Source organism: Monodon monoceros, unplaced genomic scaffold (assembly GCF_005190385.1).
Source record: "Monodon monoceros isolate NGI ecotype Baffin Bay Population unplaced genomic scaffold, NGI_Narwhal_1 Super_Scaffold_11, whole genome shotgun sequence".
In the NCBI taxonomy this organism is placed as follows: domain Eukaryota; kingdom Metazoa; phylum Chordata; class Mammalia; order Artiodactyla; family Monodontidae; genus Monodon; species Monodon monoceros.
Window position 1 is genome coordinate 5,642,777 of NW_021703767.1, and position 72,089 is coordinate 5,714,865.

At 43.2% G+C, this 72,089-nt stretch overlaps 1 protein-coding gene across 5 annotated transcripts; it reads right to left on the reverse strand.

Annotated features, from left to right (window-relative positions):
* Positions 1-4,761: 4,761 nt before the first annotated feature.
* Positions 4,762-48,350, reverse strand: IGSF5 (immunoglobulin superfamily member 5). Of its 5 annotated transcripts, none has more exons than XM_029213614.1 (9): positions 48,036-48,350; positions 44,148-44,223; positions 36,955-37,272; positions 31,532-31,831; positions 20,459-20,596; positions 17,624-17,648; positions 14,239-14,351; positions 12,994-13,067; positions 4,762-5,770 (listed from the first exon to the last, which is right to left on the reverse strand). In XM_029213614.1, exons 2-9 carry the CDS (start codon positions 44,209-44,211, stop codon positions 5,675-5,677), a joined length of 1,128 nt encoding a protein of 375 aa, XP_029069447.1. In that variant the 5' UTR covers positions 44,212-44,223; positions 48,036-48,350; the 3' UTR covers positions 4,762-5,674. The 5 variants fall into 5 exon arrangements, with proteins under 5 accessions (XP_029069447.1, XP_029069448.1, XP_029069446.1 ...); XM_029213615.1 differs by having other exon boundaries at positions 14,251-14,351; positions 47,898-48,350; XM_029213613.1 differs by having other exon boundaries at positions 47,898-48,350.
* Positions 48,351-72,089: the final 23,739 nt, after the last annotated feature.

Below are 72,089 nucleotides of genomic sequence, written 5' to 3' on the forward strand. Positions count from 1 at the left end.
AGCAGAACCCAACAAGGCAAAACATCTTTCCCCATGATGTCACGAGCACAAGGCATGTCTCCATGCCTTGATTTGTTTCCTCAATGTTGCCAAACCCTCCTGGCTGGGTGTCTTCTCCCTGCCTCTCCCATTCATTGGCCGCCCTTGCCCTTCTCCATCCCATGTGGAGGCCATCAGTGGGCTCCCTGGACCCCTGGCTCTGGATGGGCTTGGTGAGCAGAAGAGTGGGGAGGTGGCCTCTTTTTCACCTGACTCCCTCCCTGCCAGCTTTTCAGAGCTTGGCTGTGTCCCTCTACCTGTGGCCCAGCAACCATCAGAGACCCTCTCCATACAGGGCTGGCCACCTCTCCTACCCTGTCAGCTCTATGGATGGTGACAGCTTCTCAGACATACACATCCTTCACAGACCTGCTGAACCGCCATCTATCCCATCCTACGTGCCCTTGAACCCTCCCTCCTGTCTTGCCGCTCACCTAGTCCTCTCGTCTCTGAACTCCATGTTCTCAACTGTTCCACAGAGAGGATTTTCCTCCCTCTTTGCACAGGACACATGTTCTTCCCCACGGCATCATACTCACTTACATGGCAGGCCCAGATGCTGACACAGCATCTCCTGTACCCTCGGCAGCATCCATTCACCTTGAGGTCATCACCGCCTAGGAACTGGCAATGCAGCTTTAATGCCCCTAATTGTTTTCCAAGAACAGGGCCACATAGAGCAAAGGAAGTGCTTTTATTGGACCTCTCCAATTACCTTCAACGTGTTGACATTATGATTTGAGTCCTACTCGTAAGTAAATGATGAAAGATCCTTGACTCCATAGGACAGGCTTGGAATCTGACAGCATAACCAGGGTCAAAGACCCTTGGAAGCATGGGCAGGTGTGGTCTCCCTGGGTAGCATTTTATGACTCAAGGCTTTGAGGAACATTTGTTTAAATATATCTGGGCCTTCATCAGCCATTTATTAGCAGAGAGCCGTATCTATCTTTCGGAGAAACACCCTTGGCCATGATGTTTTGCCTCCTTTCACCCCTTGCCCTTGAGCCTGCTTCAGCTCTCTGCACTGCAGGAGTGAGAGATAAATCTACCACATCAGCAAAATCCCATTATCGGTTGAGAGCTGCCCTGGGGTTTGCAGGATTCCTAAATAGAAACTGGAAAGTACACAGACATAACACTGAGAGAAAACATGGATTGCGTGTTTGTGTAAAAGAGCCCACCCTTGACACATCTAGGTCATTTCCAAGTAGCTAGCTCTAGGTCAGCACTGTCCAGAAAAAACTTTCTGCAACAATGAAGGCCGTAATCTGCATGTCCAATACAGTAGCCACTAGCCAGACGTGGTATTGGGCACTTGGCATGCGGCTAGTAGGATTGAGGAAATAAATCTTATATTTTACTTCATTTCAAATAATTTAAATGCAAATAGCCATGTAAGTCTATGGTATTGGACAGAGAAACTCTAGATAGTTTTGTTTGTAAAATTTCCATACCTCTTGCAAAATAAAAACTAGCCAGTGGTCCCTTTGAGAAAACTTACTCATAGAACAAGCTACTATAAGAAAGAACCTGTTTACTTGTGACACAGGAAACCTTCCCGAGCCTGATAAATGAAAAAAAAATATTATAGACTGATTCACCAAGCACATAGCAAATTGAAGAAATTTCTATGAAGATCATTCGGCATTGTTCTCCAAAGTCTAAAACTTGAAGTTCAACTATATTCTACGTGCAACCCCCCACCGACTTCTAAAATAACCACAAGAATATGATTCTTATAGCAGGCAGATGGTAGATACTCATTATACTTCAATATACTGTGCTTCCCAGTATTGACTTGTTTGAGGTCAATATTTACTCAGTGCCTCCAGAATGCTAGGTTCTGTAAAGGTTACAAAAAGCGTAAATGACATGACCTTTGTTTTGTCTCGGGATCCGTGTTCTGTGGCAATTTGGAGAGAGTAAACTATGAAGAAAAGAATATGGAAGTCACTCACTGAACAGCTCTACTTAACAGGAGACCAGAAGGTCTCCTGAACCTTCTGGGCTTTATCCTTGACTTGTACCCATTCAAGGATGGTGGCAGGAGACAGGATCACATTGACAGGGAGTAAAGAAGTTATTATAATAAACAAAAGTCTCACTTTTAAGCAGTTGAATTGTCAATTTTTCTCATAAAAAGGACTCTTTGGAAAGTATCAACTGAAAAAAAATGCACCACGTGAGAGTTGTGAGTTAAGTTTTATTTGGGGCAAAATGAGGACTATAGCCCGGGAGACAGCATCTCAGAGAGCTCTGAGAAAGTGTTCCAAAGAGGTAGGGGGGAAGGTCAGTATATATGTGGTTTTGGTGAAGGGGGAGTCCATGCCATCAAGTACATATTTTTTTGCAGAAGGTTTCTGCTCGTCTCGTGAAGGTTACTTCTAGTCACGAGGAGCAGACGTCACCATGAAGGATTTTAGCGCTTTTCTAGATATGCAGAGATACAAGAATTAGGCTCATAAAAATCATCTCCTGAAAATAACTATCTGAAGGCCTGTTCTGCCAGTTTTTTCTAGAGCACAGAGTGCCTCACTCCTGAACTCCTTTCAGAAGGTGTTGAAGGTCAGCAGCTGCAGTGGCTCGTAATTTAATCCTTGTAAATCTAGATGGCAAGTGCCGATTTGTAGGTGACAAAAGTGATATAGCTATATTCATGGTGTTTCGAAATTTTGCATTTTAGTTCTACTCTAAAGAAAATCGGGACCAATTCCCTCACATTAGGGACACAGTCTTAGAAGAGGTGATCTTTTTCTTAGGATCCTCTAAGTAGCGGGCATATACAAAATATTTGACAACCTATAGAACAGGAACACCACCCAATCAGAATGGATAGTGTATGGGCACCACCCAATCGGAGTGGGTAGTGTAGGGGCACCGACCAATCAGAACAATACAGAACAGAACAGAGCTCCACGTTGTACCAGCAAATACCCCTTGAGTTAGTTGTCAATTCATAGGAGGGTGCCCAGGGTAGAGATCAAATGTGATTTATGATGAAGAAATACTTCAAAAATCATGATAGTATGCAGGTACACCTTGTTTTATTACTCTTTGCTTTTTTGTGCTATGTAGATATTGCATTATTTACAAATCGAAGGTTTGTGACAACCCAGCACAAGTCTATCGGCGCCATTTTTCCAAAAGCATTTGCTCACTTCATGTCTCTGAGTCCATTTTGGTAATTCTTGCAATATTTCAAACTTTTTCATTATTATTATACTCGTTATGGTTGTGGATGAAAAACGTTGCCTGCCATATCGGCAAACAAAGGGTGGTGCAGCCATCAAGACCTCAGCCACTGCAGCCCCGCCAGGCGGTGCCCCAGAGGGGACTCGGGAAAGAAGACGATGCTGGCCCCAGAGAGCTGAGGTGCACATCGAAGGAATGATTGCAATGAGCCCAGGCTCTTGCATCTTCCCATACATAGAAAAGCACTAAATTCCTTAGCCTGAGGTGTCTGGTTTTCTTTAATTAACAGTAACTTTTTGATGTTCCAACTACCTGCTCTTTGCTGCAAAACTGCTATATATCCTGGCTCCACCCTGCCCTCTTTGGAGCGGTCCCTCAGAGTTAACTGAGAGGCTGCCTTCCAGGCTTGAAGTCCTCAGAAAGTCTGCCAAGTAAAACATAATTCTCAACTTTTAGGCCGTGCAGCTTTTTTCAATCGACATGGTGACCTGTGATCAGTGATCTTTGATGTGGCTCTTGCAAAAGGATTGCAACTCACTGAACTCTCAGATGATGGTGAGCATTTTTTAGCAAGAAAATATTTTTTAATTAAGGTCTGTGCGTTGTCTTTTAGACATAGTGCTAGGGCACATTTAATAGACTACTGTATAGTGTAAATGTCACTTTCACATGCACTGGGAAACCAAAACATTCCTGTTACTTGCTTTATTACTGTGTTCTGGAACCGAACCTGCAACATCTCCAAGGTCTGCCTGTATAACTTCTCTACCACTGGATTAGCACGCAGCGGTGTGGAGTGATAAGAAACATCATCACGATGAATTTGTGCCTTTTACCAGGTAACTTCAAGGAATTCACCACAATCTTAACACTTTTAAAAGTTGAATTCCATAAAGACGCAGACCTACTAGAGAATGGACTTGAGGACACGGGGAGAGGGAAGGGTAAGCTGGGATGAAGTGAGAGAGTGGCATGGACATGTATACACTACCAAATGTAAAATAGATGGCTAGTGGGAAGCAGCCGCATAGCACAGGGAGATCAGCTCGGTGCTTTGTGACCACCTAGAGGGGTGGGATAGGGAGGGTGGGAGGGAGATGCAAGAGGGAGGAGATATGAGGATATATGTATATGTATAACTGATTCACTTTGCTACAAAGCAGAAACTAACACACCATTGTAAAGCAATTATACTCCAATAAAAATGTTTAAAAAAAAATTCGAATTCCACTTCAGCAATAGCGTGGTTGGGCCTGGGTGCCCAGAGCAGTTGCTAGTTACTGACCATCATAGCAATCTGTTCCAACCAGTGCAGAGCACAGACAAATAATAGCCTCTACGTTAAATATGAAGTGATGGGGTGGACAGCGAAATACACTGAAAATCTCTACATGAAAAAAGAAAAAAAAAATTTTATAGAGGTCTCTGTTTTGTTTCTTGGAAAATTCTTGGTTCCTAAGCTCTATGATTCTTTAAACTACCCCCTGAATAGTAAAGAGTTAAGAAAAGCAATACAAGTTTTTTGGTGTTTTCCCTTTTATTTATGAAAGAACATATTGCCCATTTCCAGTTTTTTCATGGCTGGAGTATGTCCCCCACAAAACATAATCCACATCTAACTCATCCGAGGACAAGAGAACAAGACTGATGAGGGAGCAGATAAAAATGAATGTCTTCATGTCAATATTCAATAATGAGATATTTCTCAAGGTACACATTAGCTTTAGAATTTAAAATTACTTATAACCTATAAGTTCTGATTTTCTGGGCAATTTTTATTTTTATTTTTTGCCATGCCACACAGCTTGCAGGATCTTAGTTCCCTGACCAGGGATCAAACCCGGGCTATGGCAGTGAAAGTGCCAAGTCCTAACCACTGGACCACCAGGGAGCTCCCCATTCTGGGCAATTTTAGATGTCTGATTGATCCTAGTTTTTATCCTCTTTTATTCACAGATAATATGCAATAATACCCACATAGTAAACATACATAACTGTCACTTCATAGGATTTCAGATAATAAAAACTTCTTAAATGTCATGGTGGGATGTAGACTTATCTACCATTTGTTGGGTCAGCAAGCAGGAGTGTTGAGTGATGAGAAGCACGATCGTGATGAATTTGCAGCTTTTACTTAGTAACTATGGAATTCACTGAAATCTCAAAACATTTTAAAAGTCAAATTCCACTTTAGAAGCTGGGAAAATGGATTCCTTCCCTCCATATAAAATATCCATTCCGATGATGCCAACATCACTTCTTCCAGGTCATGTTGGCAAAGCTGGAGCCCAGCCATAGGATGATGGAGAGCAATGGCGACACCATTGTGAGCAATGATGACATCATCATGAGCAGGGATGACATCATCATGCGCACTGACGATATCGTCGCGATGTAGGTCATCAGCCAAGTGCCATGTGGAGCCAAAGGGATGCCTGTACTATACCAAAGTCACATTCCTGACCTTCTTAGGACTGGCCACGTTAAAGGAAACCTGTGGGCGACTTGCTGGGCCCAGCTGGTGCTGATCAGATCCCTGGAGACAGAGAGAAAAGGGTAGATTGAGTTGGTTGAGATCATCATAACAGCACACTTGAGAAGGAAGCTCAACTCGTCAGCTAAGATAAAACGAGGGTGCAGAGAGGAGCACAAACGTTAACACAGGTCCTTCCTCTATGATTTTCAATAACACACTGCAGATGTTTCCCAAGTACAGGGCCTGAAGAGCCATCCAATTCAGAGAATCCAGTGTTTGTATGAAGGCAAATTACAGTAAAGATTCACTGTTTTGTTTTTCAATATTCCTATGGAAATTCTCACCATTGTATGAAAATGTAAAATATTTCTAACCTTCTTTAAATAGTACGCTTTCTTTCTAAAGGAAAGGCGCAAAACTGAAGAACTGACTCCGTGTCGATCACCCACCTGTCTCCTCGGACAGTGTTCCTGGCTCTCACATCCTGAAATGTACTACCAAGCAGACCACTCACTCCTCTGAGGGGCCAATGCCTGTGGAAGAGCGTTGCCCTATTAAAACACATGCAGTGGACTTCCCTGGTGGCACGGTGGTTAAGAATCTGCCTGCCAGTGCAAGGGGACACAGGTTCGAGCCCTGGTCCGGGAAGATTCCACATGCCCCGGAGCAACTAAGCCCGTGTGCCACAACTATTGAATCCCGTGCACCTAGAGCCCGTGCTCCACAACAAGAGAAGCCACCGCAGTGAGAAGCCCACACACCACAACAAAGAGTAGCCCCTGCTCACCGCAGCTAGAGAAAGCCTGTGTGCAGCAACAAAGACCCAATGCGGCCAAAACGAAATTAATTAATTAATTAAAAGTCATCAGTCCTTTACATTAAAAATAAATAATTAATTAAAATAAAATACAATACATGCAGTGTATTTTCCTGCCACCCTGAGAATGCTGACTCTGACTCCAGGGCACCCGAGCTGCATTTAACATCTTAAATAATGTAACTGGGCACCATAAATAATTTACATCACAATGGAACGTCAGCAAGTCTGGGGGGTGGAATCACGCTGACTCATGGTTTTAATTCATTGACTCCCCATCACACAAGGATGTAGCCCCACAGGTCTGATGGGGCTACATCGCACCATAAAGGCGGTGCTTCTGCTGTGATGATGCCTGGGATTTTTGCTGTCGTTTGCCTTTTGTCCCCATGACATGGTTGCACCAACCATTGTTGTTTTCTAAGTTTATCAAGAGTTTATTTCTGTTGACCTCAATGGGGAAAAGATTAGCAGGGAAGACATCGTCCAGGTTTCAAGTTATTCATAACCTCACCCCCCAAAACTGAAAGAGTCAGGAGGAAAGACACAGAATTGCCTGAAATAACCAGAAAAATGGACTGACAGCGAGTCAAGGAGAGGAAAAGGTGGATCATTTGATTGAAATATTCATCATGATGCAAAATATTTGCAAACCCTATGACTTCCTATCAAAATAAAAGGTGCTTCCCTTTCCCATTAACTGTAATTTTCAGAAAGAATTTCTGATTTTATTTATTAGTTTTGTGCCAGTGTGTTTCATGGGCAGTTACACCTGCGTTATCTGTACTTCACCAACAGAAATTCTTGTCTGGAAAATAATGTCAGTGTTATATAATCCTAACTGGAGATGCAGCCAGGATAGAAATAATCAGTGTAGAAAAGTGCCATGTTTTGGCTTAATGTCAGTTTGTAAAATCAGTCTCTTTTTTTACCTTCTGAGCCTTCTTAAAATTTAGTGCATGCTCTGGGGTCTCTACAGCCCCAAATCCTCTTTCTATCCTTCATATATATTGAATGCGATGTGCCTTAGACCCACCTAAAACACGGGAGATTTAAAAAGTGTTCCTCAGCTATGGTGCCATGTGGTTATGGAATATTCTGGTGCTGAGACGCTTCCATTTGATCTTCATCACAGCCCCACCACAAGCATCTCAGATCCTCCATGCTCTGTAGCAAGCTCCATGCAGTGGGGTTATGAACACAGATCATTCCAAATGCACAGATGTAAGCAAACCAACAAAACTCAGAATGACTTTCCCTCAGAAACAATGCAATACGTGTCTGTTTTCACGCTGAGCCACAAAACAATTTCCTTAAAGCAGATTGCCTGGGGAACAAGGTAAAAATGCCCTTTCTTCGGTCGTATCTTCCAGAGATTCTGATCCAGAAATTCTGGAACAGATTCAGGAGTGTGCATTTTAACAAGCCCTCCCCCCACCCCCAAAGAGCTTCTCTGTACTGAGGACCACAGCTCGATGAGCAGGTACCCAGATAAGTGTGTCTCTAGGTGCTGGCTGCACCTCCACGCTCAGTGAGCATTCTTTGGTACCCAGGATACAGGAAACACTTCCCGCATTTCTGCCCATTGGTTATAGGAATGAGGATTCTCCATCATCTCAGCCTCTGGTAAAGAGCCCCAAGTTCACGGGGCACCCTGGCAAGGCAGCGGGCTGAGAGTTAGAGATGAGCATGGGAGGTGCTCCAGGAGGCTAGCGGGGGCGTCTTCCCATGGTTCACAAGCCAGCAACTCCCAATGGCCCTGGCCTACATCAGCCATGGCCCCCTGTGACCTCTGACCACAGTGGCTGGCCTTCTATGGAGCCAATCTCCAGCCCACAGCCTGTCGCCGATGACACTGTCCCTGATGACACTCTCTCTGAGCTGAGCCCTCACCCCTTCTGACGTTTTCAAGGACGGTCAGCACTGAAAGCGTCGGGAGACAACTGGAGATCTGAGAAAAGAGGTTCGCCACGACATCCATGCTGCCCTTCCCCACAGCAGAGTGGGCCTCTGGCGTTCCGGACTTTAACGGGAAGGATGTCGGAGGAGTGAGAGTTGTGGGGGGCTGGTGTCGTGGCGACGGGGTTTCACCCCTTCCTAAAGCATTAAGAACCCAGGCTCCTGTTCTAGTAACTGTTGAGCATAGGGTGTAATTTAAATCATACTTGGCAATGCATGATGAAGACGCAGCATGTAGAGGCTCCCTGCAGCCTGTGGATGTAGACACAGGTGGTGGAACTCTGGGTGGGAGTGACCCCGAAAACCGCCCTCTCCTCAGCAACTGTGCGCAGCTCTGAGCAGACATGGCCACAGACTCCAGGGCCTTCTCTCCTTGTAAGGGAGTCCACATGATGCCAGCAAGAGTACAGGCACCATCAACCCCGGGGAGGGGTCCAGTACAGCCTCTGCCCAGTGTGGTTACCATGAATACCTTGGGACTCTGAGCAAATCATAAGTACTGGATGGGGTGAAATGACAAAGTAGGCAAGTCCATCTTTGGCAAAGTCGCACTCTCCCCTCCTGCAAGCCCCACTGCCATCTTACTATAAGGCAGCCAATAACCCTTCAATCTAGCCACGTGTCAGAGCCCCCTCAGCTGGCTCTAAAATGCAGAGATGCTCAGGCTGCCTCCCCAGCTCTACCGAGACAGGAAGTCTGCAGGTGGGGGCCAAGAGCCTGGACATCCCAAAGGCCACAGCGATGAGTCCCCTAAGCACCCCAGGCCCTTCAGGTTTCCCCTTTCTTGGATCATGTTTGAACGAGAGAGCCTTGAAGAAAACCCAAAGTGACCAAGATTACAAAGGAGCCAAATGGCAGTTCGACCTGGAATCATGTATCTTTCTTCAGGGATTCAAAACAAAATGTTGCATACTCGTCTATGTTTGTCAAATAATATTTTTTGTCATGATTTCAGTCTATATGCACACGGGCTCCTGGTGTCACCCTGTTGGTGACAGCACAATGCTGGGCTTTGAGAACATTCTCCACTGGAAGGAATTACTGTGTAAGGAATGCCCAGAATGAATGCTGTACCAGACTGTGTGTAGTCAATGGCCGTCCACTACGTAAGACCTCCTACGATGCAGAGGGCAAATAAGACACCAGCCGAGCAGAAGAGAAGACAGTGTGGAGAGAACACGCACACGTGGACTTGTGAGTTGTTGTACTTGCCAAAGCCAAGATGGCGCTGCTCTGAGTGAGACCTGTTGACCGAGAGCAGGAGCCTTAGCTGCTGTCATGCACACCCTGTCTCCACCCACAGGACTTGCATCTGACCCAACCAGCTCCACAGTGATGGAGCCTGGGCTGTGCTTTTGCTGCAGGCTGACTCACAGCTTGGGATCTCTCGGTTTAACTGACAGGTTTTTCGGGACCTGAGCCTAGCGCAGATTTTCTGCAAAACTGTGTCATCTGTAGTCAACCACCCTGAGCTCTAACAAGCCAGCTTCTCAGGCAGGAGTCTCGCTGGGCACCTGCTCTGGGCCCCTGAGGCCCACGTGGGTGGCCACACCCCACAGCAGCAAGGACGGCAAAGTGGACAAAAATGAGTCACACGGAGACAAGTGGAGAGGAAGGCAGGATGAAAGGACAAAGGACGGGGCTCTGAAGAGCTCTCCTGTCCTGGGCCCTCCAGGGAGCAAAGCTCATTGCACATGGAGAAAGTTTATGAGGAAAGAAAGCACAGATTGCACTGTCCTTGCTCCGTGGCCTAAGGAGTTCTGAGGAAAGTCCGCATGAGCCTGCACAGCAGGGAGCGTGGCCATACAGACCAGGCTGGGCTGCAGGCCTGGCCTTGGCAAGTTCTAAAAGAACCTCTGGCTAAGGGTCACCTGGACCTGCTTCTACAAGCTATGGCTTGACCACCTGGTGGCTCTTCAGTGGCCAGATGATGACATGCAGGACTATGTCCTCTTTGGAATAAGGACACAGAAGAGACCTACTGAAGGCCCAGCCCTTTCCTCTACTGACCATATTGTTCCCTCCCTCCTTTTTTTTTTAATTGAAGTACAGTTGATTTACAATGTCGTGTTAGTTTCAGGTGTATAGCAAAGCGATTCAGTTACATATATTGGGTTGGCCACAAAGTTCGTTCGGGCTCTTCCATAAGATGTTGCAGAAAACCCAAATGAACTTTTTGGCCAGCCCCAATGTATATATATTCAGATTCCTTTCCCTCATAGGTTATTAAAAAATACTGAGTAGAGTTCCCTGTGCTATACAGTAGGACCTTGTTGTTTATCTATTTTATATATAGTAGTGTGTACCTGTTAATCCAAAACTCCTAATTTGTCTCTCCTCCCCCTTTCCCCTTTGGGAACCATAATTTTGTTTTCTGTGTCTGTGGGTCTATTTCTGTTTTGTAAATAAGTTCTTTTGTATCATTTTTTTAGATTCTACACAGAAGTGATATTATATGATATTTGTCTGCTCCCTCCTCCTTTAACTACCTCACGGGAAGCATAGCTCACAGTACATCTCACGTTCAGGTTCTTCAAATGGGCATCCAGGACACAGTGCCTGGGCCCACACTGGCAAGGCGCCCTTTGCTTAATGACCAAAGACAGGCCTCTTCATAAATGTGCTTGTCCAAGTTCCCTCACTTAGAAAAATCCAGCTATTTAAAAACCCTTTGTCAGTTTCTAGCTCAGGCAAAAACAGTTCATCTTCCTTTCATCCTCTTTGTTTCTTAAGGACCCTGGTGCTCTGGCCAAGATGCCCTGCTTCCCTAATAGCCTTACAAACACTTCAAGAAACACGGATATGTGTGTTACCAGCCCCCAGGGCCCAGCACCTCAATGGCCACTGTGCTTTTTCCACCAATAGATTATTTAACTGGTTACATGTCTAAGTAGCAGAAACTTCTTAAATTTCTCTCCCTGTATATTTTCAAAACAACACTTCAAGCTTAGGAGCATCCATTCAGAGCTCCAAACGTCATCCTCCATTCCTGTATCCAAATGCATCTAGACTTCCCCTTTCTCCTCATTTATATCAAGGGGAATCAACTGACATGACCCTCTTCTGTATCTCCTCCCCACCTGCCCCATACTCCACTGTAGACCTGAGCACTGTGGCTTGTCAGGTGGAAAGACACAGAACAGAAAAAGGTAACCACAGAAAGGCCACGGAAGTAAAGATTGGCTTAAGTGTCTTCTTGGAGTGACCATGCTTGGCGCTGGGGAAGAGAGAGCCACTTCATCAGACCACATTCCCCACTCAGGTCCAGTCGGGGGGTCTTGACAGTAAACATCCTTCACAGCCCAGCGATTACTCCCTTTCACCCACCATCTCTTAGTCAAGCCACCAGCCCTTCGAAGGGGAAACGGTTGCATCTCTACAGCCAAGAGATATATGTGCCCAAGAGAGCAGCCTTGATGGGAAGAATTTTATGTCTCTATTTTCCTGCCACCCAGCCTGAGGAAGTAGCTTGAACTTGTACCAGGGGCTCACAATTTGTCACGTAGGCCCATCTGCTTTTGTGAAGACCCCTCATACGTCTTCCCGCCCGGCTACCTTGGTTGCCGCTAATAGCATCCTTTCGTTCCTCCCGATACATGGCTGAGCATCAATCAAAGCTCCCCTTCCCCCCAAAGGCCTGGGAGGCACACATCACTGGCAAGCTGTATGTATGGAGCTGAATCCCGACCGCAGGAAGGAATATTACAGCCTGGAGCCGCCTGGAAACTCAAGTGAACATCTACGCCAGGAAGGAAAGATGGGGCTTCGAAGGCACACGCTCAGCAGTAGCTCCTCACGCCAGTAGCAACTCCAAGGCAGAACAAAGCCAAGGCCACCTGATCCAGCAAACTGCCGGAAGCCCAATCTGTGAGTCTGGCTTTCTCAGAAACTAAATGGAGAAAACACCCACTGGGGACATTATGGCAGAATCGCATCCAAGTACTTCTCCTTTGAAGATGCACAGGCCAGAAAATGGTCCTGGTTATATACACATTTGTTTAATATGATTTTTGGATATAAGGAATCATATTTTCTGCATATGAACTCGAATTCATTCATGAATGACAACCAGTGCTAACTCAGTGTTGGAAAATGAACGTACGGTGTCCTCACGGTTCCTAATGGATGGTTTTCTTTATGTTTAATGTCCCTTGGAAGGGAGGCGCCCATCAAAAGTTGCCTAGCAACCAGGAACACCTGCGATCGTGCCTCTGCCTGGAGCCCCAGACTCACACATCCATCTGCACGCCCCATACCTCTGTGTGGATGTCTAACTGACACATCAAGATTACCAGCCCCCAACTAAACGTCTGGTCTTTCCCAAAAAAACCCACTACAAAGAGATACTACGTGTTCCAGCCCCATTCCTCCATGCTGTCCCGTTGACTTGGAGGTGAGCAAAGGCCACGTTTGTCCGTCATGAATGTAATGTAATCACCTACCATAGGGGAAGGGTTTTTAAGTAGCAAAAAAAAAAGTCCAAAAGGGAGAAGAATGTCTGAATCACCTGATACGGTTGTCTACTGACACGTTGTTCTGGAACACTGGATTCAGAGGACCTTGCAGGGAGAGAAGCAGTCTCTGCAACAGCAAAATGATTTTAGAGTCACAAGTGACCAAAACCACACTACCTATTCTACCAATTCCGATCCATAAAGAAATACCTTTGCTTTTACGTATACCCCTGGCATCAATAATCTGTAACCACAAACGGTTTTTTTTTAAGTTTACTTGAGGTTACATATTTTTAGAACTTTATCTTTCTAATGAAATTAAAAACATAGCAAAAGGACTCAAAATCGATTCCTTTCTTGACAGGTTTGTCTCATCCAGAGACAAGATGAATCCATAGCTTTAATGGCTCATTGAGGGAAATAAACACAGGGGAAAAAAAGGAGCCAGAGAGGTTCAGTTTGGGCCATGATTTTGGTCAAGCTACTTAATTAATCATATAAAATATTAATGAATAAATATTCTATCACAGGAAATTCTGCAAGAGGCTTTGATCAGATTATCAAAGGAAACTGTCTATGCTTTGTGGAATTCTTTTAAATCTGAAGCATACAATTTGGAATGTACATAGGAGACAGCCACGGAAAAATGGAAATTATGGGGTTGCCAAGAATAGAGTCCCTATCTCAGTGAACAAGTTTTCTAGCCTCTCGGTAAGAATCAATTAACCAAAACTCTATCTCTGGAATTTGTTTTGCCGGCAACTTGTGAGGGCCAGTCTCCCTCCCCAACTGCTAAGGGGTAATTTGTACCATCTCTCTTTCTCTCAACTGCTTTCAAAAGGATCTTGGTTCAGATACTACCCTTGTCCCTCACTAGTGACAGTGGTTTCAGAGACACCCCCCCATGACTGTCCGATTGAAGAGGAAAAGATTTCTTGCTGAATTTCAGACTTAATTGAAGTTTGGGGGCAGTTACTCTCAATGTATTCAAATGCCTCTTCACACAATTTAAGGTAGAAGCATTTTTTAAAAAAGAGAGAAAACACTGAGAAAAACATTATTTTTAAAAAAACTCTTAGATTTCCACCTCGATTTCTTTTAAACTTTAGACAAATAGGTGGGTTTTGACTGTTATCTTCTCCTAGAATATTTCTAGTTCTGGAATGCCTCTTTCTTCTAAAAATTACTCCCCAAATAATGACCGCCAACCACTAAGGCAGCCGCCTTCAGAAGCCGGTGTTTGATGGGTCAGCCTCTCTCCCGACACTTTCCCTTCCAGATCTTTCCGCTGCGCCCACCTGGCCACTCACTTGTGGTCCTCGGCTCATCTGAACTGTAGCCATAGTTTTCATTCCCGCTTTTTAACTTTGTCCCAGAAGTGTCTTTGTTTGTCTTCATATTTGCAGATTTCCTAGAATTAGACCATTTGAAAAAGCCAAATGTTAATCAGCAATGGACGCTCGCGTCTCACTACTCCACCCAGAGCATTCACACACGATGAACTCACCACGAGGCCGAAGCTCAGGCACTGGCCTCTGGAGCGTGGCTAGCAACGGGATGTACCCTCACAGCCACCAGCACGGCTGTGTAGATGCCCTGTGTCTCGCACACTCCTCTTATGGGGAGAAATGGAACTTTATCATGATAGGTCCATAGACTCCAGTCCCCAGGTGGTTGGTACTCAACTTTCAGACACCAGTGACCAAATAAAGCAGGGCTGGCCAGCTATGACCCACAGGCCAAATCCAGCTCCCTGTCTGTTTTTTTAAATAAAGTTTTACTGGAACCCGTCTGCTTCCATATTGTCTATGGCTGCTTTCCTGTTACAGCAGCAGAGTTGAGTGTTGTGACAGAGACCATGTGGCCCAGAAAAGCCCAAAGTTTTACCATCTGGCCCTTGATAGAAGAAGTATGCCAGCCTCTGAAATAAAGCAAAAATTGGTGCAGCTTCCCAGGGGAAAGAAGTTTGGCAATGGATACCCAAAGATATTTAAATATTTATGCTTAACCACTAAGAATTGATTATAATAAGCAAGGGAAATACGCAAGGGTATGTGCAAAGATTTATCTGAAAGAATGTTCATTCATGAGCTATTTATACTAGCAAAAGTGCAAACACAGGTGCCCAGCCATAGGTAGGGAACTAGTAAAATAAATGACAATGCATCTCTAAAGTGGAATTCCATGCCACCTGTAAAAATTATTACAGGTGAGAACTCTCATACACTGCTGGTAGAAGTGTAAACTGCTACACCTACTTTGAAAATTGTATGGTAACCTCATCTAAAGCTGAACATATACCTGTCCTATGACCCAGCCTGCACTAATAGATTATACCCAACAGAATACAAAACAGGAATGAGGACTGGTATACATGTCACCAAAAGACACACACAAGATCGCTTAGTGCAGTAATGTTCGTCACGGTCCCAAATGCCCTTTAAGTGTAAAATGGAAAAATCAACTGCCTATATGCCCCTTACTTGGTATTATATAGTAATAAACCACTGACATCTACATTCAATAATATGATTGATCTCACAGCCTGAAGTTCAAGAAGGCAGACATATCACAGGACTTCATTTATATCAAGTTTACACAACTCTAACTTCTGGGGATGTGGAGATAGATGTCAGAAGACATGACCTTTGAGGAACAGGCAGTAGATGATTTCATGGAGGCCTGAGTAGGGGCTGGGGTCCTGGGGGTGTCCTAGTTCTGCGTCAGCAGTCCAGGTCCACATGCTTTATGAAAATTAATCAAGCTACGTACTCACGATTTGTGTACTTTTCTATAGTTATATTTTAATAAAAAACTTTAGTAAGCAAATGAAACAAAAACATTGCAGGCAAGTATTTGCCAACAGAAATAATCTTCAGAATAGTGTCAAGTGAGGAGAGAAAGATATTAAATGATGTTTATTATGATCCAAATTTCACAGAACATATACGTGTGTGTATCTTGGTGAACACACATGTGTGTAAATATATACATACTTAGGTAACGGTTACTTCTGGGCAATAGAATTAGGGGTGATTTTAAAACCATTTTTTATAAACTATCTTTACTTAAAAAATTTTTTCTAAAATAAGCATGCATTGATGCTATAGGAAAAATATATATACGAAATAGATATATATATATATGTATATATATATATGTTCTTTTAATGCAGTAGAAATCTGTGAGCAGCTAGAGTTAGCACTGTTGACCCAGTGGGAGGGGAAACAGGTACAACACGGGGGCCCAGTGAGCTGCCCCATTTTTCTTCCCTGGGCCCAATACACTTGGATCTAAGGGCGAGAGTTGCACACAGACAAGAGCTCAGGCCCTGAGCAAGGTCAGCTGGTTCACATTCGGACCCTTCCATTCTCTGGACAGGAGATACTGAGCACATTACTTAACCTCTCTATACCCCTCAGCTTCTTCATCTACAAAATGGAAAAATAGTCTCATAAAATCATTGGGAGAATTCAGGAAGATAACCTCCACCAAGTGTAAAATAGCCTGGCACGCATGCTAGGCACTCATGCTAGCTCTTACTGTCGCTACTTGTGTCATGATTGTTATTGCCATTGTTATTGCTGTTCTCTACCCATTGCCTTGAATAGCTGTTGATCACTGTACTACGTTTTGAAATCACCTAAGATCCCAGAGAATAGAATTGACATTACACAGTCAATAATGATGAACAGAAGAATTCAGACCGCCACCCTGCTGGTGATAGCAATTGAGAGAAATTCCAGTATAATTACAGAGGTCAGTTTTCCTTCCTCTCCTCTTGCCCAAAGTCAGGCCCCAAAGGAGGTGCATTTTCAGATTGCTGCTTTGTGGCATCCTCAGAGAAAGAGAACCCACGTTATCACCAGGGAGTGACTGGGGTCGAGGGAAAATGGATGGTATCTGTTACGTGATGATTACATACATCGTCCTTCACCACATGTAGCCGGAAGATATTTTAAATCACAACATTTCACATATTAAAATTATCTAATAAAATACTGAAAAGTAGATGGGGTTTTAACACCCCCAACAAAATCACCACTGTCTAAAAGTCCTTCCCCTGAGTGTATTTATAATTATGTAAATATTGCAGACATTGAAACTGGCTTTAGTAAGCGCTTGACATAATTACCTTAAAAGTGCTTGCAGTTACTTCTGGACAGCCGTGAGGATGGCAGGAATTTCTCTGTCCCTCCGCCCTGAACAGTGAGCTGTGAACCCTCCTAATCTGTCTGCCTGTTCGGTCTCATTGCCTTAGTCACCCAGCTGGTCTCACTGTCTCTACCACCCCAGAAATTCCAGCAGGACCTCTGCCTGGTTCTTTGACATCCTTGAAATGGCCCTCACATCTCTAGCCTTGACTCAAAGCAGGAGGGCCAACAGTCACAGTACAGAGTGTCCTCTTGTGGAAAGAGTTGCGAATGCCAGACACCAACTAAATTCCACTCCACTTTCCTAAGTGAGCAAGTCAAACTTAGGCAGTAGGAACCCACCTATTTTATTCTGCAATTAATGTTGCCCTGTGAGTTTGTGATTGGCATATGTGTTTTTCAGAGTTGTCCCTTTTTAGTACCTAATTTTGAGTAACATAATCCTAAAATCCCACAGCTCTGTGTGTCTGTGTTGGTTGGTTTTCATTTGTTTTTTATTTTCAGAAAATTGGTGTGATCTCAAACTTACCTTATTTCACTTTGATAGCTAGATTCTGCAAAAAAAAAAAAAAAAAGGAAGAAAATCACATTAGCAAAATCAGAATAGTTATTCTGAAAATAAAATCTTATCAATTTTTATAGGTCCCCTGATTTTAAATACTCACATTACTGAGTGTTTGTGATCCAATAGATATTAAGCTTCCCAACAGTGAACTATCAGATGACTTCCAAGCTTAAGGAAAGCAGAATTTGCTATTCACTATCATAAATATAAGTATTTGTGATACTTGGGTACCTGAAGTATAGTAGGTGCCCAGTAAGTACTTAGTGAGTACTGAATCTAATTTCTGAGGTTATAAAGACTCTACTGTTCACCATAAAGAGATGCTCTGTGTTCCCAGTCCATGCTGTCAGTCATTCAGTAGTTACCTGTTCAGGCACCATGCCAGTGCTATGCAAGGTGTTATTTCATCTAATCGTCACAACAACCCAAGAGGTAGGTGTTAGCATTATCATATTTTTAACAAACTAGATACTATTACAAGAGTATAACCATGTCTTTAACAGATAAGGAATTTCATTGCTTCAGCACTATATTTCTTTTGTTCTGAAATACATTTTCAATCAATATGTACCAATGTTATCAATTCATACAGTTGTGTCCACACCCCAAAAGCTCTCATGAAATTGCTAATGTTTTTAATCAATGGATTCTTGGACTGGAGGGACTCTAGCATTTCACAATGGGGAGTAACACACAGCAGCCCCCATCCATCTGGTACTAAAGCCAGTGTGCTTTGCACTTTCACCGTCCCATCTAGGGCTCCTAGGTATCAAGCTTTATCAAGATCAAAAAAATATTCATTTTCCTTATTTTTTGGGTAATGTTCTCACTTATTTGCAGTTCTGACAACATCCACTGATTCACACCTCAAATTGAACCTCAGAAGCAATCTTATTTGAATTGAAGGGGAGAGATTATCTAGTGTCCCTCTGGTAATAGAGGAATGTCACTAGTGTTCCTGTGAAGCTTCGATCCCAAAGCCTCCAGGCCACGCTGAGTGGGGTCCTCAGCCGTCCTCAGTCAGTCTCCAGTAAACCAGGCAGAGTACTGAGAATTCTCCAGGCACCAACAAAGCAGAGCACCAGAAAATACTCTTTAAAACACTTGCTATTTAATATTTGTAAGCATGGAAATAATTATCATGGGACAATCCAAGTGTTCACTGGATCCTATACATTTATGTCAAGGTGAAGTGTAGCGTCCATTGTGCATCAACTTTTCAAAGTTAAATGAAGGATAAAATCTAGGACAGATCACGATCACACAAACTTTTATTATGTTAATTTACTTAATTCTCATAACCAATCTATAGGATAAGACTTATCCCCACTTTGTAAATGAGGAAGCTAAGAATCAGAGAATCTCCCTGGTGCACATCCTGTGTGGCCACAAACCTTCTTACTAGGCTGGCGTGGGACAGACAAAAGCCTAAGAGATGCAGAAGTCCAAATAAATAGAATGTTCTCCAAATATGCCACAATAGCTAATGTCAGAAATAATAATCTGAAGGCAATGAACAATCCTAGTCACTTCTAAATTAAAATTTAAGTTATTCATAGTTTTCATTAAAATCCAGTGTTCTTTTTTTGTTTTTTTGGTTTTTTTTTTTTGAGTAATGCATCTGTGGCATACAGGGTAACTCCTAGGTAAAAACAAATTCCCATCAAATATGGGTCAACAGGTATTTACTACTTTTCACTTCTGTTTCCTAAAGAATAAAGGTATACCACAGAATTAATTCCCCAAGGACAAACCAAACCCATGCAGGAGCTAAGGCTAGACAATTAGCCTAGTTAAGGCTGGACCATGAACTTCACATGGAATATCTCACTAAGAGAACTATTCTGAGTAAAAGAGTTGGGTAACATGGTGCCTGGCAGACACGCAAAAAGTGCTCATTGAGTGGCAGTTAGTCTTAATAAAATTAAAAGTGCAATTAAACTGACATGTAGCTAAACATCAAAACTCTAACTTTAAGAAAATTAATTTAATATTCAAATTTAAATGTTTTAATATTTAATTTAAATATTCAGTAGGAGTACGTGGAGGTTTCATGAGAGAAAGAAAGACAAAGATGGACACACACACTCAACAGTTGGAAAGTCCTGAGCTGCCCATATGACAAAGTCCCTGTGGTTTCTGAAATCACAAACTAACTCCAGAATAAGCCCACCCCAATGTTGATGAACCCACCCTAATATTAATAAGCTCACCTCTATGTTGGCCTGTCCCCCAAACAAGGCCACTCCTTCATATATCTTGGGGTATCTCAAAAAACTTCATTTAGAAGACATGTGTAACTATTTTTATTTACTTTATTTGTACTACTTTTGTTAACAGAAAACCATGTTTTTCTTTCTACCACTACACCAATATTCACCTACAAAAGGAGACTCAGAATTCTACAAAATAGAAAAAAATCTTTTGATGTGTTCAGATAGGTGGGTATTATTCTAGAAAAAACATAGCATCTAAATGACAGATTGCGACAGCCTTATATCCTTGCCAGTAAACACAAAACTCAAATAGTCAGTGTCTTTGATGAGAAAGGCACTGCCTCATCACCTTCTCAAAGTGTGAAGATCTGTCTTCCTTGGGGGGTTGACTCAGGCCCCAGAGGAATGGCTTCCTTTCTTGAGAAAGTCCTTTCCCTCTCTATGAATGGCATGCATTTCCTTTCAAGGACTCTAAAAGCCAATATATCTTTTGAAAGAGCTGATGAGCTAACGAACTGCAAATGCTTGTACCAAAAGTTCAAAAATATATATATATCTGTACGAACAACAACAACAAAATTACCTTCTTTCTGTCTCCTGGAGACACAGCAGCAGAACATTATAATCAGAACAATGATCAGGATCAAAAGCAATGACAATGATACTGCAAGTAGAACTATGGCCCAGGCAGGCAATGATGTACCTGGTTTATCAATACTGTCTATAAGGTAGAAAGGAGAAAAATATATATTTTAGTGAGGGTTGCCACTGTCAAGGGTATGTAATCACTGATTCTGCCACACTATAAATTAGATTATGTTTTCCAACCATGTTGCAACTATTCAATCTGCTACAGCCAGATGTCAAAGGCCAAGTTCCCTTCTGTGTGCTTAAATATTCAATGCTCTACAGTATTTTTCATTACAGAGTTTATTGCTGCCAATAAATACCAGCCTAGTAACACAGTCCAAGCATTCTCTGGTTAACTCCTCTAAAATTCCTGAGAGGTGAATAAGCTGGGCTGGGCCACAACTCCCTGAGGTTGGAACAGTGGTTTCCATGCTCTGACATCCTTTACTTATTCAAGAAATGCTTATTGACTGGATATCAGCCCAGGAGTGGGATTGCTGAATCAAAACTCTAATTTGAAAAGATACACGCACGCTTATGTTCATAGCAGCACTATTTACAATAGCCAAGACGTGGAAGCAACCTAAATGTCCATCAACAGATGAATGGATAAAGAAGATGTGGTACATATACACAATGGAATATTACTCCGCCATAAAAAAGAATGAAATAATGCCATTTGCAGCAACAAGGGTCGACCTAGAGATTATCATACTAAGTGAAGTAAGTCAGACAGAGAAAGACAAATACCATATGATATCACTTATATGTGGAATCTAAAAGAATGAAACAAATGAACTTATTTACAAAACGGAAACAGACTCACAGACTTAGAAAACAAACTTATGGTTACCGAAAGGAAAGGGGATAGAGGAGAGATAAACTGGAGTTTGGGATTAGCAGATACAAACCATTACGTACAGAATGGATAAACAACAAGGTCCTACTGCATAGCACAGGGAACTATATATTCAATATCCTGTCATAAACTGTAATGGAAAAGAATATAAAAAAGAATATATATATGTATAACTGAATCACTGTGCTGTTCCACAGAAATTAACACAACATTGTAGATCAACTAGACTTCAATAAAATAATTTCTTTTAAAAAAAGAAGTATTTATTGAGCAGCTACTGGACAAGACTGGAAGGATGACCTTGGTTCTCATTTCCATGTCCCCACCCATGGAAAGTCAAAGCCCAGAGGAAATCAGAACAAACTGAGAAAGAGTCACTTCCAAAGGAACCTAGTGCAAGTCTCCACCCCAGTGCTACCCACACCTCACCTGCAATTCGCTTCTCTTCTAGTAATTGCCCCTCACATGGCTCTCTGGGAGCCACCTTCCTTAGTGTCGACTTTGCCCTCTTGTTCTATCCAGTAGTCATGGAGGTGGGAGAGAGGAAGGATCAGGTGGGGCAAGGCAAGCAGAAAAAAAAAGGAGCCAGGATATCCCTTGCTGCTTATTTTGTTCAAATCTGTACAGAGATTAACGGACATATAACTGAAACTCTCACTTACTCTCACCTGTTTCAAGCTACGGCTCGTCACCAACTTATTTTTAGGAATGGAAACGACTGTGACACTTTTGAAGTTCCTTTCATTTTATTTACACTAATGTGTCTAGTAGTACTTTAACAATGTAAAGGGTTTTTTCCCCCAGAAAGTAATTGCAATGATGTGTTTTACAAGTTGTTGATAGCAAAGACATTTTCCTTAAAGAGAGTTTTGACGTACACTACTTTAAATAGGGTGCTGAAATAGTGATTGTGCAAAATACATTGTACTAATTAAGCAAGCTAGAAGTACTAAGAAAATTTGTGATTATTATGTTAATTTCTGGACCAAATAAAAAAGTGCAGTCAGAAAAAAGGGGGGAGGGAGAGCTGGGGAGAGAAGGAAAGAGAGAAGAAAAGCCATTTTGATTTTTCATAGCCATGTCCTAGCTGTAACTTTCTACTACACATCATACGGTTGTCTAGATTCAAATTTAATTTAATTTAAATTATATACAATTAAATACTCAGCACCAGTCAGATTGGCCACATTTCAAGGGCTCAGTTGCCACAGGTATAGAACCTCACCTTCATCAGGGAGTCCTGTGGGACCACGCCGCCTAGGCATGGGCTGTGGGAACTGCACGCGTGTTCCAGACAGCCCTCATCCAGCATTTCACTTCTCCTACTGAACCACGTTGAAGTCAAACCACATGTACGTTGGTCAGCTTAAATGTGAATTGCTATTCAAGAAAGTCTGTCACTCTACCCTGAGTGCGTGGGTAGCATCTCAGTGTAAATTTGTGCTATTTTATTAGATGCTAGTTATTAGAAAAGTATTAAAACAACAGACTTCCTATGAAGGAAGATAGGGTTTGCTTTTAAATCAACGTCATTCCCGCACTTTGGAACTAGAGATATAGCTGGAAAATGTCTCTTGGATGTTCTTACTTAGAGTTTTCTTTGAAATCATAGTTTCAAAGTTAAATCCGCAGAATAAGTTGCATGAATGGTTAGAGATGATCACTAATGTTCTGGTGTCGACATCTGGTTGCTGATTCATGGGCGAGCAAGGATCCCACTGCAGAATAACCCACAGGCTTATCTCAAAGCAAGTGCTAAAATCCAGGGAACTCTGTTTTGAAGAACTATGTAATATAAAAAGATATTTGTCTTTTGCCCTTTGTGCAAGGCTTGTCTGCATTACCTACAATGGTTTTCACATTTCCTTCTTTTTTTAACATCTCACATTCGACGCCATCTTAAATGTCTATGAAATTGACCACTCTCAGGTCCATTCTTCTTACACTTCTGCTCCTATCTAAATTAGACTTAGTCCCCACAAGGACCGCGTCTTATTTTCCTTATACTCCAAGCACCTGGCACATATTGGACACCTTGAACAAATGAATTGATAGATGGATGGATAGATGGATGGATGGACAGATAAAAGAGGCTGAATTTCCTTCTGACTCTACATGGAGAAATCTGTACACCATGCAGTCAGCTGCCTCTGAGCCAGACCTAGGACTCACCTTTCTCCCATATTAAGATGCTCAGACAAGAATTACAGGACTTTAGAAAAGTCAGAACTAATGCCATCTATCTCCGCATCGGTCACCATTTTTCTGAGGTGAGCTGGGGCTGATAGAGATAAGAAAAGAGTTACCCTCCAAAAGAAATGAAGGGGGAAGGAACAGGATTATACCCTTCCCATGCCCCATACATGCAACTTTAAAACAAGCCAGTCCCTAAATTGGGAGACTGGGATTAACATATACACACTCCTGTATATAAAATAAAGAACAAGAGCTTACTGTATAGCACAGGGAACTATGCTCAATATTTTGTAATAATCTACAAGGGAAAAGGATCTGAAAAAGAATATATATATACATATATATGTATATATATAACTGAATCACTTTGCTGTACAACTGAAAGTAACACAACATGGTAAATCAACTATATTTCAATTTTTAAAAATAAAAATAAAATAAAATATAGTATATGGTCCAAAAACAACAAAACAAGCCAGACCCTTCACATCCAGAGAGTAATATGGCTCATCCCCTCGCTCCACAGAAAACAGAATCCCAAGCATCTCCTGGAATGTTTATTGTGCACACGGATTCAGAGCCCACCTCCTGTGATGCTGAGTCAGGGGTCTGGAATTGGTACCCCAGGGGATTCTGATGCAGGTGGTTGGCGACCCACACTTTGAGAATCCCCAAATGCAGCCAAAATGTAAGCACCGCCCAAGCAACCTGCCACATTACAGGGCACCCCTATATTCTCCCTCTCTCTGATGTGATGATAAAATTATTAAGCCCAGAACTGCATTTAGGATATTCACAATCAGACCACTCTATGGAAGCTTCCTGACTGACAGAGCCCTTTGGGCTTTGCGTCAGTGGAACCAATCAAATCTCATGGCCACCGTGTCCCTGTGCACCCTTTGGCCTTGGGCTCACTCATAGGTAACAATTCTCGCCCCACCAGGCTGTTCAGAGACTCGAGAGATGGGGGTCAAAGTGCAGAACGCTGTAAAGTCCAGCGCACGTGTTCAGGATTGCCGTGGTCATTTTAATTCGGTCTGTTGAACTCTTTTACAAACTGAAGTTTGCAAATAATAGGAGCTTTCATAGTAAAAGGGAGCCAGCTGGGGTTAAACATTAATGTCTGGCTCAAGATCCAAGAGACAGGCTTGAAATTCTTACTGGAAAAAGTCAGCACACTGTTGACCTCCTCAGACCCTCTCTGTCAGGGGTGTTTCCTCCCTGCTGGAGAAAGCTCTCAGCGTGCCAGCTTCTGTCATCTGAGCCTTGGCATAACAACTTTCCTCTGATCTTGCACAGAGGCAGCCAGCGATCCCCAGGGAGGGCCTGTTTAAAGGACAGGAGGCCACCTCTCTGGGGTTGGGGACAGAATCAAGAAAGAGAGCGGGTGATGTTGTGCCCTGCCTGCCTCTCGTGTCCCTTAGTTCAACCACTGAGTTCAATGAAGTGATGCTGAACTCGCCTAAAAGCCCCAGGGTCTCACCAAAATGACAGCCACAGGGCTCATTCTTTCCTTCCACGGGGGGGTCAAATTTCCCACGGAGCTTCCTACCTAAGAAAGACTTAAACCCTCTACTCCAGGGGAGCCCAGAGAAAAGTGTGGGGTGTGCACTGTGAAGAGATGTAATTTAGGATTGGAGCTACACAGAACCTTCCTTACTTTAGTAATAACTTTTAATTTATCATAGAGTACTTACATATATGTACACACACGCATATATATCATGGGTATTTTTGTTTAGCATGAGGCTAATTTTTAAATGAGCACCTTTACAGTGGGTTGAAAGAAAAAGAAACAATAGTCATATATTGATAAATCAAAAATCGTGACAGTGGACAGAAAACAGTATCTTGGAATGATCTCATCCATGACCCAACCCCTTTGTCATGCAGATAAGACACTCAGGATAAGGACTCGACAAAAGGGTCAAGGGCGCTCAGAGCAGGAAAGCCCCAGGGGCTCTCACTCATGTCTTTCTATTCTGCCATGTTGGGTCTCCAATCTGGAAGAATCCTTCTGGGGAAGTTACAGCCCACGTCTTAAAGGAAACAGGGAATCTAGGTGGACACCAAGCCTTACTGAAGAGTGTGGGTGTGATGGTTCAAGGTGAATGGCAGATTTACAGGCAAGGATAGGTATACTATACCTGAGAACCCACAAATAGTGACTAAGGAAGGTTATCTCCAGGGTCAACACAGCTTGCCTTCCTCCCTACGTTCCTTCACACACTACATGCACGTAAGGGCTGCATGACTGGATTTACTGTGTGGTTTTAATCTCAGCTCCGAGCTTGTCTTTTTCCCATCTGTGAAGACAAGGAAAATAGTATTTCCCAGATGCTCTCACAGGAACGCTCAGAGTTTTAAAAGGGCACATAGAATTTCTCAAAACCAACTGGATGACTACAAAATGTCACCACCAGCATGGGCAAAGCATGCTCCTGACTAGAAGGGACACAGGAGATCTCTGAATCCATAAAATAAATGATAACCATCTCTCACTTTCCTGTCCTGTGGGCTCTGGGACAGGGACTGTCCTAAGTGCTCTCGGTGTTTTAACCCACTTACTTCTCACAATAACAACTACCTTATAAGGTAGGGATTATTACTATCTCAGTTTCCCAGATGAGAAAACTGAGGCACAGAGAGGTTTTCACTTGCGTAAAGTCACACTGCAAGTAAGTAGGCAAGCTGGGGGTTGAGGCCAGGCTGTCTGGTGTCCAAGACTATGAATAGTAGCACCTGTTGAGGCTGGGTCAGGAGGTGGGGCCTTGGAGAGTTTCCATTTCAGTAACCCCTAATCCTGACTGCTCAGTAATTTGGGAGCGTTTCTTTATTTTTTTTATTTTTTTTGCAGTACGCGGGCCTCTCCCTGTTGTGGCCTCTCCCGTTGCAGAGCACAGGCTCCGGACGCGCAGGCTCAGCGGCCATGGCTCACGGGCCCAGCCACTCCGCGGCATGTGGGATCTTCCCGGACCGGGGCACGAACCCGTGTCGCTTGCATCGGCAGGTGGACTCTCAACCACTGCGCCACCAGGGAAGCCCTGGGAGCTTTTTTTTTAAATGCCAATTCCCAGACTCCACACAGACCAAGTAAGTCAGAACCTCTGGGGTGGGGCCTGAGAATCAGCAAACGTGTTAAAGCTCCCCTGACAGGAAGCCAAGGAGAGGGAACGTCTGCCCTCTGCTCCTCCCCACCTCGTTTTACGGGCAAGAAAACTGAGCCCCGAAGGCCAGTGACTTGCCCAACATCACACAGCTAGTGCCAGAGTTCCCACCAGGACGGTCACTCCCACCACTCTTGTCTGCTCTCGAAATGACCACATCCCACAAAACTCAGATCATACCAGGAGTCACCACAGTCTACAAGGTGCTCACGTGTCCGAAAAATATGGCTTCACTTTCACAGTTCACAGCCTACACACTTGTAAGTATGTAGATAAAACAATCCAGACGACCAGACAGAGGACTGAGGGACCTTAGCTCATGGTAGACATGATGGGGGCCTTCACCTTCTAGCTGTATGTACGTCTGTGATGCTTCAAGTCTGTATTACCTCTATAATGGAGAAAATAGAATTTTTTTAAAAAATTAGCCTGCGACCTTTCAATATGCTTTTCTTTAAAGAATCAATGTGTGTAATACATCCTTTTGGCTTGAACTCACTAGACTTCCTAAGCTGCCAGTATTACTCTTCTTTCAGGGACTTGAAAGGATTATTCCGGACATGAACACAAATTCCTTGCACTTTCAGGAATGAGTGGCAGGACTGATGCTTTTGCCTGGTTCCTGAAGGAGCTTGAACAAGCACAGCCTCGTGCATCTTCAGCTCTTTGTAAACGTGGCTTTGCTTCTACAAGCCAGCTCTCCCAGCCAAGGCAGGAGCGAGGCTTTCAGATACTAAAACCTGCATAAAACACACAACAGGCAGCCAGCCACCAGCTGCTCTCGATCTGGATGAATAATTTAGAAACAAATTACCCTTCTCCAAATGAGTCCAATAAAGTCAGACTCATTGCAACACTCCCCTAAGGTTCTCCTCTGTGAAACTGTCGTGACTCCAGCTGCCATAATTAAGGCCACTCACTTCACTGGTCCCAGGCTAAGAAGAGTTCAGCTGAATTAAACCCCATCACGGGAAACTGAATGTCCCTTGCCCTTCCCCTAAAAAGAGAAGCTTTGTAGGCAAGCTAATATCCAAATCCATTTCTGTGAGGCATCATCATAGACCAGAGCTCTTCGCTGCATTATTACCTTGTTAAGGTGTGTGGTTTAAAAAATTCATTCCATTTGGTGCTAATGGAACTTTTTTTCAATCTTCCCTTTCAAAGCCTGGACCATACTTTGTCATATTTAAATTGCTTAAAAGCAAGCTGGGTTGGCTCCTTGGAGAGCTGGCTGATTCCAGGCTGGAACAGGGGAAAGGTGAAGACAGTTCGGAACATCTTACTGAGCCAAGGGGAAGGAGATATGGGGATATATGTACACATATAGCTGATTCACTTTGTTATACAACAGCAACTAATACACCATTGTAAAGCCATTATGCTCCAATAAAGGTGTTAAAAAAAGAACTAAGAGGGACACATCGGAAGTACAGCAGAGCCAGCTGGAAGGGATTCCCACTGGCCGAATCTGGAGGAATCCGAGCATCACAATGAGTAACGATGGAAATAAATCATAATGTATTGGATAAAAATGCGTCCATACTAAAACTGTAAAAATTTTTTGAAAAAATAAGAAAAGGAAGAAAAGAAATGCCTCTTCTTTACAGAACAATGCCAAACTAATAAATATAGAAAAATGATGGAACCAGAAAAATCTCTCTTTTACAACCACTATAGAAATAAGTGATTCAGGCAATGACGTATCCATGAATGCAAATGTTATTATGTGATAGACAGTCAAGAAACAAGATAATCACACAGTACTTGTACGTCAAATATTAATTATAAAGGCCAAAAAGGTACCTTTACAATGGAGAAATCTGGGGGACACCACCTTACCCAAATGATCAAACTTATTACCAATAATAGAGAAAATTGGCATCACATGCCCACATGACATTACCCATGTCTTGCCAAAAATATTTAACCTCAATCAAAGTATGTTGGGAAAATTCAGACAAATCCATATTGAAGGGTATCTTGCAAAAATGGTCTGGATCCTTCAAAGATGTTTATATCAGGAAAGACAAAAAGTGGGGGAACCGCTGGACATTAAAGGAGACAGAAGAAGACCTGACAGCCAAAGGCAATGCATGGCCTTTAACTGGATACTGGTTTGGGGGAAAAAAATCTAGAAAGGACAGTAGGGGAAATTTGAATATGGAATCAATGTTAAATTTCCTGACTGCCACCTACATTGGGGCTATGTAGGATGGCCTTGTTCTTATGATACACATGCTGGGGTATTTAGGGGTAAAATGTCATAAAATCTCCAAGTAAATCTCAAATGGTAAAGAAAGGAAGAAAGGAAGGAAGGAAGGATGGAGGAAGGAAGGAAGAAAGGAAGCAAAGAAAGGAGGGAGAGAGGAAGGGAAAGAAAAGCTAAGAGAGAGAAGCAAACATGAGAAGATGTTAACATCTGTTGTATCTAAGTGAAGATACATTGGTATTCATTGTACTATTCTTGCACCAACTTTTCTAAAGGTTTTTTAATTGTCCAAAATAATAAGAAAGCAAGCTAGGTTTGAATTCTAGCTTCATCTTCATATACAGTCTTGGTAGGAAATCAGCTAAAATCCTTTGAATTTAATAAGCTGAAATAAGTTAACCTCGACTTAAAACCGAAGAAAACACAGATTTCTGTGTCCTTTACCCTCAAAGACACTGATATTCACCAGAACCAGGTCAAAGCTCTGGCAGTCTGAGTCCCCATTCCTAATGGCAACAACCAGCTGGAGCCCGTACAGCTGCTCTGTGTCGATGGGGATGCTGTTTGGTTCCCAGCAGGCCCCTGCACTCTGTCTTCTACCTGACATGTGGATTCACTCATGCTTTAATTTCTGTTGTCTGCCTGGTCTCTGAAGACATCTGAGTTGGAGACAAGGGCCAGACATTAGGAGTGCAAGCTTGTGATGGTACTGCAGTGGGGATCAATCCCTGCAGTGCAAAGCTCAGGATGACTGGCGCGAACCACAGCTTAGGCTCTAAATGGCTTTTTACAGGTTCACAGATACATCATCTGTTATGCGGTGAATTGTCTGTCCCCAAAATTCATTTGTTAAAATACTAACTCCTAGTGCCTCAGAATGTGACCTTATTTGGAAACAGTGTTGTTGCAGATGGAATTTAGTTAAGATGAGGTCATAGGGTGGCCCCTGATCCAATATGACTGGGGTCCTTATTACAAAAAGGAAATATGGACACGAGCCACACATACAGGGAGAACATCGTGTGAAGATGAAGGCGGAGATCAGGTGATGCAGGGTCTACAAGCCAAGGGACACCAAAGATTGCCAGCCACCCACCAGAAGCTGGGGGAGAGGCTTGGAACAGATGGGTCTTCAGAAGGAACCAACACTGCCCACACCTTGATCTTGGACTCTTAGCCTCCACAGCTGTGAGAGAAACCATGTCTGTTGTTTAAGTCCCCAGTCTGAGGTTACAGCAGCCCCAGGACACTCACAAACCTTCCAGGGCTGCTCACAGGGGGAGGGCAGAGTGGACGGGTGAGCAGATTCTGGAGACACACTGGCGAGGCCACCTCTGCCATCTACTATCAACGTGGGCAAGTTCCAAACAATGTGTCTCTGTCACCTCATCTTTACATCAGGAATAATAACCGCATCCACTCATAAGAAAGTTGTGTAATTTGGTTAACATTTGAGAACTGCTTAAAACGGTGTCTTTAAAGAGTAGATATATGGACATGATTCACTTTGCTGTACAGCAGGAACTAACACAACATTTTAAATCAAGTATACGCCAATAAATTTTTTTTAAAAAATAAAGTGAAAGAAAAAAAATGAAAAAAAAAAGAGAAAAAAAAAGGAAAAAATAAAAAAAAATAAAGTGAAACACTGAGTTTGGGGGAAAAAAACACATCTTTACTTAATAAGAGCTATGTAGTACTGTTTTTCATTTTTATTGTTGTTATTATTAATCTTGCTATGGCTGTAACTTTATTCCAAACTTTGGAAGATCTAAGTAGAAGTGTTTTCATAGTGGGAAGAGTTTTGGACCAAGGGAGAAGTTCCTCCTGGCTTTGGGATCCCTTTGTGCCATCAGCATAAGACCTGGAATGGAGTGTAGTCCTTCTCTGGGCCTCCCTTCCTTTCCTCTTTTGTAAAATGAAGGCATGAAACTCAGCCCCCGCCCCTGTGCTTTCTAGTTGGCCCAGGTGGCCTTCGAGGTCAAGCAGGTTCAGAGGCCCCATGAAGGTTTGGTCAGTTTGGTGTTTCCCAAGGACCCTGCAACAGATTTTCTTCGGGATCTAAACTTTAAACATGTCATTTTGTGAAGTTAAAGAAAAAAAAGAAAAAAAACATAGACCTGGTACTTTGAGATACACTGTGGATTTGTTGGGTAAAAAATTGAGCTCTCCTAATCCCAATAAGATTTGAAGGAATCCTTGAGAACGTGCATGACCTCCTCAGATACTGAAAGAGCTCACTTCCTTGGCCCAGGGGATGGGATCTGACAGGAACAATGAGTGAAAGCTAGAGGAAAAACATTGAATTCAAGTATTTACATCTGAACTTGATGCTATTTTATAAGTAATTGTCAAGATTCTCAATGGTTTCCATATGTAAGTAGAAAAGAGAGAAGCACTTGAAGACGGAATTTTAAAAGTGAAATTACAAGGTCATGAAGCTGACACAAGTCACTTGTCTCCATTACCATCCCTACCTGAGATCAAGATCACCGTGCGATTCTCCTGGGCATCACTGATTCAGCAGTACAACATACAAAATGTAAAGCATGCAATAATAATCCACTTTGTATAAAGCAAAAAGTCTTCACTTACCCAAGGGAGGCTGAACCACAGTAAGATTTACAGTTACAGACTTGTGGACGTGCAGCCGCTTCATCTCAGCCACGCACGTCACAGTGCCATTGCCCTGCGGCGTCAGAGCCAGAACGCTCACTGCACTTTGAAGGTCCTCAGGCTCCCGGACGGAGGAATAGCTCGAATGGCTCACCGGAACCCCAATCTCCCAGGAAAGACGTGGGAGTGGGGTCCAGCCCAATGCGCGGCAAGTCACATTACAAGGCTTATCCTCCATGACTACTAGACTGCCTTCAGGAATGAACAACCGCCCCATAACTAAAGAAGAAAAGAGAAACGTTTGGAAGGAATGATCATGCTTCTCGGTGATAGATGTCTTTAAAATTTTCCTTCAGATCACATTGCATGAGCACTACCTTCCCGAGTACAAATTGACTGTGTCTGTATCTGGAAACCTTAACTCAGGTTTGATCTGTGTATTTAACTTATACCTGTCAGGTTCACAGAAGAAGGGGAGGTGGCTCACGAGAAAACAGAGATTCCAGAGAAAATGAATAAATAAAAACCAGGATCTAAGGGAATATAAATTACATGGGAAAGAGAGGGCGGATGTGCCCACCATGGAGGGCTGCACAACGTCTGCAGTGGAGTTGCAAACTTGCCCTCGGCTGCCCTAGGAGCCAAAGCAGAAAGGGAAAACAACCTTTATATTCTTTTCATCGTAAGGAGAACACATCTCAAAGTTTCATGGGAAGCAAGTCTCTCCTGGCCTTTGGTCAGTCAGATTCATTTTATTTTTGAGTCACATTTTTAAGGATAATTTCCTATGATATTGCCTTAAAATATTTTTCTAGGTACAAATTAAATAAAAATCTAATCTAATCTAATTATAGAAATAACTACCTTAAATTCTGTATCAGAATGTATTACTTAGATCAATTATTTTAAAGTTTTTAGTAAAGACACGCTTGCATATGCCAGGGTTCACACTGTAAATGACCCATCTGAAAATAGCACTTGTATTGCTAATATTACTAAAATAACCTGAGGATGGGCCCCGGTAAAAACACAGCGTTAGCGAACTATATAGACAGTGAAACATTCAGATTAAAATACCCTAAAACTCCCTGCCATGTAATATAATGGAAAGAACACTGGATTAAGAATCAAAAGATCTGTTCTCGATATTGGCTTTCCCACAAACTTGCCGTCACCATGGGTAAGTCACTGAAATGTTCAGGCTCTCTGTTTACTACCTGGTGAACAAGATGATTTAACAAGATGAGTGGTTTTCAAACATTTTGGTTTCAGTAACTTTTATACTCTTAAACACCACTGAGGACTCCAAAGACCTTTGATTTACGTGGGTTCTATCGATATTTTCCATATTTGAAATAAGAATTAAATATTTGCTTATTTTTTCAAACATTTGTTTTAAAATAACATTAATAACCTATTACCTGTTAATATGGATTAACATATTTTTATGAAAAATATCTTTATTTTTAACCCAAAATAAATTAGATGACATGTGTTCTATTCATGCAAATCTCTTTAACATCTGGCTGGACTCTCATATCTGCTTCTGCCTTCATTCTGTTGTGATATATTGCCTTCTTCGGAGTATATGAAGAAAACCTGACTTCACACGGATATATGGTTGGAATGGTTAGGAAGCTTTTCAGATAATCATGGATATTCTTTGATACTACTGATACGCCAAAACTTGACAAGCGGTGGTTGCCTAAAGGTTAGTTACACTGTGGAAACTGAAACCGTATTAAGGAACTTTCATGCTGTTACATTAGAATCCATTGCTCTAGATGGCACTTTGAATAGACATTTTACCCTTGCATGATTTTGTATCATTATACATCAGTCATTTGGAAAACACCGGTCCACTGAGTTAGGCAGACCTTCCCAATGTACAGTGGGAAAATCCCTGTACACTCATGACAGTGAGTGAGAAAGGCAACTAAGATCTTAGCATTATCATGGAAACAGTCATGACCACAGAGACCACGCTGAAAGAATCTAGGGGTTGCCTGGGAGTTTCCAGACTAGACTGAGCTGGATCAGCTCTGAAAGCTCTTCTTACTCTGAAATGTTAATTTCCAGTTATTCCTTTCTTGAATAATGTCTTGGAGCAAGTAAAGCAGCTTAGCTATTTCAAGGATTACTGTAAATGCAGCAGTGAGAAGGGAACAGATTTGTCCCTTCAGACTACAGGATCTTGTGTTTATTCTTTTTAGTTCATTCATTGTTTCATTGATGGAGAGGTTTAAGATGACAGAAACTGGGGGTAGGGGGCTGGTATTGCTTCAGTTAGTAACAGTTGATCTTGAACTCAAGGCTTAGTGGCCTTCAAAACACAAAAGATCTAGAGTTTGGTGTGTGATTAATTGGTGTATGGGCAAAAATACAGCAATCTGAAGCATTTCCTTTTTCAGTATTTGTGATCCACCTTTTCCCACTGGCTTTCACAAAGGTCATCCAGTAGCATGACAAGCACTTTACACAGGGTGATGGCTAGAATATTCATGTAGATTTTGGATGACTCAACATGGAGTTATGTACGTTCTCTTTCTTTTTCTTGTGGATACATGGGAAGGAAAAAAACAAACTTTAGAAAATTCACTTTCAAAATAAACTGGATGCTTCCTCTTTTTTCACGGTTCTTTTCCCTCGAAGAGACTCTGTTGCCCAGAGAACTTGTTTCTCTAAGAGCAAAGTGCCATTCAGCCCAGTGCAAGCAGGGTAAATGGATGGAGTTCTGTCTCGATCTATGGGTTCCTTCCACGTGACCTTGAGGAAGACTTTAACTTCCCTAGATTCTTGTTCTTCCATCTGTGTTAAAACCAAAAGCTACAGTAATTACCAACATTTAAAAATGCATGTTAGGGGGGCTTCTCTGGTGGTGCAGTGGTTGAGAATCTGCCTGCCAATGCAGGGGACACGGGTTCGAGCCCTGGTCTGGGAAGATCCCACATGCCGCGGAGCAACTAGGCCCGTGAGCCACAACTACTAAGCCTGCGCGTCTGGAGCCTATGCTCCACAAGAGAGGCCGCGATAGTGAGAGGCCCGTGCACCGCGATGAAGAGTGGCCCCCGCTTGCCGCAACTAGAGAAAGCCCTAGGACAGAAACGGACACCCAATACAGCCCAAAATTAATTAATTAATTAATTTTTTTTAAAAAATGCATGTTAGGGGTATTCAGACAACTTCATAGTTGCATCTTGGGAAAGATGCTATAAAACCACATGGATTTATGAATCTGATATGCCATAAGCATAGCAATAATAAGTCATGCCTTCAACCCTGTTTCCTTGATCCAGGGGTGCCCTCCTCCTCGCTTGCTTCCCCACTTTACCTGTTATCTACAGACCTTCAAGGCACATCTCGTATGGCACCTGCTCTGTGGAGTCATCCTAGAAGCCTTCACTAAGTCTCTTATCTCCCTTCCCAATTTGAACCTTACCTTGTCTCCCTCTCTTTGCACTTGCCAGCATCTACATTGCACCACTGTTATTCATGCGCTTGCATTATCTACTCTTCTTGTAAAATTCTTGAGAGCAGGACTGTGTCTTATTGCATTCACCTTGAGTGCTCCTTAAATGCCTAACACAATGGCATGCTCCTACTGGGAATGCAACAGATAATAGCAAATGACTTTATGGGCATTGCTATGAACCAGGTGCTGTTCTAAAGGCTTTATATAAACCTACTCATTTGATCCCACAACTGCCCTATGATGAGCAAACTAGGACACAAGGTCATTAAGTAACCTGTCCAAGGTCACACAGTTAGTCAGTGATAAAGCTCGAACTTGAACCTGGCAGTCAGGCTCCCACCTCTGTGCTATTTACCACTAGACCTCTCTGCCCCACCAGCTTCATTTGCAGTAACTTGAAACAGACAGGGCTTTGGAGTCTTCAAACCATCCCTAGTCATTGTTCCATCCGATCCTCATAGTAAACCTGTGATGTGGGCAGGGGAGCCTTATCCTCACTTTAAAGATAAAGAAATGGAGCCATTTCAGGAGTCACCAAGGTAGGTAACTGATGAAAACAAAACCAGAACTCATATCTTTGGCTCCTTGTCCTGTGTTCTTTCCTTTATACCACAAATTATTAGAATAATAATTTGGTCATGCAAACTAAGCCAATAATCCAGGTAGCTTCACAGAATCACTTATTTAGAGAATATCATTGTGCCCCTAATTAAACCACACAAAATTAAAGACACATAAAAGTAAAGATATAACAATTTGACTAAATTAAAAAATGCAAGTAGAAATAAGTAGGCATGTAACTCCACCGAACGTTATCAAATTTGATTTGATAGCAATATGAATATAGACCAAATCATTGGAAATTTCTCCTAAACAAACTAATAAACAGGCATAAGAAAAAATTTCAAAGACACAATGTAGTCTGTTAAAAGAAATGCTGCTATAAAAATCAGGAACTCTAAAAGCCCCAATGCATCTACAAATAGTACATAATTACATTTTTAAGGAATGCAAAATGATTAAACTTTGATAAAGATGTTCTGAATCCTTGTATCCTTTTTTTTTCACTAAGTAACATAATCTTCAGCACCTGAAAATTACCTTTGATCCCACAACTGCCCTGTGATGAAAATGAATAAATGATAAAAGGAAAAATAAGTTATCCATTATTATAAATTTTGTTTACTCTTTTATTTTCTCTAAAAGACTTGGTAGGGCTTAGTGAACACACACCTTTGATTATAAGAACCACTGTGGGCAGGAAGGGTAATAGATTAGGAAAATTCAGCTGGAAAGAGGAAAAAGTTAAAGCATGATCCAAAGTTGATAAATGATGTCAGGCAAAAAAATAGAGTCAAGTATACGAAAAGCTAGAAAAAGGACAATGATCGTCAACCCTCTCTCTAAATCAAAGACAAGTGACTGCAACTGGCCCCAGAATTCCGGAATGTACTTCCAGAAAAGTTATTAGTACTGAAATTGGTCAGATGAAAAAGTGATAAAAACTGTCTTTAATAGTCTTAATAAGAAAAAAAGGAAAGGAAAGGGAAAGGAATGAAAAGGAAGAGGAAAGGGAGAGAAGCAGAAAGAAAGAAAGTAAAAAGACAGTTAGTGAGGATGGGAGGAGAGAAATAAACACCTAAAAACAACAAACACTAGTCAGTTCAGAATAGCTCTAAGCATACCAGCTGAAGGCAAGTCCACATATGAAAGAAGGAAGGAAGGCTAGGAAGAAGGGAGAGGGGGAGGGAGCATGGTGATAAGTAACAAAATATCCATCAGTTCAGAATAATTCTAAGCATAGCACCAACTGAAGTTCGACCCTATATGTCCCCATATACGACATGAACTTCAGAAGGTCCCTTCCAGCCCCCTGACATTTAACCCAGTGAACTCCAAATGCTCCCATTAGAGTCACCTGCATACACACCTTGGACAGAAAGAAAGGCAGATCCATCCCTGTCACTGTTCTGGAGGCTGCATTTGATTTGCCCTGCGTCACTGAGTTGTACGTTGTGGATTATCATCTCAGAGATGAAGTTACTGCCCTCTTCATAACTCATGGCGGTGAAGCGGTCGTTGGTGATGATGGGCTCCGTGGGTGTGATGCTCAGAACCACCGTGCCTTTCAGAGCCCACATGATGAGCTTCCAGCCCTGCGAGATGGTGCAGTTGAAGCGAGCCTCCGAGCCCTTCAGCGCCGTGACGTTCTTGGGACCCTCTATGATTTCATTGCTGGATCCACAAGCTAAAAGACAACCAATTTTTCAAGGTGGTGAGGGGATGACTACAGAAGTCGACTGTACAATGTAGCACTTCTGTGTACCAGTTGCGGCCACTGGGTGACCATCCCGTGGCTCAGATTCCATGTCCTACTGGTCTCAGTACCAGGTTTCCCAGTAGCTCAGGAGTTTCCAGTGGACAGGAAGCCACACCCATGCCCTCCTTTCCATGGCCCTCTCCCCAGTCCACAGTCCACGGAACTCCCAGTGGGATTGGAACTGGAGGGAGCAGTGTCCCTCCTCCACCTCCTGCAGGATGTTACCTTAAGTATCTGACCCCAGCCTGTCCAGAGAGCGACCACTAGCCTAGCTCTGTGACTTCAGGCAAGATTTTCAGCCTCACCATGAAGTGAGAATTTTCCTCCCAGTGAAGTGGGAAGGACATGTGATTTCCACCTCAGAGGAGATCCCAAGGCTCAAAGGGGGAAGTGGAAAGAAGCTTCTCTTTGCATAGAGGGTGGAGACCCCAGGTTGCCGTGACCATGGTCCACTGCATGCCCCCTGCACTCTTAGGATGGAACTGTCACTAATGCCACACCCCACTTCCTAAGGATGAGAAGAGATACGTGGGGGAGACACAGAGAGGGAAAACACATAGAAGGATGTAGGAGAATGCAATCCCTCAAGGAGAACACTGTGGGGATGTAAAGGATGCAGGAGAGTGGGATCCCTCAATGACAACACTGGGGGGATGCATTTGGCAGCCTCGTAGAGAGTCTTAGAGCATCTAGTGTTGTGTTTAAAACTCCAGCGGGTGGGCAGGTAGTTCTAGATCATAATACTGTGAACTCCAGAGTCCTGCCTCACTGGGAAAGTTTTCACACTTCTCCTTGACCACTCCCCTCACTGCACAACAGGGACACTAGTACTGAAACCCAGCAGAATGCTACAGGGCCTTCCCAGAGACAGGCCCTCCCCTCCCCTATCTCTCTTGCCTCTTGTTTGTATAAAAACTTTAACCTCTTAGACCTTCCCTGAGTTCCAAATAGCAAATTTAACCAAAGAAGTGAGAAAATGCAGAAAAAAAGGAAAACAGTCAAACAAGACAAAATAATAATAGTTTAGCCATAAAACAAAGTCAAGGACACTTAGCTCCTCCTCCAGGGCTACAGATAATATCCTGAGCCATATTCTTGAGCTGTTTTGCAGATACTGAAACCCCCACCAGGTGAAAGAAGTTAAGTGCATGCTGACCACCAGCACGGAGACCCCAGACCGGTTGGAACCAGAAGGTTGATGATGTTAACTCCTGAAATACTACCCTGTTATCTCTCCACTAACTAACCAGAAGAATGTCCATGAGCTGTTCATGAGCCCCATGACCCCCTCCCTCACACTGCTTTTTAAAGCCCTTCCCTGAAAGCTATCAGGGAGTCTGGGTCTTTTGAGCATTAGCTGCCTGTTTTCCTTGTTTGGTGCTTGGAATAAACGCTGCACCTGCCTTCACCACAACCTCATGTCAGGAGACTGGCTTGGCTGCGTGTTGCGCAAGTGGACCCAAGGTTGGTTAAAAGTACCACAGCAACTAGTTTTAGGAACCAAATGAGATGATCCACATAAAGCCCTTAACATGACCCTCAAGCACTCAGTAAGCAGTCGCTACTATGTGACGTACAAGACAAACCAAGAAAATCATAGAGGAAAGTAAAATGTTTCCTTCAGACTTCTCACAACATTCTACCTTTTGCTCACCAGATGCACTCTGACACTGGTTTTAACTGGAATGACAACTCCTAACTGGCCTTCCACAAGGAGGGCATCAAGACCTCTCCAGCTCATGGGAACTCAGTCAGAAACACTCAAGATGGAGTGTGTTCTGCACCTGAAGAACTCAAGAAATCTTTCAGCCATTTAGGACTGATTTTCTTATCACCCCAGAAGAGCAAACTGGTGGTCAGAGTTTTCCTAGACTTTCCCATGTTTGTAATAATATTTCAAAGTAGAACTTACAGAACAATTGATAATCTCCAAGATTTCTCATCTGTTACCTCTTACATTTTAATGCTGAGGAAATCAAGACCAGCAACGCCTCAGGACCTGTGATCACAGTGGTGGGGCTGAGACACAAACTCAGCCCTTCCCACTCTGAATTTTCCCTCTTTCCCACTCTTTGCCCTCTGATCTCACTCAGAGTTTATAGTAAAAAGACCCCCAAACAGCCCACACTCTTTGTTTCTTCTCAGCCACGCCTGCCACCAACAGTAAGATTACATGTTCCAGGGACTTCCCTGGCTGTCCAGTGGTTAAGACTTCACCTTCCAATGCAGGGTGTACAGGTTCAATCCCTGGTCGAGAGCTAAGATCTCACATGCCTCACGGCCGAAAAAACCAAAACATAAAACAGAAGCAATATTGTAACAAATTCAATAAAGACTTTAAAAATGGCCCACATCAAAAAAATCTTACAAAAAAAAAAAAGACTACATGTTTCTCTCACCTTCCAGAGTGATATGAACCCTGCAGGTCCACCAGGCAGCCCCCATCCACACTGGGTGCCCCCAAATAACTGCAGCCCCTCTTTCCTTCCAATCTTGTAAGGTCAAGTTGTAAGGCAGGTTCTAAAAGAATCTAATTACCACCTGAAAGATTTCTGGGAAGGAACCTCCCCACCAGACACGTATTAACACATTGACACTCACCTGAGTACCCAGAATGCACTGCAGGGATGGTGCCCACAGCAGGGCCAGGTCAATGGGAGAGAATGGGGTGTACAGTGTCTCTGAGACCTGTAGGACTGGGTCAACTAGGAGATCCCAGGCTCCAAAGAGGCAGAACTGAGGGAAGGTCAGAATTAACTAGGACTAATCCTGTTTGGGGGTAAACATGATCACTATTCTTTGTTTTGCCTCTGGGCATGATAGAAAGAGAAAGAAAGTATGACCCTTAATAACCACTCAAATTGGGTATTCTCCCTTACCCTTGGGCACATCTTTCTGATCCAAGGATCCCTCTGATCTGGGATTTTTAAAAAAGGTGAAAAAGCCTGAAGAAGGGAAGGCAGAAATGATTCCCCAGGGAAGCCACAGCCTCTGTGCCAACTTGGCTTTTTCCACGAGCCCTGAATTGCATCTCAAAAAAAAAGCTCAAAGGAAAGAAACAGCCAAATCTACACCCCGAGGAAGAAAAGACGAGACGTGTCCTCATACTCCACACTGTAATAACAACATCTTTCCCACCTTGGACTCAGGTCCATGGGAGTAGGTTGAACACAGCCCATGGGTCTGGGTGCTGGGAGCACAGGGGCAGTGAGACCAGAGCTTGCCCGGCCAGCTGCTCCGTCCCAGAACACTCCAGCAGAATAAGCAAAGCATCTGAAACCCTGGTTCCATCACTTCCTGGTGCCAGGTAGGATATTCACTCCAAAACACTGTTAACTCCAAGCCAGTCTTTAAATTCCCTGCAGACTGCACATGGGAGCAAGGATGCACCAGGTACAGACCTTACTGTGCAGCTCAGGAGGTGGGAGCTTGGGAGGGACCTGGACCAAATGGAAACTCTTCCACTTTGAACTTGGCCTTTAAATTAAACAGGCGGCATCAAATCCTAATCACTAAACTCCCCTGACGTCATTGCCTGTGATCCTTGCTGCCACCATGAGTAAACTCCCCTCAGCTCTGCCTTGTGACTCAGAAGCTCTATTTCCAGTAACGTGAGGCCCTGGAATCTCACTGCTCCCTCACCTGCATCCTATCAGCTGTGGTGTGTGTAACTTGCCCCACACAGGACAAATATGAGAAAATTGTAAATAAGACCTTTCATCAAACAGTCCGCTTTCCCCTTTGCTCTCCCTTTCACTTTGTAGAGCAAAGGGCCAAACCAGGGGCAGAGCCACGGGAACGATGAGTGTCCCCGCACCCACCTCGGCCACCAGCTACGGTGATCACCCAACACCGGGTCCTCCCTTGCAGGAGATGATCAACTTGCAAGATGCTCATTCATGCCAACACCCTCCAATTCCACATCCAGGGCTTCAGCCCCACCCCCCCTTGCTTTCCTCCTGCCTTGCAAATCCCGCTCCACCAGGCATCTCCGTGTAAATGGCTGGCTGCCACCCAGGACTGAGAAGGTTCTCTTCTACTCATTGTGTCCTAACAGCTGCAAAACTGAAATCACTCACACAGTAGCATGTGGGCCAGCTTCCTGGCCCCTCCCAATCCTCTGCAGATAGATCCTGAACATAAGTATCATTCTTCTGCAACTGCTTCTTCTCAGCTCCCTGGAGTAGCAGCCAGGCATCTCCCTGGCGTGTGGGGCACAGAGGGTCTGCACCCACTAACCCCTCTACTCTTCCACTTACTTCTTCTCCAGCTTCCTTCCTGCACCTGTAGACCCCTCACCTGCTCCCATCTCTTACTTAACATTGGAAATGAACAGACAAGCAGACAATTAAAAGCAGAAGGGAGAAAGGGAAGTAAAGCAGAGGGCAGTAGAAGGGAAGTGCCCAGGTAAGACAGCTCCGATGGAGAAAATGGTAGTCAAAACACATCGGGCAAGTGAGGGAGGGGGTCCCGAGGTGTATCAGAGCCGCCCCCCATGTCCCGCTGACCATAGCAGGAGGTGCCATCATCACCGTTGTGCCACCGCCATCACCCAAGACTGCGCTCTCCACGGGGCCAGATGGGTCTTCTCAACATGCCTATGTGACCAGGTACCCTTTCCAACCTCCCACCCCAATACCCCAGACTTTGTTTAAAATATTTCCATCCTTTAGGATACAGACCAGATCACCCTTAACACTATCATACCTTAAGACCCTTCTTAGCCTCACATCAACGTCCTCTCCAACTTCATTTTGCCCCAAACTCTGCCCTCTGCCCACCAGACCATCTTCAATTTATCCAACTCACCAACTCTTTCTGGCCCCAGGGCCTTTGCACAGGCAGTGACTGCCTGAAGAACTAGTCTCGCTTACTCCTCAGCTCCCAGCCAAGTTGTCTTCTCCTCAGGAAACCTTCCCAGACCACCCTGTGCAGGTCAAATTATCCATAACAGACTTTCGGATGAGTGAAGCAATTGTCATGGTGGTGATTTTGTATTGATTTTTCTATCAATTGATGTCTAAGCTCTTTGTTAGCAGAGACTGCACCTGGTTTTGCTCATCCCAGTGCCTGCACCTAAATGGCATGTAAGAAGATCCCAGTGAATATTCACCGAGTGAACAAATAACCCATCACGCTAGGAGCAAGGTGGACAGGCGAGGGCTGGCAGGAGTCCTTTGGGGGCACGTGGAGGTTGTCCTCAGCTATTCAAAGCCATTGGAGGTGTCTCTACCCGACACTTTCCATGATGAAGCATCCTAGGAGTTCAGGCTTTTGCAATGAACCCCATCCCCCAAAGGGCTCTAGGATTACCCATAATCCTCTCCCCTCCTGGAATAGCTATCTCCAGACCTCAACCCAAGCCATCCCTGCCTTCAAAACAGTACTTCAGGAAAAATAGCTCAGAAAAATTGTAGACGCAGAGTTCATCAGTTTCCCGCCAAGCTGCCAGAAGAGATTTTTACCGCCGTGGCTGAGACAGCCACGTTGGAGCCATATCCCTAAAATGTGTGTTGAGCCTGGTTTCCTAACCGCATGAGTCCCTACACAAGCAGGGAAAATGTTTTCCTCTCCACCCTGCAAATAAATGCATATGAAGCACCTACTAAACGCTTAGCACCATGTACTAGAAGGCACGGGCTTCCAAACATCTTTGCCCCTAAATACATGTTAACGCCACAGCCTGGTTCCCTTGGCTTAATGTGTAAACACATCCAAAACCAAAATTTGTAAAACAGTCCTGACTGCACATTACACACTCTGATCATTCCTATACTATTTTATTCTGTTTTATTTTTTCAAGCTGTCGTGAATGGAGTTAAAAAAAAAGAAAAAAAACTATTATCTAGCCATCTGAAACAGAGTTTATAGGTGTGTAAAGTATAAAGCAAGCAAAACTTATCTACGCAACTAAAAGTCAGAATAATGATCACTTTGAGGGAGGGGGAGGGGCTGAAGAAAGCATTTGTGAAGTGTTCTTGGGCTCATCGTTGATACACAAAGGTGCTCAGTTTGTAAAATTTCATCAAGCTGTACCTTTATGACTTGTGCACTTTTCTGTATGTATATTATTCTTCAATACAGTGCCTTAAAATCCCTGAAGTAAGAATACCCTGAGGACTTTAAAACCTAGCTAGGAAAACAAGACAAACACACCAGACAGAAGCCATGAAATCAAGACAAGACATAGTCAAAAGAAAGCTGGCATACAAACTCCTGTTACCCTAAGCACCCGGGGGTCTGCACACTCCATCTCCTGCAACACGGAATTTGATCCAGAGACCCTAGCCTGGGGCACCTGGAATCTATTCCACTGATACTCTGGGAAAGTTCCAGGATGAGGAGGGACTGTCGGGAGGACTGGGAAGTCTCACAGGCAATGGGCCCCTCACTCTGCCAACAATGGGAGATGTGGGGTTATCACCGAGAAAACTGCAAGGCCAGGAAGGCTTCAGGGAGGAGGTGATGCCCAAGTCAGGTCTTCCTCGAAGACCAGGTAGAAATGGAAGGGGAGAATACCCAGGCGGGGGAATGGGATGCTTCAACAAGAGCAATGAACTTGGGAAGGTACCCAAGCAGGGACCCCTGGAGGAGGACTGGTGGGCTCCTGCGCGCCTGAAGGACCCTTCCGGAGTGAGGCCGGCTCAGCAGAAAATGGAGGGGGTGGGGTGGAGGGGACCCAACAGGAAGAGCCTAAGGCAGAATCTGCTGGCAGCCACGCGCCCCCGTGGCCTCCTCCGAGCCCCTCCCGCCCGCTCCGGGTGGATGCCCGGGAGCGTGCCAGCCAGCTCCGCGGTCCCTACCTGCCAGCCCAGCCAGGACGACCAGCGCGGCCAGGATGCCTCGGCAGCGGCCCGCATCTCGCATGCTCCTCCACACCTGGGAAAGCAAAGCGGGCAGGTCACAGCCTGTCTCCATCCAGAGGCGCATGGGGACCCTTCCAGCTCGTGTGTTTCCCTGGAGAGATAAGTCAGCCTGTCCAGTGGCACCAGCCTCATCTTGGAACTTGTTAGAAAAGCAAATTCTCGGGCCCACCCCAGACCTGCTGGATTAGAAGCTTTGGGGGGCAAGCTCAGAAATCTTCCTAAAGTTAAACATTGTACCGATTCCTGTAGGTGCTCCCATGTGAGAATCAGTGTATTCAACGATCTTCCTCCCAAGCCCATGTATAAGTCGTGGGAAGCACGTGCTGTACCACGACCACAGAGTCACTAACCGAAAGGTCTGAGCATGGGCATACTGCTACTCACTTCAATCAGGATGCTTTAATCATTGAGGAAAAAAATCCTACTCACAGCAAGCGTACATTAGCAAAAGGGAAGACAGACAGCAAAAGGAGGGACTAGATCATAAGCTTATTAGGTGGTAAGAGGTATGGAGACAAATAGAAGAGAGCAGTGTGTGTGAGGGGATGTGTGTTTGGTGGGCTGGCTGGTGCTTCGAATACAGAGGTCAGAGAAAGCCTCCCAAGAGGGTGCCCAGTGAACAGGGAAGGCCGTGAGGCAACCGGAACATGGGTATGTACAGAAGAGCTTCCCAGGCAAAACAGCAGGTGCAAAGACCCTGGGGTGGGACCGTGCCTGGCACTTTTGGGGAACCGTAGAGGGGGCTCTGGGGCTGGGACAGGAGAGAGGTCAGGGTAGACCAAGTAAGGCCTTCCTGGCCCCTTGGTAGGACCCAGGGATCCTGTCATGTACATCTCTCAGGCCTTCCTTTGTTCTTTGATAAACCTCTTGCTCACTCTCCATCCCTGCATTTTTTTTTTTTCCTTCTCCTTGGGACAGGCCTATCCGGGGCAGCCACCAGCACTGCTTAGAGCACGTATGTTAAACCTCCCACTGAACATATCATGAACTGTCTACAAAAACACCGGCTCAGGCTTCCCTGGTGGCGCAATGGTTGAGAGTCCGCCTGCCGACGCAGGGGACACGGGTTCGTGCCCCGGTCCGGGAAGATCCCACATGCCGCGGAGCGACTGGGCCCGTGAGCCATGGCCGCTGAGCCTGCGCGTCCAGAGCCTGTGCTCCGCAACGGGAGAGGCCACAACAGTGAGAGGCCCGCGTATCACACACACACACAAAAAAAACACCGGCTCCTCAACCCAGGAAGGGGTTTCTTTATTTCACACATCCTTAGCACAGCGACCCAAGCCGTGGGGAGTTTTCAGTTTGGCTTTGGCCTCCACGTGGATTTCACAGCTCTGCTGGCAGGGGAACATCCCTTCCCCCCAAATCAGGGGGCAGGGTTCCCTAAGCGAGCCCGCGTGGGATTCTGCGATGAGCTGCCACACCACCCCAGGCTCCATATCGTCGTCTCTAACAGGACATAGGCCACCACAACCCACAAGCCGAAATACAATAACTGAAATAGACACAGGTAAGAGCTGCCTCGCCTGCTCCCTCAGAGAGCACCTCATACAAGCTGCTGAATCAAATAGAGTGGGGTGTGAGGGAGCGGGGATGCCCGGCCCGTGACCCCACTTTACATGTAAGTGCAGCACGGGGTGCTCACAGCTCACGAGCAGGAACGTGGGGTTTCTGTCTCCATTTTCTGATGTCTTTGGAAAGCAAAATTCAGCCTGTATAGTAAACCATAATTGCTCGTGTGTGTAATATAAGGATCCCAGCATCCGTGCTGCAGGACCTTCCCACCAAGCAACTCAGCTCCTGACCTCATCTAAAAAAGACTCAGTAAATCCCTACAAATACGCCTTGGTACCAAGCTGTCCAGCAGCTGAACACAAACCAAACTGAAATCATGGATCCCAGATGGATCTAAGATCCCAAATTACCAAGCGCCAAATAAATCATTTACTACTTTTCAAGGTTCGATGAACACAAGTGGACCAGTCAATCGCTCTACGAGTCACCTAGAAATCTAGGCTCAAGAGGAGGATGGAGGAGAGATTGAGCTGCCGAGTTATAAAAGTCACACATTTTCCTGAAAGCAATAAATGTGAAGTGCGGACCCAGCATTACTGAGACTGCAGCGTCAGCTGAAGGTCCACTAGGAAAGGCTTCTAGTCACTGATTGTCTAGTCAGCCAGGCTGCAGACTAGCACCAGATTACTTAACTCGCTCTGTGTGACAGAATGAGTCCATTTCTAAGAGCCCAGCAGAACCCCCCGGGCGGGGGCACATGGGAACACCCCGAGTGCTACAGGAACCCAGACGTGGATCTTGAGGGGACAGTATTTTTTGAAGGGTGTGTACAGGAAGGAACTGTCACCAAATTGATTCCAAGTTGTACCTGAACTCAGTTTGCTTTAATTAAAGGAAGGCTTTGCCAGGTAATTTGCAAGTTCATATCTCTATGGAGTAGATTTTACTTCTCATTCATTTTGTTACAGAAGACTTGGTTTATCTACTTTTAGTTGAAAAACTGCAAAGTCTTTCAAAAATCTTAAATCTTATTAAATTTCATTGAAACAGAAATAGAGTTACAGATGTAGAAAATAAACTTATGGTTACCAGGGGGGAGGGATAAATTGGGAGATTGGGATTGACATATACACACTACCATATATAAAATAGATAACTAATAGGGACCTACTGTATAGCACAGGGAACTCTACTCAATACTCTGTAATGACCTATACGGGAAAAGAATCTTAAAAAGAGTGGATATCTGTATATGTATAACAGATTCACTTTGCTGTACACCTGAAACTAACACAACATTGTAAATCAGCTACACCCCCATAAAAATATTTTTGAAAATTGCATCAAGACAGGATTTAAATCACAACCACTTCCTACTGCCCAGGCAAGGCAGAAACACTCAGGAGACCTGTCTGCACCCACCAAGCTGGTTATCTCAGGAAGAAAGTTGACAGATGAGATCATTTCACTTATTTACCCACACACACAAACCCTTATGTCTGCGTTTTTGGAAAAAGCTTGAAATCATAAAATCCAGAGGCTGCAGACATCCTGTTTTTAAACATCAGCATAAATCCTAAACCCAAAAACAGGTAGGACGGAGGGAATTTAAATGCACACAAGGGGCTCTCCACAAACCTCTATGTGCACATACAAAGGCACCAGGGTCCCTCCTCCACCCCAGTACCCCAGCTCTGGGCACCCCCGTATTCGGAGGTGCCTTGGCCCTGCGTGCCAGGCGTGGGGAGTCTTAGAACTTCCAGAGGTTTAGAGCAATTTCCTTTCCATCAGGCCTCTCATTGGGGAAGAATAAATGGCATTTAAAGTCTGTCCAATGAATAACGGGAGTGCCAGGAATTTTCCAGCCTTTGAATCCAGACCTTCCAAATTCCAGCGAGTCTCGGCTTTCAACACATTCGGAGAACAGCTCCCTGTGAAGCTTGATTAGAAATCATCTCAAATTCCTAAGCTCGCAGAGCAGCCCGATCTTTTAATTTTTAACTCTGTGGAATTTGGGAAACAGATACGTGTTGGATTGTCCAGCACTTCCCCCCCCACCCCCACCCCAGACCAGCAAGCGGCCTGCCAGGGGCTGAGTACCGGCTCCCCAGGAGGAAGCGGATACCTGCGGGGAGTCCGTTGGCCACACACCAGGCCCACGCGGTGTCTCACCTGTGACAGGTGGATCTGCCCGTTGGGGCTTCAGCGAAGGTACTGCGGTCCCCAAAGGCCCCTCTCCTGCCTCTCAGCTCTCCCCACAGAAACGCAGGAACAAATCTCTCGGCCACGGAGAATCCGGACCGCTCTCACCTGTAACCAGGAAGTCGCTCACGTCACAGGCCGGGCTGTGCACCAGGGCCCTGGAGCCGCAGACTCCCCATTAATCGTCAGCCAGCCCCAGGTCCGGTCAGGCTGACCACGCCCTGCCTCAGGGCCAAGGCTGCCCTCGCACTTGGCCTCCACCCCCTGTTCCTGCCCCAAGCCTTTCTTGTGTCCTGCAGGAGGCCAGTGGGAGGCTGGCGGCCCCCTCCTGCCCTTGGACGTGGACGTGGCCGGCCACCGGCCAACCTTGCTCCTTGGGCTCCGGCACAGGCCCGGAGCTGGCAAAGCGGATTTCTTCTCGCAGCCCGGCCCCTCCACATCCACAAGAACAGGTTCTTTTGTGAAAGAAAAAAAAAAAAGTCCCTGAGAGTGACGTCCTCTGGAACGGGGCCAGCTTTAGAAGTCAAGTCCAGTTTCCTGTGGAGCGTTTGCAGGAGAACTGCTAAGAGGTTTTCTGCAGGCATCCCAGACCCCACTCCCAGCCCCTGGCAAGGGAACTGAGGAACTTGGCTTTTCAGAGCATTGAGAATTCTTGGGAAAAACCATCCCCCCAAATCCCGAAGCAGCAGTGTACTGAATTGTCTGCTCTCTTACAGTTGTTTTTGAGTATCTGGTTGGTCTCCCCCATCACATTCTAATCCTGTCATGGGACTCAGGGTCAAGGGCATCTGCACAGAAGAGGTGACAACAGAAGGTATGGATCATATACTTAGAGTAAGACCCTGAAGCGAATACATAGGGGAAATGCTGTGTCTTCCAGTTGAAGGGGATCAGAATATGCCACCCCAAGACATGTCACTTTGGCATAAAGATTATTTTTAAGCTGAAGACATTTGAGAGTCAACAGATGCCAAAAAAAAAAAGGAAATAAAGAAAAAAAGCTTTCTCAGAGCTTCCCTTTTCTGACTAAAAGCAGGACCTCCTGGGAAATAAGGCTGCCATAAATTCTTCCCCTAAAATACCTTTTTTCACCCCCTCCCTTTCTCCTACTAAATTAGCTACGTAAGTCTTTAACCATTCAATGAGCCAGTTACTTCCTTTGTTGGCTCCCATATGCACACAAAATAAACCTTTTTCTCCTAGTCACCTTTCTTTTGTCAGTTTAATTCACAGGTCTCAGTAAAGGAACATAAGAGGGTAGAGGAAAAGGTTTTTTTCCCCCTCCTTACCAGGCTCTGGTGCTAGGAGCTGGTCAGAAAAATGGTGAACAAGCAGATAGACTTAGAGAGTCGATATGTTTGTCAAATAATCTCACAACTATACACAGGGTTATAGCATCTTATTTAGGAGCTGTGTCCCGAAGACCTAACATAATTCAAAACTCAAATAATTCCAGGGCAATTAGCCACAGGAATAAAAATTGAAGGCCAGGGTGACTCATGTTTGCCCTAATGTGCTTTTTAAATATTTTTTGGCTCCATTCCTTCCTGACATTTAGAATTTCATTCACCAGTTCTGCAAACTGGCCTTCGGAGCACAGTACCAGCCAGGGTTTCCAGCCCTACCCTCTGCCTCAGCAGTACTACTGGAAAATATCATTAGAGCTTCTAGAAAAATTTAAGGTATAATAACAAAGGGGAGGGGAAAAACAAACTTCACCCTCCTCAGTCTGTGGCTGGGACGCTGGAAATTAAACTGACAAAGACAGATTAACAAGAGGAAAACAAGAGATTAACAAGAGTTTATTAACACATGCAGTACAAATACAGGCAGAGGAAACTCATTGCTGGGTAGTTCAAAGGGGCGGTTAGGACTTGGGCTTACCTAGTGTCTAACAAGAAAATAAATTTTAGAGAAGTGACAAGAAAAGGAAAAGGAGTTGAGGCTTTTGGGGTGGCCAACTGTGGGAAGGTGAGTACATGGGTGAGACTAATGGAAGGTAAGTGTTGTGTTGATAAGCTTTGTTTGTGTTGATTCTGATAAAAGTCTCCAGTATTAAGATCCCTTTGCCCTTCATGGTACAAAAGAGTGGAGGGTGGAGAGTTTGGTGTCTGCTGTTTCTCACTCATCTTCAACTTAAAACAATGCATATGCCAAAGTAGATTATTTTAGGGTGGTATGTTCTGATTCCCCACAAGTGCCATAACAACTATGCATACATAATGATCAAAACCACTGTCAGCAATTCCACAGCAAATGCGCGGTCTCCTCGGGGTATTCCTATCTACCAGTTACTGAGGGGTTCCCCCAGGGCAAGAGTGGAAACACTACTGACAAGTCACTGGAAATGCAGCTCAAACTGTGTGGTCCTGACGGATTTTTTTCTTTCTTTTTTTTTTAATTTGGAAGATTTGCATTATTTCAAAGTTTGAACATAAAGAGAGATTTTACTAATATTTTTAGCCTGTGCTATTTTAAAATTGTAAAATTCAAATTTACATAAAACATATTCACACTGTAATTCCTATTGCAGTAAAATCTCTGAAGGAACTCTGATGAAGGTTGGGGTGAGGAGGGAGTTTCCCTGAGGAAACTGGGTTTGAGCTCAGATTGGAGTGGGAGGATGTAAGTAGTGAATTGGGCAGGAAGGTGGAGGGCACAGAGGACCACTCCTGGAGCAGAGGGAACAACGTGCCTCTGGGCAGCAGCATGGATGGCAGGAGACTTGATACCCTGAGGATGTTAAAGAGGCTCATGGGACCTGAATGCAGTTAGCTGGGGGGCCAGGGGGGCCTCGGATGAGCCCAGAGGGGAGGCAGGGTCCAGACCAAGGGTTCAGACAAGAGGTTGGTCTTGATCTTCTAATATAGAAAGAAACATCAGGAAAACTGATGAAAACTTTGAAATGGGCAAAAAAGATTCTGGGGTTATCTGATTTAATAGGACCTGAGCTGCCTTTGAGGTATTGAAAACTCTCTTAAGTTTGGGATGGTAGATTTTATGTGTCAACTTGACAGGCTGGAGCACCCAGATAGCTGGTTAAACATTATTTCTGGGTGTGTTTATGAAGGCATCTCCAGAAGAGGTTGGCATTTGAATCAGTAGACTGAGTAAAGCAGATTCCTTGCCAGTGTGAGTGGGCCTTATCTAATCTACTGAGTGTCTGAAAAGAACAGAAAGTGGAGGAAGGGTGAATTTGCTCTCTGCCTGACTGTTTAGCTGGGACATTGCTCATCTCCTGCCCTCAGACACTGGCATTCCTGGTTCTCAGATCTTTGGACTCAAACTGGAACTTAGGCCATTGGTCCTTCAGTTCTCAGGGCTTCAGACTTGGACTGAACTACACCACCAGCCCTCCTGGGCCTCTGCCCTGCAGACAGAGGATCATGGGATTCTTCAGCCTCCATAACCACATGGGCCAATTTCTCATAATTAATTAACAAATAAATAAATAAATAACCTATTGGTTCTGTTTCTGCCTAACACTGACTAATACAAAGTTGTAAGAAACTGACAGTAATATAAATGATTCTAGTCCGTAGAAACGCCAATGACGTTTGGCAAAAATGCAGTTGATTTTTGCCCTACAGATATTGACTAGTTTTGCATCTATTTGTAAATTTTTTAACATTCTTGATGGTACATAGATATGTGTCCCTTGAATTGTCCATTCAGTCTGTTGTAACGTCTTGCTGGTTCCCTCATTAATTAGTGAGTTAAATAAAATCTGGGACACATGTTTCTTTTAGATTTGTATGAAAGCCACGATTTTAGAGCTTTTAAAAGGAGCCCTCTGAGGAATTTAAGTGAATGAGTGGCATGATCTCTATGGAATATTTTTTAAATATTAAAAGTAATAGGTTGAATCATGAAAGTGTTACCAAGTCCAGGCTCATACCACTCACCACACAACAGGCCAATAAATCAAGGGATGAAGTGTTGGGTCAAGAATAGCGACTTTATTCAGAAAGGCAGCAGACTGAGATGAAGGTGGACTAGCGTCCCAAAGAACCATCTTCCCCGAGTTAGAATTCAGGCTGCTTTTGTACTAAAAGGGGGTGGGAGGTGGGGATGGTTGCTGCAGACTTCTTGAGAATCCTTTGTTCTTGCAGCTGTCCACATGGGTCTGGTCACAATGTTCCTATAAAGCTCCCACAAGACAAATGGTATTCTCTGTTCTGCAATTTTTATCTCTATATGAATGGGAAAGGGTTATACCTTTAAAGGTCAGAGCCTTGAGAATGGACTACCCTATATATTTCAGGCTATAGGCAACATTCTTTTAGTGATTAACTTGTAACAAAAGCAATAGAATACAAAGGTTAAAGAAACATATCCAATACGCAGTCAGATACATTCTTCCCTGTTAGAAAAGTGCCCACATTTAACTGTTTTTCACTTACATAGACAGCAATTTCATATTAGGCTCAATCTACTATAAAGAAGAAAATAAAACCCATGTGAAAGTATCACCCCTAGATAAGCATTATGAATTTTTAATGCATAGCTTCTGTTGTTTTCCTCATTATAAGTGATACATATTAACTATGGAAAAATTAGAAGATGCAGGTAAGCAGAAAAGGAGGAAAATTTTTAAAGATTTCTCTTAAGCCCAACATGCAAAGACAAGCAGTTAGTAGCATGGCATATATCTGTTTAAAAAATATTCTTATTTTATCTACTGTTTAGGAACCAGATTTTATTTACTTAATATATTGTAAGCCTCTGCCCCCAGTCAGTAAACACTCACATTATTTTTAATGGCTAAGCAAAATTCCATCAAAGGAAGGTACATCACTTATCTAAGCAGATTCCTGCTGTTGGGTGTCACATGACTGGCACATTTTACCACAGTGGTGAACATCATCATGGCTGGATCAGAGCATAAACACCTAATGATTTCCCTAGGATCAGGTTTGAAAAATGCAATTTTTACTACGGAGACAGTAAAAAGTTCAGTGACTGCTAGGGGTGGGAGGATAAATAGGCAGAGAAGAGAGTATTTTTAGGGCAGTGAAAATACTATGCATGATACTGTTAGGGGAAATGCATGTCATTATACGTTTGCCAAAACCCATAGAATGTACAACACCAAGAGTGAACTCTAAAGTCAGCTATGGACTCTGAAAGGTTGTGATGTTTCAATGTAGATTCACCAATTGCAACAAATGTTCCCCTCTGGTGAGGGATTGATAGCGGGGAGGCTCTACACAGAGGCCGGGGAGAGGTGCTGGGCAGGGGATATGCCCTCTGAATCTGCTGCTTAATTCTGCTCTGAACCCAAAACTGCTCTGAAAGATAAAGTGGGTTTTTTTCTCTTTTTTTTTTTTTTTTAATGCAATCCCTGGGTCAGAAGACATGCACATCTCAGGAAGTCTGAAACATTCCGGATTAGCAAGAGGCTCTCCAAAATAATTATATTGCCCCTAGTGGCTAATGTCCAATGCAATCAACACTATCAGCTCTTTTAATTTTTGTTAATTTGAATGGCAAAAAAATATTTAAATCACTGTTGTTTAAATTACAAAAGGAATGTGTTGTCAATGTAGAAACTGGAAAATTCAGAAAAATACACAGAGGTCATTAAGCAGAACTCAAAACCTTGCGACCCAGGGAGATCCACCACCAAGTATTATAAAGCCTTCCGATCCTTTACGTGTGTGGATGTGCACCTATGTGTCTAAGAGTGTGTATATGTGTATGTCATGTATAATTTTTAACTTTTTATTGCATTATTATATATAATTTTACCCACAAAATTTGCATTTGTTCACTTCATCCTCTATACTGGGTTGAATAGTGTCCCCCTCAGAAGGCACGTCTACCCAGAACCTCAGAATGTGACCTTATTTGGATATAGGGCCTCGGTAGTTAGTTAAATTAAAGTGAGGTCATACTGGATTACAGAAGGTGATAAATTCAATATAAATGGTGTCCTTTTAAGCAGAGAGAAATTTGGGCACAGGGACATACACAGAGGGAAGATTATATGAAGACACGGGGTGAAGGCCAAGTGATGACAGAGGCAGAGAGTGGAACGATGCAGCTACAAGCCAAGGAATGCCAAGGATTGCCGGCCAGGAGATGGAAGAGGCAAAGAAGCATCCTCCCCTAGAGCCTTCAGTGGGAGTGTGGTCCTGCTGACACCTTGATTTCAGACTTCCAGCCTCCAGAACTATGAAACAATGAAGACATGTTGTTTTAAGACACCTAATTTGTGATACTTTGTAACAGTAGCCCTAGGAAACTAATATCCCCACTTAACTAATGGCTTAAATGTGTTTTCATAAATTTATGCATTCTTATGAAATAATTTTGAGTGGCTAAAAAGTGTATGTTTTATGGATGTACCATCATTTACTTTATTAATTCTTTAATTACTAAACATTAAGTTGCATCTGTATTTTAACTGTTAGAAATCTTTTATTTGAACGAAAATATGTACTTTCATGTATTACATAGTAAAATATGTTGATGTCTATACAATTTTATATCACTTTAAATTTAACTCTATATTATAAGCATCGTTCTCTATCACTAAAAAACCATTCATGAGCATTGCTTTAATGGACTTATAATAATATGCTATATCATGATACATAATATCATTATAAACTATCATAACTGTGAGAATATCCAAGCCCTTAAACATTATGTTGTTTCCAGCTTTTCAATATTGCAAGCAATACTGAGATGAATGTATTTATGCATGTAGAGGGTTGGGGTATTTTTTCTTTTATTTTGCATTTGGTACACTATCTCACATTAGGCTCTTTTAATTAGAGTAATATGTCAAAACATTATTCACTTTAAAATTACTGATAGAGTTAAATTTGATTCCAGAACTATGCCCGTTTACAATCCCACATGCAGTGTCTGAGATGGCTTATTTCACCACACCCTCAAAAGCATTAAAGATGGCCATTTTTGTGAGTGTGGTTAACTGGGGTACAAAGTTAATAAATCCCTCTGTAAGTAGGAATTTGCAAAATGCCCTCTGTCCATTGCATTCCTCGATCACGAAATCTTAGGAGGAAAGTTGACTAGAATAATGTGTCCTTAAAGTTGCAAGGGCCATTTCACCCTCTCATGCAGGCATGTCTTTCGGTTATTTTTAACATCAATCATATCACTAGGGACATAATGAGAAATTTTGGCCCTGGACCATCAGCAGAAAATTCACCCTCTATTTAAACAACCCCAATACTTAGTGCCTTAAAAGCCATCATTTATTTTTCAATCTGGGCAGGGCTCAGTGGAGATGGCCTGTCCTGCAACACACACTGTCAGCTGGGACACCTGGAGCTGGACCCACGTCCAAAGGGACTCCTTCACAAGGCTGGAAGTTTGCTCCTAATGGTGAGGGTCTTCATTCCTCTCCACATGGACCTCTCTGTGGCGCTGCTTGGGCTCCCTCATAGCATGGCAATTTGGTTCCAAGAGCAACTGTCCCATTGGACAGAATGTGGAAGCTGCAAGGCTTTTAAAGCCTGGACCTAGAAATTGGCAGTGTCACTATATTAGTTTTTTGTTACTGAGTAACGAACTCCCACAAATTTAGTGGCTTAAAACAATACCCATTTACTATCTCACAGTTCTGTAAGTCAGAAGTCTGGGCAGGTTCAGCTGGGTTCTCTGGGCAGGTTCAGCTGGGTTCTGGGTTACCTTGAGACTCTGGGAATTAATCCACTGCTAAGTTCATTAGTTTCGTGATCTGGACTCATTTGCTTGTGGTTGTAGGACTGAGGTCCCCATTTCCTTGCTGGGTGTCAGCCAAGGGCTACTCCCTGCTCCTCAAGGTCACGTACATTCCTTGGCATGTGACTCCCTCCACCACCTAAGCCAGCAACGGTGCATCGGGCCTCCCTCTGCTTCCAACCTCTGACTTCCCCTGTGTAGCCAGCTGGAGAAAACTCTCTGCTTTTAAAAGGCCCACTTGGATAATCTCCCTTCCAACCTATGATGTAACATAATCACAGGAGCGATGGCACAGCATACTCACAGCTGCCACCCACACTCAAAGGGGAGGGGGTGTACAAATGTGGGGGTCATTGGGGGTCATAGAATTCTTCCAACCCCAGTCATGCCACTATATGCTATTGACCAAGAAGGCACAGAGTCCAGATTTAGGGAGACCCCTCAATGGAGGAGTGTCAAAGAATTGGGGGGTCATGTTTTAAAACCACACATCCTCAAATAATTTTGCCTTCAGGAGCAGATTGTGATAAAGCACATTCCTGAAGGAATGGGAGGGAACGATCGTGTGTCTACAAGTACATCCTTGTCAAGCAGCCTAGACCTCAGGTGTCAGGTGTCCTCCACGTGACAAGAAGCCCTGTGAGGTCAACCTGGCTTTGTCACTGGGCAGAGTAGTGCTTGTTGATGGATGAGTGGGCTTTAAACATGTGCAAAATCTTTTAAAAGCACTCAGTAAATTGGAGGGCTTCTATTGGTACCCTGGCCCCAAGCCAGGAGTTCCCCTCTTAGGTACCATCCTGTTCACGCACTGATACAGTTCACACACTAATGATTGTATGCAAAGCAAAATAAAAGTGGTCCTTGAAAGTGAACTTAGATTTTCAAAGACAAATAAATTATTTTTTTTAATGAATTCCAAAGCATGGGAAAGCATAAATTGCCTTCGGAACATCATCATCTAATTTCTTCTATTCTATTTTTATGGCGGAATTCTCATTTTAGGCATGTCAAAATGGCTTGACACATCACAGGTGCACGTGTCTGGGAAACGATCACATCGCCCTTTTTTGGCAATCAGTGCTTGCACAGGGGCTCAGAGCTGCCTGGGAAATGATACTCCCTGGATGCTAACACGCGCTTTGGTAGTGGGATCTTTCTTGCTCCTGAGGGTGAGAGTTAAATTGACTTTGACTTCCGATAATGAATGTTTATCAAGCAAGCCACTATGGGTTGAATTGTGCCTCCCCCAAAAAAGGTCCACACCTGCAGGACCTCAGAATGTGACATCATTTGGAGATAAGGTCTTTACAGAGAAGTCAAGTTGAAATGAGGTCATTAGGATGGGCCCTAATCCAGCTTGGCTGGTGTCCTCACAGAAAGGAGAAATTTGAACAGAAAGACAGACATATATGGAGAGAAGACAAGGTGAAGAGACACAGGGAGAAGGCCATGTGAAGACAGAGTCAGGGATTGAAACGATGCTGCCATCAACCATGGAAAGTCTGGGGCTATCAGAAGCTAGGAGAGGCCAGGAAGGATGCTCCCCTACAGGCTTGAGAGGGACCACGGGCCTGCAGACAACCTGATTTCTTACTCTGACCTCCAGGACTGACATAATGCATTTCCATTCTTCTAAGCCGCTCAGGGTGTGGCTCTTTGTCTTGGCAGCCCGAGGACACATACACCAGGGCTTGCTGAAGTCACTGTTTATCCAGTGGCCACCAGTCGCTGAAAATTCTCCTGTCCAGTGGACTTCTCTGGTCTCATTTCTCTCATGTCCCCACTCTGCTTAAGTCACCCGATGTATTTCCTTCGAAAGTGGAAGTCGGGGTCAGTGGATTGTTTGGGGATTTTTTATAGCATTCCAAGGAGCTCTGCATGTCAAGTTTTGAACTAGCTTAATATTACTTTCTCTTCACCTCTTTTTCTTTTTTAAAAAACATTTTTTGGCCATGCCACATAGCTTGTGGAATCTTAGTTCCCTGATTAGGGACTGGGCCCGCATCCTTGGCAGGAAAAGCACAGAGTCCTAACCACTGGGCCGCCAGAGAATTCCCTGCCTCTTTATTACTTTGTTTGTTTATTTTGTGTATTCTCCCAGCCAGGACCTGTTGGCTGGTCTTACTTGGATATCTACTCTCTCCATTTGTTGTATTCTTCCCATTCCATGGACCACTTTGGCTGTGTCTACCTGCTAACAAAACTTTACCTTTGTGGTCTCCCTCTTCCGGATTTAGGAACCACGATGTGTTCACCTTTCTGTTCCCAGCAAGGCTTGATACAGTGCCAAGCCGAAAGGGTGCCCCACGCACAGCTACTGGCAAGGCCCAACATCCATGGCAGAGAGAGTAGGTAGAAGGAATCTGAGCCCTCGGGGACTCTGAAGAGCCTGACTGCCTCATACGTAGAGAAATAAATGTCTACCATGTTCAAACCACTGCTATTTTGGTCTCTATAGCAGCCAAACTTATATACCAACTAATACAAGAGGATTCATAGATAAAAGCTAGAGACCATAAGGAAAATTCAAGATTTACTGGCCAAGGTTTTGGTCCTAGGTGGTTAGAAAGACCAATGATTTGCAGTCATAAATGGTGCAAGTTACTTAAACTTACCAGACTCAGTTTTTCTTCTGTAAAATAGTGATACTAATATCTAGCACATGGGCTTGCATTGGATTAAATTTGATATGTCTGTAAAGTGCCAGGCACATAATAGATGGCCAGCAATGGGCAAGTATCATTATAACTAAATATTTCAAAAAAAAAGGAAAAAAGGAGTTTATGCATAAACTTAACTCTATTAAACACTAGTGTAACCTTCTTTACACAGCATAGGGGTTTCTTGGCCTGGGTTTCTAAAAAAGAAGATCCTGAGAAAAAAAGCATTTGTGAGCAGGTAGTTTATTTGGAAGGTGATTCCAGGGCAAGAGAGAGGAAATGAAAAGAACCAGTGTGTTAGTTTTCTAGGGCTGCTGTAACCACACACTGGGGGCTTGGAACAGTGGAAATCTATTCTCTCCCAGTTCTGGAGCCGGAAGTCTGAGATCAAGTTGTCGGCAGGGTGGTGCAACCACTGAAAACCGTAGAAGCGACTCTTGATTCTTCCTCCTGGTTTCTGGTGTTTGCTGTCAGTCCTTGGTGCTCCTGTGCTTGTGGCGGCATCACTCCAATCCCTGACTCTGTTGTCACATGGCCTTCTCTCCCCACATCTTCATTTCATCTTCTGATAAAGACACCAGACATGCCAGGTTGGACCCACCCCAATCTAGTATGACTTGTCTTAACTTGATTACATCTGCAAAGACCCTATTTCCAAATAAAGCCACATTCACAGGTACCATAGGTTGAGCCTTAAGCATTCTTTTTGTTGGGGACACAATTCTACAATTCAACCTACAACAGTGAGATGGAGAAGGAGGAAGCCACAGTCTTTTCTTTTAACATCTTTATTGGAGTATAATTGCTTTACAATGGTGTGTTAGTTTCTGCTTTATAACAAAGTGAATCCGCTATACATATGCATATATCCCCATATCTCCTCCCTGTTGCATCTCCCTCGCACCCTCCCTATCCCACCCCTCAGGGTGGTCACAAAGCACTGAGCTGATCTCCCTGTGCTATGTGGCTGCTTCCCACTAGCTATTTTACATTTGGTAGTGTATATATGTCCATGCCACTCTCTCATTCCATCCCAGCTTACCCTTCCCCCTCCCTGTGTCCTCAAGTCCGCTCTCTACATTTCCGTCTTTATTCCTGTCCTGCCCCTAGGTTCTTCAGAACAGTTTTTCTTTTGTTTTTTTTTTGTTTTTTATTTTAGATTCCATATATATGTGTTAGCATACGGTATTTGTTTTTCTCTTTCTGACTTACTTAACTCCGTATGACAGTCTCTAGGTCCATCCACCTCACTACAAATAACTCAATTTCGTTTCTTTTTATGGCTGAGTAATATTCCATTGTATATATGTGCCAAATCTCCTTTATCCATTCATCTTTTGATGGACACTTAGTTTGCTTCCCTGTCCTGGCTATTGTAAATAGAGCTGCAGTGAACATTGTGGTACATGACTATTTTTGCATTATGGTTTTCTCAGGGTATATGCACAATAGTGGGATTCCTGGGTCATATGGTGGTTCTATTTTTAGTTTTTTAAGGAACCTCCATACTGTTCTCCATATTGGCTGCATCAATTTACATTCCCACCAACAGTGCGAGAGGGTTCCCTTTTCTCCATACCCTCTCCAGCATTTATTGTTTCTAGATTTTTTGATGATGGCCATTCAGACTGGTGTGAGATGATATCTCATTGTAGTTTTGATTTGCATTTCTCTAATGATTAATGATGTTGAGTATTCTTTCATGTGTTTGTTGGCAATCTCTATATCTTTTTTGGAGAAATGTCTATTTAGGTCTTCTGCCCATTTTTGGATTGGCTTCATTGTTTTTTTGATATTGAGCTGCATGAGCTGCTTGTAAATTTTGGAGATTAATCCTTTGTCAGTTGCTTCATTTGCAAATATTTTCTCCCATTCTGAGGGCTGTCTTTTCATCTTGTTTATGGTTTTCTTTGCTGTGCAAAAGCTTTTAAGTTTCATTATGTCCCATTTGTTAATTTTTGTTTCTATTTCCATTTCTCTAGGAGGTGGGTCAAAAAGGATCTTGCTGTGATTTATGCCATAGAGTATTCTGCCTAAGTTTTCCTCTAAGAGTTTTATAGTGTCTGGCCTTACTTTTAGGTCTTTAAGCCACTTTGAGTTTATATTTGTGTATGGAGTTAGGGAGTGTTCTAATTTCATTCTTTCACATGTAGCTGTCCAGTTTTCCCAGCACCACTTGTGGAAGAGGCTGTCTTTTCTCAATTGTATATTCTTGCCTCCTTTATCAAAGATAAGGTGCCCATATGTGCGTGGGTTTATCTCTGGGGTTTCTATCCTGTTCCATTGATCTATATTTCTGTTTTTGTGCCAGTACCATACTGTCTTGATTACTGTAGCTTTGTAGTATAGTCTGAAGTCTGGGAGCCTGATTCCTCCAGCTCCGTTTTTCTTTCTGAAGTTTGCTTTGGCTATTCGGGGTCTTTTGTGTTTCCATACAAATTGTGAATTTTTTTTGTTCTAGTTCTGTGAAAAATGTCATTGGTAGTTTGATAGGGATTACATTGAATCTGTAGATTGCTGTGGGTAGTATAGTCATTTTCACATGTTGATTCTTCCAATCCAAGAACGTAGTATATCTCTCCATCTGTTTGTATCATCTTTAATTTCTTTCACCAGTATCTTATAGTTTTCTGCATACAGGTCTTTTGCTTCTTTAGGTAGGTTTATTTCTAGGTATTTTATTTTTTTGTTGCAATGGTAAATGGGAGTGTTTCCTTAATTCCCCTTTCAGATTTTTCATCATTAGTGTATAGGAATGCAAGAGATTTCTCTGCATTTATGTTGTATCCTGCTACTTTACCAAATTCATTGATTAGCTCTAGTAGTAGTCTGGTAGCATCTTTAGGATTCTCTATACGTAGTATCATGTCATCTGCAAACAGCAACAGCTTTACTTCTTCTTTTCCAATTTGGATTCCCTTTATTTCTTTTTCTTCTCTAATTGCTGTGACTAAAATTTCCAAAACTATATTGAATAATAGTGCTGAGCGTGGACAACCTTGTCTTCTTCCCGATCTTAGAGGAAAAGGTTTCAGTTTCTCACCATTGAGAATGTTGTTGGCTGTGGGTTTGTCATATATCGCCTTTATTATGTTGAGGTAAGTTCCTCTATGCCTACTTTCTGGAGGGCTTTTATCATAAATAGGTGTTGAATTTTGTCGTAAGCTTTTTCTGCATCTATTGAGATGGTCATGTGGTTTTTCTCCTTCAATTTGTTAATATGGTTTATCACATTAATTCATTTGCATATACTGAAGAATCCTTGCATTCCTGGAATAAACCCCACTTGATCATGGTGTATCACCCTTTTAGTGTGCTGTTGAATTCTGTTTGCTAGTATTTTGTTGAGGATTTTTGCATCTATGTTCATCAGTGATATTGGCCTGTAGTTTTCTTTCTTTGTGACATCTTTGTCTGGTTTTGGTATCAGGGTGATGGTGGTCTCGTAAATGACTTTGGGAGTGTTCCTCCCTCTCTTATATTTTGGAAGAGTTTGAGAAGGATAGGTGTTAGCTCTTCTCTAAATGTTTGATAGAATTCGCCTGTGAAGCCATCTGGTCCCGGGCTTCTGTTTGTTGGAAGATTTTTAATGACAATCTCAATTTCAGTGCCTGTGATAGGTCGGTTTATATTTTCTATTTCTTCCTGGTTCAGTCTCGGAAGGTTGTGCTTTTCTAAGAATTTGTCCATTTCTTCCAGGTTCTCCATTTTATTGGCATATAGTTGCTTGTAGTAATCTCTCATGATCCTTCATATTTCTTCAGTGTCAGTTGTTACTTCTCCTTTTCATTTCTAATTCTATTAATTTGAGTCTTCTCCCTTTTTTTCTTGATGAGTCTGGCTAATGGTTTATCAATTTTGTTTATCTTCTCAAATAACCAACTTTTAGTTTTATTGATCTTTGCTATTGTTTCCTTCATTTCTTTTTCATTTATTTCTGATCTGATCTTTATGATTTTTTTCCTTCTGCTAACTTTGGGGGTTTTTTGTTCTTCTTTCTCTAATTGCTTTAGGTGTAAGGTTAGCTTGTTTATTTGAGATGTTGCTTGTTTCTTGAGGTAGGATTGTAACGCTATAAACTTCCCTCTCAGAACTGCTTTTTCTGCATCACATGGGTTTTGGGTCGTCGTATTTTCATTGTCATTTTTTTCTAGGTATATTTTGATTTCCTTTTTTATTTCTTCAGTGATCTCATGGTTATTAAGTAGTGTATTGTTTAACCTCCATGTGTTTGTGTTTTTTGCAGATTTTTTCCTGTAATTGATACCTAGTCTCATAGCATTGTGGTCGGAAAAGGTACTTGATACGATTTCAATTTTCTTAAGTTTGCCAAGGCTTGATTTGTGACCTAAGATATGGATCTAGCCTGGAGAATGTTCCACGAGCACTTGAGAAGAATGTGTATTCTGTTGTTTCGGGATGGAATGCCCTATAAATATCAATTAAGCCCATCTTTTTTAATGTATCATTTAAAGCTTGTGTTTCCTTATTTAATTTCATTTGGGATGATCTATCCATTGGTGAAAGTGGGGTGTTAAAGTCCCCTACTATGAATGTGTTACTGTCAATTTCCCCTTTTATGGCTGTTAGCATTTGTCTTATGTATTGAGGTGCTCCTATGTTGGGTGCATAAATATTTACAATTGTTATATCTTCTTCTTGGATTGATCCCTTGATCATTATGTAGTGTCCTTCTTTTTCTCTTGTAATAGTCTTTATCTGAAAGTCTATTTTGTCTGATAGGAGAATTGCTACTCCAGCTTTCTTTTGATTTCCATTTGCATTGAATATCTTTTTCCATCCCCTCACTTTCATTCTGTATGTGTCCCTAGGTGTGAAGTGGGTCTCTTGTAGACAGCATATATATGGGTCTTGTTTTTGTATCCATTCAGCCAGTCTATGTCTTTTGGTGGGAGCATTTACTCCATTTACATTTAAGGTAATTATTGATGTGGATGTTCCTATTCCCATTTTCTTAATTGTTTTGGGTTTGTTATTGTAGGTATTTTCCTTCTTTTGTGTTTCCTGCCTAGAGAAGTTCCTTTAGCGTTTGTTATAAAGCTGGTTTGGTGGTGCTGAAGTCTCTTAGCTTTTGCTTCTCTGTAAAGGTTTTAATTTCTCTGTCAAACCTGAATGAGATTGTTGCTGGGTAGAGTAATCTTAGTAGTAGGTTTCTCCCTTTCATCACCTTAAACATGTCCTGCCACTCTGTTCTGGCTTGCAGAGTTTCTGCTGAAAGATCAGCTTTTAACCTTATGGGGATTCCCTCATATGTTATTTGTTGTTTTTCCCTTGCTGCTTTTAATATTTTTCCTTTGTATTTAATTTTTGATAGTTTGATTAATATGTGTCTTGGTGTGCTTCTCCTTGGATTTATCCTGTATGGGACTCTCTGTGCTTCCTGGACTTGAGTGACTATTTCCTTTCCCACATTAGGGAAGTTTTCAACTATAATCTCTTCAAATATTTTCTCAGTCCCTTTCTTTTTCTCTTCTTCTGGACCCCTATAATTCAAATGTTGGTGCGTTTCATGTTGTCCCAGAGGTCTCTGAGACTGTCCTCAATTCTTTTCATTCTTTATTCTTTATTCTGTTCTGCAGTAGTTATTTCCATTATTTTATCTTCCAGGTCACTTATCTATTCTTCTCCCTCAGTTATTTTGCTATTGATTCTTTCTAGAGAATTTTAAATTTCATTTATTGTGTTATTCATCATTGTTTGTTTGCTCTTTAGTTCTTCTAGGTCCTTGTTAAATGTTTCTTGTATTTTCTCCATTCTATTTCCAAGATTTTGGATCATCTTTACTCTCATTTTTCTGAGTTCTTTTTCAGGTAGACTGCCTATTTCCTCTTCATTTGTTTGGTCTGGTGGGTTTTTACCTTGCTCCTTCATCTGCTGCGTGTTTCTCTGTCTTCTCATGTTTCTTACCTTACTGTGTTTAGGGTCTCCTTTTCACCAGCTGCATGTTCGTAATTCCCATTGTTTTTGGTGTCTGCCCCCAGTGTCTAAGGTTGGTTCAGTGGGTTGTGTAGGCTTCCTGGTGGAGGAAACTAGTGCCTGTGTTCTGGTTGATGAGGGTGGATCTTGTCTTTCTGGTGGGCAGGACCACGTCCGGTGGTGTGTTTTACCGTGTCTGTGACCTTATGACTTTAAGCAGCCTCTCTACTAATGGTTGGGGTTTGTGTTCCTGTCTTAGTAGTTGTTTGGCATAGGGTGTCCAGCACTGTAGCTTGCTGGTCGTTGAGTGGAGCTGGGTCTTAGCGTTGAGGTGGAGATCTCTGGGAGAGCTTTCACCTTTTGATATTACGTAGCGCTGGGAGATTTCTGGTGGACCAATGTCCTGAACTCGACTCTCCCACCTCAGAAGCACAGGCCTGACACCCGGCTGGAGCACCAAGACCCTGTCAGCAACACGGCCAGGTACATGGGGAGTTTCTTGCCTTTTGGGAAGTCTGAGGTCTTCTGCCAGTGTTCAGTAGGTGTTCTTGGAAGAAACAGTCTTATCAAGGAGACCACTGTGGATCATAGTACTCCATCACATTTGGACGTCCTGAGAAGTGTACACACTGCCTCCAGAACCATTCATCAAAGGACAGGAGGAGTGAGCACTTCCTGCCAGCCTCTGCCCCCACAGGTAGAGTATTTTCTCCAAGGACATAACTCCCCACGTTGAGCTCCCCCAAGTCACAGCATCCAAGGAGCCCTGGAGTAGAAAGTAAAAACCTGAAAGACATGCTTAATGTAAGCCGTTATCAGCATGAAGTGACTTGAACACAGAGCAGAAATGCAGTCCCGACCCCTGCTGAAATCAGAGGCCAGGCCAAGAGGACATGAGTCAGAGTGTCACATGTCTGCTGGACACCCCTCGCACCTCTCAGATTGCTCTTTTTCTATGTTAATTCTACCCAATCTTCAAGTCTGTGACAAGCCACAATCTCTATAGATGACTCCATAGAGAAGGTGTGGGTGAGTAAGCAACCTGCAGCTAACCAGGAACCGTGATTGAAATGTGTCATCCCCACTCTTCCACTGCTGGCTCTCCATTTCCCTCATGCTCCATCAGCTCTTCCACTCGTCCAGGCTGCTTGCCTAAGTGCTGTCCAGTCATCACTATCACCAGATGGGGGAGCACCCAGAGAAGCCCAGACAACCTCCAAGTCCCAGGCATCCTCCCCTGTTTCAGTTGCATGGCAGCAACCATAGCCCCGGTGGTAACCGAGGTTAATGATCCTGGCTGGAAGAGTATCTTCTTTCTTTGCCTACTAGTCCATCCACAGGGGAGGACCAAAAGACGGGGTGATGTCATATTCAGGTGCAATGGAATCTTTACTGTGAACCTGAGTGGAAGCCCCCAAACTCTAACCCCAGGAACCAGAATCTCTAATCCTATAGAATGTAATTTTTCTGGCAAAATCTACTGGGAGTGACAGTGAGGGCAGCTGATCCCACTTCCAAGATTTGCTTTCCAGACCTGCAGATTCTGACCGTTAGAAGCCAAGCACCAGATGTTAGCTGCTGGTTCAGCATCACGTTGGCTATTGTTGCAGCACCATATGGTTGCCGCCCCAGAGGACGTGTCCGACTCCAGGGGACATCAGCTTTGAGCTGGCACAGTTGCTGAGCCTTTAATGGCCTTTTTATGTTGTTGATTTAGGCTGATTACTTCCAGGCTATGTAGTACATGGTAGAGACAATGGATTATATGGTCGTGTACTCATGACACACTTCTTTGTCCATAATATGGGTCCTTGGTTTGAGCTGATGTCATGCAGATCCAATTTGATAAATCATTCATCCTGAGGCCCTCTGATGGTGGTGCTGGCAGGACAGGAGCAGGAAAGGCAAACCTGTATTAGGAGCAGATGTCAATTCCAGTAAGGATAAATTCCTCCTGCTGTAACTGAAGGACTCCGATGTTATCAACTTGCTAACAAATGACTGGTGGCTTCCTTGACAAGTACATCCTTGTCAAGCAGCCTAGACTTCAGGTGTCAGGTGTCCTCCACGTGACAAGAAGCTCTGTGAGGTGAACCTGGCTTTGTCACTGGGCAGAGTAGTGCTTGTTGATGGATGAGTGGGCTTTAAACATGTGCAAAATCTTTTAAAAGCAGTCAGTAAATTGGAGGGCTTCTACTGGTACCTTGGCCCCAAGCCAGGAGTTCCCCTCTTAGGTACCATCCTGTTCACACACTGATACAGTTCACACACTAATGATTGTATGCAAAGCAAAATAAAAGTGGTCCTTGAAAGTGAACTTAGATTTTCAAAGACAAATAAATTTTTTTTTAATGAATTCCAGAGCATGGGAAAGCATAAATTGCCTTCGGAACATCATCATCTAATTTCTTCTATTCTATTTTTATGGCGGAATTCTCATTTTAGGCATGTCAAAATGGCTTGACACATCACAGGTGCACGTGTCTGGGAAATGATCACATCGCCCTTTTTTGGCAATCAGTGCTTGCACAGGGGTTCAGAGCTGCCTGGGAAATGATACTCCCTGGATGCTAACACGGGCTTTGGTAGCGGGATCTTTCTTGCTCCTGAGGGTGAGAGTTAAATTGACTTTGACTTCCGATAATGTTCATGGTCACCTTCTGCTGTGTCCTCACATAACAAAGAAAGAGAGAGAGCTCCCTGGTCTCTTCTTGTGAGGACACTAATCTCATCATGATGATCCAACTGTCATGACCTCATCTAACCCCAGTTATCTCCCTCAAGGCCCATCTCCAAATACCATCACATTGCAGGTTAAGGCTTCAACATATAAATTTTGGAAGGGGGAGGGGGTGGAGACACAATTCAGTCCATAGCATCCAGTCTCTGATCTACAACCCTACTTCTTCTAGGTCTCCACCAGAGGTCTCCATTCAATTTCTGAATTTCCAGTTAATTTTTTAAAATAATTCCAACCCACAGACTAAATGAGGGGGAAATCTCTCAAAGTCCATATCTATGGATCGAGGCCTTTCCTCATCATCTCTCCTACTCTAGCCCCCTTTCTTCACATTCCCCACCCCCCATCACTGGAGTTGAAGGCACACACATGCACATGCACACACACTCATATGGTTAAAAATTAGTATAATGAGAGGGATTTAGGAAGCAGACCGCATTCAGTGAAGGAAAATCACAACCCTCCTGTCCTTCTCATATCAATCTCACATCAATCGTATCAATGTGAATTTCATATTAAACATTTCAATCTCATTTCATTCACATAGACTGATGGGATGTAAAGCATCAATCAGCCCCTGGGGCCTCCTTGTATGCACTCCCTCTGGGATCCTGCAGGTCACCTGAGCCCATGGTCTCTTAGCATCTCAACCAATTTCACCCTCCATGAAGTCCAGAATTCCGAAACAGCAGCTGTCACCCGCAGCCAATATTCACTTCATATTTTTCTTTAATTTGCACGATTACCTCCTTTAGTCTCATCTTAAATCATAATATCCATGGAATTAAGACCATGATTTTTTCTTGTAATGTTTTTTCCTGATTGACACTAAAATAAAAGTCATAATTATGAAAATTAAAATTGTGTTTGTGCTATCTAGAATCATCTAATGGACCACTTGTAGGAAAAATGGTCATCTGGCCCAAAGTCAGATTTTATATATTTAGTCCTTTTTTTACTCTAGAAGAAGAAACTTGTCTTCTTTTGGGTCTGTTAAAGTGTTTAAAACTTGGACTTGGGGTTCACATTTTGGGACTGTTAGAAGCTCTTTTATTGTAACCACAGCAGAGAAGAAAGAGGAACCATTTTCAAATGCTGAAAATCATTTGGGGGTTTCTATGTCAGGGGAACAAAGGGGCTTGATTTTACACAATGGAAGAAAAAATATCCTGGTTCCATTTTGAGTAAACGTAGTGACATTTGAAGTGATTAACACCAAGTAGTATTTATGAGCTCTTACCATTTACTACGTTACCATTTCTCATGTTTAATGACTGCAAAAATATCTAAAACATGTTTAAGCATGTTGGCACTCATACAAAAGCAGAGTTTTACATTCCAGATGGGTACAGCAGGCTCTGCAATAAAGCCACCAGGCGAGTGAGTCATGATCTCCTGATTTGGAAGAGTGGAAAATCACAACGGATCAATCAGGCACATTTAGCAGAAAACACAATACAGTCCACCTGAGTCTTACTGAGCACCTCGCCTCATTGCTAACTTGATGAGATGGCAAACTGTTCTTTATGACACATCCTTAGGTTGTAAATATCCCCTGTTGTGTCAGGATTAGTTGCAGCCACCTATGCTTCAGATATATGGGAGAGAAACCCCAGAAAACAGGGGTTCATTCATGTAGACATTTTCTCTTGCAGAAAAACGTCCAGAGGTGAAAGTCCTGGACCAGTCCCCAGCGTCCTTCCTTCTCTCTGCTCTGCAGCCTCAGCTGGTGGCTGGAGCAGGATAAAGGAAAGCCCCAGAGGATGCACTGACCAGCTGAGTCACCCAGTGGTAAGGCACCTTTCCAGGAGGTACACATAACACAGTGGCTAGAATTTAGTCAAATATCCACTGTACCTGCAAAGGAGGTTGAGAAATTTACTCTTTTTGGCCCAAATAAAAGGACTTCGGATAAAGGTGTGAATAGAAATATTTCCACTGACTTCTGTTATCAGTGTAGAGAGAAGAATTTATTACATTATCTGAAGAAGCAAAGTACTCTTAGGTCCAAGAAATTAGTTTCATAATTTCATGCCATCAAAAACCAATCTCTTTCTTAAAGTGAGTCTAAGTTTCCTGATTTCATTTTTTTTAAAGGATGTGTATTATTCAGGGACCTTATTCTGACCCTAATGGGAATAAAATTAATAGTTGAGTCTTGCTTAGTGAACGCAAACTACTTTTTGATCTGTAATCACATATAGTTCTAATATTGCCTCCGTGAGGTAGGTTCTGGGGAGCCTGGTCCTTACCACTTACCTGCTATGTGGCCTTGTATAAGTGATGTCCCTTATCTGAACATATAGTTCCTTGTGGCGGGCAAACTCCAAGATGGTCTCAGTAACTCCTCCCTCCTGGTATTCATGCCCTTGTGTAATGTCCCCCCTTTGAGTGTGAGGGGACCTTCTAACCAACAGATACAGCCAAAGTGATGGGGTGTCCCTTCTGTGGTTGCAAAAGGTGGTAAATTCCACCTTGCTAGCCAATGCTCTCCATTGCCTTCCCAGCAGGCACAGTTTGAGGAAGTAAGCAGTCGTGTTGGAGAGGTCCATTGCAAGGGACTGAGACTGTGAGAAGGCTTCAGTCAACAGCCTGCAAGAAACTGAACCCTGCTGGCAACAACATGAGCTTGGAAGTGTATCCTTCCCCAGTCAAGCCATCAGATGAGATCTGAGTCCTAGCCAAACCTGATTGCAGTCTTGTGGAAACCCTAAACAAAACTGCAAGCTAACTATCTGGACTCCTACCCACAACAACTAGGAAATAGTAAATATGTGTGGTTCTAAGCTATTTTGCGGCAATTTGCTACACAGAAAAAGCTAACAAATACATTTCTCATAAGTAAAATGAGAATAATTCACCTATAAGGAAAAATAAGGATAACAATACTATCTACCTCATACACCATCGTGAGCACCAAATGAGATACTGCATATAAACTCCTTGGAGAATACCCCACACTTAGAAGGTGCTCATTTATAGTGTGGATGCTTTCAGTGATGTTGATTAATTCACATAATAAATAATACTGAACTTTGACATCAGTGAGCACAATAGAAATCTCTGCTTTGGGGAACCTCATACTCTAGAGGGGAAAACAGACAACCAATAAATGAACAGACAAATGTATGTTGTGTGGTGGTAAATGTTATAAAGACAAATAAGGTAGGGTACAAAAGGTAAATAGTAACAAGGGATACAATTTTAGTTAAGGGTTGCTATTGTTAAGTATATCAGTCAGGATAAGATAGGCTCTGTCATGGTAACAAATAATCCCCAAATCATGGTGGCTGCACACAGTCTAAGTTTATATCTCACTCAGGAGAATTCTGCTCATCTTGCTTACTCAGACACCCAGGTTGGTGGAAGTTTCTTCTTAAAAATTTTTCCTTCATTGAGACAGAAATGTGACAAATCCTGTGCTTGCTCTTAAAGTCCCCCGCCCCCACCCCCTGCCACTACCTGCATAAGTAACAGGTTATTTCTGCTTATATTGCACTGTCCAAATCAAACCACATGGCAACACCTAACATCAAAGCGCGTGGAAGGAGGGAAACCCCCATGTAATCAACGGCACTGCTAACGTCACACGGAGCTCAGCTGTGTCACCGTTTTTACACAGTCATCACCACGAGTCTCCTGTCCTTGCTCTAAGCGCGAGTGAGATGCCCTTCCTTCTCTCTGCCTTTGGCAGGGTCTCTTACTATCTTCCTTTTCCATTTATAGTGTTTTCTAAAAGCACCCCTTTATAATTTGTCCATACCGAGGCAAAGTCCAACTCAGCATGTGTTTTTGTAAATAAAGTTTTATTAAAATATAACCATGCTCATTTACTTACATATGGTCTATGGCTGTTGAAAGCAAGTCTAAGTAGTCATAGCAGATATATGGACCACAAAGCCAAAAGTATTTATTATCTTCCTTTACAGAGAAAGTTTACTGACCCCTGATCTACATCTATACTCAGAATTTTAAAAAACGAGCATGACCTTTCATTCAGTAATTCCCCTTTCTGAGGAAACAACAAGGAAGGTGCACATAGTTTATATAAAAGAAGGTATAGTAGGGTAGTATTTATGATAAATGACAGATGGATGAATGCATGCATAGATAGATAATAAATGGTTTTATGTGTCAACTTGGATAAGTCACAGTCCCCAATATTCAATTAAATGCTAGCCTAGATGCTGCAGAGAAGGTATTTTGTAGATGTGATTAATGTCTATAATTGATTTGAAGTAAAAGAGATTATTGTAGATAATCTTGGTGGGCTTGATTCAATCAATTTAAAGGCTTTAAGAGCAGAACTGAGGCTTCTCAAAAGAAGAAATTCCACCTGTGGACTTCAGCTTTAGCTCGTACTGAGTTCCAGCTGCCCTTTCTGATGGTCTGTACTGTGAATTTCAGATCTGCCTATCTGGATATATATATATCATCTCCTAGTGGTTCTGCTTCTCTGGTAGGACTCTCATTGATATAGATAGGTAAATAGATGGTATAATATTGTGATTTATAATAAGACATATATGTGTCTGCTCTTCATCCCCATTCCTAGCACAGAGTTCCTAAAACCCTTGGAACTTCCTAAGTGATAAAAGATAAAGATGGCTTTCTTATTCACAGAAGGCTTCCTTCAACCAAGGCTGTGTTTGTGAATGCAGTGATGTTTGGAAAGTCCCTAAGGATGGGGGCTTGTTGCCAGGGGAATCACCCTTGTGATTAGAGGGTTGGAACTTTCAGCTCCATGCCCTGCATCTACCTAGGGAGGGGAGAGGGCTGGAGGTTGAATTAATCACCAATGGCCAACGATTTAATCAATCGTGCCTATATAATGATGCCTCCATAAAAACCCAAAAGAATGGTGTTCAGAGAGCTTCCAGGTCAATGAACAAGAATACACCCATTGCTAGGAGGGTGGTTCACCCCAGACTCCACAGAGGCAGCAGATCCTGTGCTTGGGACCCTTGCACAGCTCCCCCTATGTTTCTCTTCATCTGGCTGTTCATTCTGATCCTTTACTCTCCTTTGTAATAAACCAGTAATCTAGGAAGTAAACTGTTTTCCTGAGCTCTGAGAGCCACTCTAGCAAAGTAAACAAACCCAAGGAACGGGTCCATGGAAATCTTC

Coding starts and splice junctions, on each gene's coding strand:
- IGSF5 (XM_029213614.1), bottom strand. CDS start 44,211: ATGCGAGATGCGGGCCGCTGCCGAGGCATCCTGGCCGCGCTGGTCGTC. Junction 31,832..36,954: donor TGCCTTTCTTTCTGTCCAAG/GTGTGTATGCAG, acceptor TTTCTTCTTTAG/TTATGGGGCGGTTGTTCATT. Junction 17,649..20,458: donor CTCCAGGAGACAGAAAGAAG/GTAATTTTGTTG, acceptor TTTTTTTTGCAG/AATCTAGCTATCAAAGTGAA.